At 43.4% G+C, this 72,089-nt stretch overlaps 1 protein-coding gene across 1 annotated transcript; it reads left to right on the forward strand.

The window, feature by feature from the left end:
* The first annotated feature begins 10,220 nt into the window (after positions 1 to 10,220).
* Positions 10,221 to 47,912, forward strand: HOXB13 (homeobox B13). The gene is made up of 2 exons (XM_078645542.1): positions 10,221 to 10,944; positions 41,578 to 47,912. Exons 1-2 carry the CDS (start codon positions 10,224 to 10,226, stop codon positions 41,829 to 41,831), a joined length of 975 nt encoding a protein of 324 aa, XP_078501668.1. The 5' UTR covers positions 10,221 to 10,223; the 3' UTR covers positions 41,832 to 47,912.
* The last annotated feature ends 24,177 nt before the right edge of the window (positions 47,913 to 72,089 follow it).

Consider the following 72,089-nt stretch of genomic DNA (forward strand, 5'->3'; position numbering starts at 1 on the left):
GCGGGGATTGTGTTATGCTTGGGTCTGTACCGTGAGCCATCAATTGCGAAGCCCACTCTAGTCCAGCTCTGCTCCCTCCCCGTGGGTAAGTTAGTCACATGTGGATAAAAATCTGAGAGGGACACTAAATCTATATTGGACTTATCCGGCCTTGCCAACCAGTTGCAGATGTAAGGAGCAACTAGTGGGCTTTTAAAACTAATTATAACACAGTCCCCAGCCCTATTCTTGGGAGTGACTCCAATCCATGGAATCCTTCTAACCATTAGAACGTCTCCTTTGATATTAGGGGGGAGGGGTCTATTAATATTAAGCCAGCTGATTACCTTATTGCGAAGTGAATCCTGTGGCTCTCTGGAGCCACCAGTGAGCTCAGGAACTCCCACCATTATTGCCGTATAGGGCACTGCCTCCGGGGGCAGATTAACCACCCTGCGCCTGGTATTAGGACTAGTATTATGACCAATAGGTACATTAGTGTCACGCCCCACACTCCTTGGTTCAGGTACTACTGGTGGCTTAGATCTTCTAGGTGCGGGGATTGGGGGCCTACGGGTTTGTGCAAGAGGAGGTGGGGGGGCATGGTTGACTGTAATGCTGTGTTGTACCCCAGTCTGGGCTTGTGTGCATATTTCAGCAGTGAGTGGACCCTTCCCCCCAGGTTCTCGAGGAGCCAGCTGTACACTTGCGCCCAACCCCCCGCCGGAAGTGTTTCGCATATACGCATTTTCTATAGCTATGAGTCTCGCGTCTATAGAGTCTAATTTTGTAGATAGCGGTTCCAACAAGTTCTTAAAAATGACCGTAAGTGAACTAATTAAAGCATCTGAAGGGTCAGGTGGGGGCCCCCCAAATATGAATGGCCCCGAACCCCCTGGTACAGTTGTAACATACGGTGAATCTAGTTGGTCAGACTCAAAGCCCATACCAATACTGTCAAGTGATGCCGACATGTCCGTGCTGGCATCCAGTATTGGATTAGTCGTATCCACTTTAGCCCTTTTTGCCCCTGTTAGCTCTCTTGACCTTTTCCTTTTCGGTGGGTGAGTCCTTGCACTACCTGCAGGATTTGTTGACAATAAGGCTTGACCCTCCTCCAATGACTCAATTGATTCCACATAGTTCACATAAGGAGTGGTTTCCACTACCCCGGACGGACACAAGGGCTGGCTGTCCCTTGCTTGGGTTGTCGGGGTCCTAAGTTGTTGGAGCACTGACTCAATTGTCTCATCAATACTGTCCAGGAGTGATAGATGGGTATTATGGAGGGTTATTGGAGTACTGGTCTCATTTAACGGGGAATCCAGGATTGCCATGGACACATTTTCGGTATTCGCCTCAAGCAGTGTATCTAGCACTGTGGAACTTTTCTTGGGCGCAGCGCTAGCCTTGGGGAAGAAATTTTCAAGAGTGTTAGCATGCTGTTGGGCAGACTTACTCCGGGATCCTCTGGAGGCCATGGAGAGGATTCGAGCAGGAAGGGCAAAGTTAGTAAAGTTAGTAAGGCAAGGGCAAGTATTGGAAGAGGCCAGAAGTCAGAGGGAGGGCCCGGTCCGGTCTCTTCCGGTCTCTTCCGGCCTCTAACGGCCTAGAACGGCCCGCCCTTTGCCCGGGCTTAGCCCGGCGCCCGCCCGCGCGCGTCCCGCGATGCGCGTCTGAAGGCGTAGTTCTATAGCCAAAGGTCTATGGAGGCGTGGCCAGCCGGGAAGAGCCACCAGGTGCGGCGTGTTAGGAGCCGCTTGGATTCCTGGGACTCGCAGTCCCGCTGGTGCGCCGGTGATGGGATTCCGCCTGCCAAACGCCCCGCAGCCTCCTCAATGGACGTATTCCAGGTCAATAGGGATCAGTGGGTCAGTGCAGCTTACTTCCAAGTTCGAGCGGCACCCGCTCTGCAATCATTTACAAGCATCCCGGGCTTCAGAGGGAAACACCCCGATGTGTTATCAGACCATAAGCTACACCTTCCAATCTCTGCGCGGACACACGGACCACTTATGTGTTTACATGACTCTCTCTGTCTCACCGTCACTCTCTCTCGCTGTAGACACGTACAGACACCTGCACACACAAAGACACGAACATATTACACACTAGTACACAGACGCATACACACAGACGCACATGCATACAGACACGCACACACACGTACACACACATACAGCTACAGACACGCACACACATACAGAATCGTACATTCATAGTATACACGTCTATGCGCAGAGAGTAATATCTTATTTATTATCATTGTCAAATATGGGGAGTGGTCATGACTAAGAGATGCCTCTCCCCTCCCTCGACAATGGTAGTGGAGAGGCAGCAAAAAGGGTCTTTCAGGGGTCACTTTTGCTGTACTGTGGTGATAAGTTTGAATTCGACGTTTATACCATAGTTGTGAATGAATGTATGTATGTGTGTGTGTATATATATATACACACACACATACATTCATTCATATAATATTATAATATATATATATACACACACATACATTCATTCATAACTATGGTATAAACGTAGAATTCGAGCTTATCACCGCAGTACAGTATATATATATTATATTCACACACACACACATATATTTAATCTGTCGTTAATTGTAATACCCTTTTTAAATTTTTTCAATATAGCGCTCAAACGCCATGGATACCTCCTCCGCGCTTTATAAACACATGTAAACATAAAGTATTGTATTGTAATTGCATTTATATAGCGCTTACTACCCCTGACGAGATATCATATATACATTTATTGCACACCGAACTGGAAGTCGATCAACTGTGGGCTGGGATATTTGGAATCTTGATATCGACTTTTAATGTGACTCGCACGCAGGTCGTGTACGTGTAGAATGGTGACGGAAACTAAACTTAGTCTAACTCTTAGCTCCACTGGTTGCTGAGACAAGCAGAGCCTGGGCCTGGCCAGCCTCTTGAAACGTGCCGGGACCCTGGTGATGAACGCGGGTCCTTGGGCCCCGTGACATGGGCTGATGTAGAGACCAGTCCTTCTGGAGAGCACCCTCGAATAGCTCGGATCCACTGATTGGCTGCAAGTCTCTGGGTCCCTTAATGCCAACCACCCCGAACCCACCACTGATGGTTGTTTCAGGAATCAATGATGCACCCGAAATCTGGCTCTGCCATTCTGGAAATGCAAGCACCCCCTTTATGTTGATAGCTGTGATATGAGAGCATGACGTGTTCTGTGCGTGCTGAAGGGGCCAGTACGTGAAATAGCGTGTACCATCTGTGATGTACTGCACGGTAAAATGACGTGTTCTGTGCGTGCTGAATGGTCCAGTACGTGAAATAGCGTGTCCCATTTGTAATGTACAGTACGGTGAAATAACGTGTTCTGTGAGTGGTGTTCTGTGCGTGCTGAAGGGTCCAGTACGTGAAATAACGCTTTCCATCGGTACTGAGGGGACGAGCACGGTGGGTGAAGTAACGTGTTATATGTGTGCTGAAGGGGTCGAGTACTGTGAAATAACGCGTCCGATGTGCACAGAGGAGCCAAGTATGGTAAAATACGGAGACATTTCTGTGCCATTGCTGGTAAAAATACTTGTTGAGAACCCAGGCCAAGATAATTCTGTCTTCTTCTTTCAAGCCCGGGTTTCCCGTGTGTTTCTTATTCTCCTTTGTGCGTGTAACCCAATATCAGTAGAAGTTATTTCCATTTTGTTCCGCTGAACTTTCCATAATGTAATATTTGAAATGTTGAGTTATTTGAGTTTGAAATTTATATTTATGATGAAATAGTACAAGGTGAACATTAATTTTCCGGGTGACTTTTGTGACAATCAATAATAATAATGAAATATAAAAATATGACTGTATGAGGAGCGTGGGTGCGCGCGTGTGTGGCTACACGTGCATAAAGCAGTGCTTCCGTGAAACGCCTAGCCTCGCTGTAACCTTGAGACTATGAATACCCGCACGATGAGTAGGCTGGTCGTGTTCCAGTAGTTAGTAATTCTATAAAAGTGAACGTCCAAGAGGATATATGTGTGTATATATATGTATACACATACCTGGGTATATAATAGGATACCGCCAAACACGATGACTTTGTTTTTTTTCTGTTTAAGTACTTTTCGGCAGGACACGGGGACCCTTCGCAGTGAATAGAGTAGAGGCCCATACATATGTCCATCCGTGGACACGGAGAATGTTTGTCTTTCAGGCCACGGCAGGGCAGTCCTGGGTGTTCCGCATTCAAAGACCCGGTATGTCTCCGCGGGCACGTCTCGGCCACATACTGTCTTCCAGGGGGCCGAGGGTGTGCGCAGGGGGGCTGTTCGATGCTCTCTACTGCTTCGAGTCTCCCTGGATCGGAACCGATCTAGTGTTTCCGCCTCTGCCCCACCAGGCCCGGGGCAGCCCGAAGAGGACCGTTCCCGGCGGCCAAGTTAGTACCGTAAGTGACGCACGAATAATATAAGCCGAGTTACCGGGGGCTGTAGGTTGACGCAGTGACCGTGAGACATGGACAGGCAATGTCGGAGTTCAAGAATGTCTCAGCCCCAAACGGCGTCTCAACCTAAGACAGTTGAGCCAAGGTGTCTCAGGGTAAGACATGTCAGCCAACGGGCTAGTCAAGGGATGTCTCAGTATAAGCCATGTCTCAGTCCAAGAAATGTCAGCCAACGGGCCAGGGCCAATAATACATGTCTGCATCCATGTAATGTCCGGTGGGGGGAGATGATCAAGGCACGTCTCAGTCATGTCTCGGTATAAGAAATGCCAGCTTGGGGGAGTCAGTCCGAGGGGTGTCTCAGTGTAAGACATGTCTCAGTCCAAGAAATGTCAGCCAACGGGCTTCAGTCTAAGACATTTCAGCCGAAGGGGGTTAGTCAAGGGATGTCTCAGCCCAAGAAATGTCAGCCAAGGAGGGAAATAGTCCACTGGATGGCCCAGTCCACAAGGGTAGCCCCAGCACAGGAAATGCCTAAATTCAATAAATGTTTAAGCTCAATAATTGTTTCAGGTCCAGAAATGTCACAGCTAAAATAACAAACCAAGATATTTTCAGCCCAGCAATGTTAATGCAGAGAATGTTTCGATCCAAACAATACTATCCCGGGCAAGCACATCAGTTTGTTTCCCTCTCGATGTCTGCCTTTCGTATAACAGAATAGGGTGACCAGAATGTTAAAGCCAAAAACCCGGACATTTCACAAAAATAGAAGAAGGACTACAATTGTACTTCAAGCGAGGGCACATGATGAGAGCGCTCCTCAGCAGAGAAATACAGACCAGGCAGGAAATGCAATTTGTAAACCCTGTGCTTGCCTGTACTGTCTCTAAGGCTGTCCTGCAGCACACAGGGCCCCTTGTCCTCAGTCTCTAGGGCCCTGTCCTGCAGCACACCACAGGGGACTTGTCCTGTCTCTAAAGCTCTGTCCCGCAGCACACCACAGGGGACTTGTCCTGTCTCTAAAGCTCTGTCCCGCAGCACACCACAGGAGCCCTGTCCTGTCTCTAAGGCTCTGTCCTGCAGCACACCACAGGAGCCCTGTCCTGTCTCTAAGGCTCTGTCCTGCAGCACACCACAGGAGCCCTGTCCTGTCTCTAAATCTCTGTCCTGCCACACACTGTCCTCATTCTCCACGGCCCTGCCCTGAAGCACACAGGGCCCCTCTCCTAAGTCTCTGAGGCTCTGTCATGCAGCACACAGTCCTGTCCCTAAGGTTCTGTCTAGCAGCACACAGGGCCCCTGTCCTCAGTCTCTATGGCTCGGTCCTGCAGCACACAGTCCTGTCCCTAGGGCCCTGTACGGCAGCACACCGGGACCCTCTGGCCTCCCCATCCTGTAAGGCCGCGACAGCTATCATCTCCCCTCGCCTGCCCCTAAGGACTAGCCCGGCAGCAGATATGCCCCCTCACCTGCCCCTAAGGCCTTGCCCGGCCCCCCAAATGACCACTCTCATGCCCCTACAGCCCTGTTGTACAGCACACAGCCCCCATCCCCTGCCCCCACGGCCCTGTCGTGCGGCACACGGTCCCTCTCTTTCCCCAAGGGGCTCGGCCAAGCAACACAGGCCCCTTTTCCTGACCCACAGGGCTCGATCGTGCAGCAGCAGCCCCTCCTCCTGTCCCCCGGACCCGGTCTTGCCCCACTCGGCTCAGTCATGCAGCACACAGGTCCCTTCTCCTGTCCCACAGCCAGGGCTCGATAGTGCAGCACCACGCCACTGCTCCCTTCTCCCGGGACCCGGTCTTGTAGTCCCACTTGGGTCAGTCATGTAGCTCACAGGTCCCTTCCCCTGTCCCACGGGGCTCAGTCCTCCTGTCCCACTCGAGTCAGCCATGCAGCACACAGTTCCTTTCTCCTGCCCTATGGGGCTCGGTCCTGTCCCACTCGAGTCAGCCATGCAGCACACAGGTCCTTTCTCCTGCCCCACGGGGCTCGGTCCTGTCCCACTCGAGTCAGCCATGCAGCACACAGGTCCTTTCTCCTGCCCCACGGGGCTCGGTCCTGTCCCACTCAAGTCAGCCACGCAGCACACAGTTCCTTTCTCCTGCCCCACGGGGCTCGGTCCTGTCCCACTCGGCTCAGCCATGCAGCACACAGGCCCTTTCTCCTGCCCCACGGGGCTCAGTCCTCCTGTCCCACTCGAGTCAGCCAGGCAGCTCACAGGCCCTTTCTCCTGCCCCACGGGGCTCAGTCCTCCTGTCCCACTCGGCTCAGCCAAGCAGCTCACAGGTCCCTTTTCCTGCCCCACGGGGCTCAGTCCTCCTGTCCCACTCGAGTCAGCCATGCAGCACACAGTTCCTTTCTCCTGCCCACGGGGCTCGGCCCTGTCCCACTCGGCTCAGCCATGCAGCTCACAGGTCCTTTCTCCTGCCCCACGGGGCTCGGCCTTGTCCCACTCGGCTCAGCCATGCAGTTCACAGGTCCTTTCTCCTGCCCCACGGGGCTCGGCCTTGTCCCACTCGACTCAGCCATGCAGCTCACAGGTCCTTTCTCCTGCCCCACGGGGCTCGGCCTTGTCCCACTCGACTCAGCCATGCAGCTCACAGGTCCCTTCTCCTGCCCCACGGAGTTCGGTCCTGCCACAAAGGGACATGCCTCGCGACCCACGCTTCTCCACCCCTGAGGGCGGCGAGACATGGACTCTTCCGATGTAGCAGATATCCGCGAAGGAAGCTCGCGGGGCCCGCGGCTGGAAAAAGCTTTCAGAAAGTGTGTTTGTTAAACAAACCCGCCCTAGAATTGCCCTGGCACGTCTGCCGTGAACTCCACTGAGGAGCAGGGGCACAAACGATGTGTGTGCGACGGTGAGCCACCAGGGAGTATTTTTACACAGACCCTTGCACAAACCCGCCTGGAGGTGTATCCATGCCCAGCACATATCAGTTATAATAACCGAGCCCTTTCCGCTCATGCGCACCTACCCACAGCCCCATTGGGCTTACTCCATTGATCTCAGGGTTCTAGATCACCTATAATGTGTGATCTTGGGCCTACGCCTCTTAGGATCCTCCGTGTCTCCCCACTGCTCAGGGGTTCAAGTGGAGTGAAAAAAATAGGGGGTCTCTCAAAGAGGCGTGGCCGATGTAATGAAGGGCGTGGCTTTAATATACCCAAACTAAAAATCTGTGCCTAGCATGGTGTGCCGCCCAACGAGTATTTTGCTGCTTCTGTGATTGCATTCAGATATATAATACTGATGCAACATGTAACATTACACCTACAAGAAGCCAGGGCTATTGGCTTTACCAATGGTTGTTGTTTGTGTAAGACGAATCAGCAATAACTAAGCCTTCGTTGTATAGAATATTGAAAACGCTTCAGTTCTGAAATGAAGAGACTGTGAAAATACTATAGCGAGTCTCTTTGAAGTTGCCTCAAACACAGTAATGGGTGGCACCGCTGCAGAGCGAAGATTTTTTTTTCACCCTTAGGACAAAAGTGTAGAGTTCGATAGAGACCCGGTTCAGCACCTGCTTTATGGAACTGCCGGTGCTGAGCACTGCAAGACCCGCCCCACCTAAAGCCCTGCCTTCTGTTGATGCTAAGTAGTGCATGTGAGTGTGTGAGGCAGGGGTGGAGGGTACAGAATCAGGTCTGTTTTCATCATGCTGTGTTCACTTATGGCAATTCACAAGAGAAATGCAGCAACCCCTGTCATTTCGCCCAACCTCTCTGACGAAATGCTACCCACTGGGAGGGCACCAGCAGGCCCCAAGCGAAAATAATCAAGAGGGACCTTGACAACAGCATTTATTCAAGATCTGTGCTCCCACTGTCAATTCCACACTCTCTCTGGAACATAAGGGGCCTGTTTACGAGCTGGTTTGTTATCTGGTGGTGCAGGAGCAATGCAAACCTTAAGTCAGATTTATGAAGCCACGCAAGGCCACTTTGCATGGCCCTGAGTGACTCCATAAATCTGGAGTAAGGCAATGCAGTGAAAACCGCAGCATTGCTTGACTCTCCCCTTGACAGGCATTCCATGGGCGTTGCGTGGGTGTTCCGATGTTAACGTCCATGATTTGTGACGCATTCTCAGATTTACCAGATCTGGTAAACCTGGAAATGCGCCAAAAAGATATGACTTCCCAGCAGAGACGTAACGAGGAGAAATATGTTTATTTCTCCTTGTTACTTCCTCTTTCTAAGTATGCAGCATTCTGCAGCACAGATAGAGGACGTTTCCCTTCCTGCAACAAAACAATCCTGCATGCAAATGAGGCACCCTTGCACGTGCAAGGGTGCCTGCATTGGCGGTAGGCTGCCAACAAGGCGCCATTGCAGAGGTAAAGGCAGAAATGTGCCATATTGCCGTAAATACGGCACATTCCTGTCCTTTCCCTGCCAAGCAGTGCAGCACAGCAGTGACTTGCTGCACTGCATGACTTTTTCCTAAATGCATCCCTAAGTATGTAAGTCTCATTGAAATACATAAGCCCTCATTTACAGGGAATTGGCGCAGGGCAGCGCCGCAAGTCTTCTTGCAGCTCTGCCCTACACTAATGTGAAAGGGCAGGAACGCACCGTGTTTCTGAAACACAGCGCATTCCTTTGCTTTCCCCCTGCGTTGGCACATACTTTGCTGCCTAGCGCCAATGCAGGCAGCAAGGCTGTCTGTGTTGCATACAGAATTGTTTTTGTGCAGGAAGGGGCACCTTCCCACACAAAAACAATCCTGAGAGGCGTGTTTCTCAACACAAATGGAAAAAATAAAACCCACAAGGGAGATATTAAAAATATGTCTACTCCTTACGCCTGCTCCAGGGAGGCGTAAGGTTTTGGTGCTGCCCCAGGTTTACATGAATAATTAACTATGGGGATGTGTCAACATCCATGGGTGTTGAGTGGGAAAACCCACCGCAACGCCCATGGAACGCCTCCCTGACCCATAGTAAGGCAACGCAGCGACTTGCGCTGCTTTGTCTTACTCCATAACTATAAGGGCATGCAAAGCAACGCAAAGTGGCTTTGTGTGACCTCATAGATATGATTGAGAGGCTTGCGCCGCCGGAGCATCAAAAAAAGTGACAGAGCAAGTCTCATAAATAAGCCTCAAATTTCTTCTCTCTTTGATTTTTTTTAGTAAGAGTGTATTTGGCTAACAGTACCCTGATCATGGGACTGTGTGCAAACGAGTGTCTGTGTGTTTGTTAAGATATTAAGATGTCGATATATAACCAATCTATTTATCTTTCTCGGTGTACTTACATATAAGCTTATTAAATCAATGGGGTTCACCCACAGAAACAAAGGACCTGGGTATGAATGGTATAAAGAAAGATGGTCCTTGGTTATGATTTAAGTAAGCACTTAAATGAATTTCATTTGTTTTTCACTTATGCAGTTAAATTCGCATACATTGATTGATTGAATCAATGTATGCGAATTTAACTGCATAAGTGAAAAACAAATGAAATTCATTTAAGTGCTTACATATAAGCTTAGCTAGTTCACACACACCCGCAACTTCACATAGGAAACATTGACAGCTCCTAAACACACACACACAATCCTCTGGCTGTACCTGTCCCACTCTCAGCCCGTCACATGTCGCGGCTCTCATGTCCTTTCCGTTTCCAGCCTCCTCCCTCCCCCCTCGTGAGGTGCACGGAGCTCTTCCTGTCACAAACTCTGCCCTGACACTTTATTACCCCCTATGCTCCCCCCGCGGGCTGGAGGCAGCCAATGGGCGCGGCCGCTGCCAGACTCACGTTCAGTGCGTCGACAGCAGGCAGGATGAAGCCATGCAGCCCTCCCAAGCTCCCCCAGGCTGCAGCAGGAGCTCCCGGAGCTCGGCCCTGAACGGCCCCGCCGCCGGGGGCATGGATGGCTTCCTGGGGGGCGGCCCCTTCCAGAGCAGGGGTGTTATGGGACCGTCTGGGGGTCACCCTTCCGAAATGGGGGGCCACTCTCCAACCATGGGTGGCAGCCATAGTTCGGCTCTGGGGGTGACCCCTTCAGTCTTGGGGGGGCACCCTTCGGCCTTAGGGGGCCCTTCCTCAGCATTGGGGAGGCACTCGCCCACCCCCGTGGTCCCAGGTTACTCCATTATGGACCTGCCGGCCAGCTCGGTGGACCACGGGAAGCCCTGTGCCCCCTCGTGCCACGGCTCCACGGCGCCCGCTCTGGGCTGCGGTTACTTTGGAGGGGGGTACTACTCGTGCCGCGTGGCCCGAGCCCCCATGAAGGCCTGCTCCCTCTCGGGGTACCCCGCTGAGAAGTACACGGACACGCCCGGGGGCCCGGAGGAGCTTCGCCCGAAGGAGGTGGCCTTCTATTCGGGCTACGGAGGCCCTTACCAGCCCATGGCCAGCTACTTGGACCTCTCCGTGGTGCAGAGCATCGGCGGGGGACCCGGGGAGCCCCATCCTTCCGACACCTTCCAGCACTGGGGTTGGAATAACCAGGTGTGCTGCCCCAAGGACCAGAGCCCGGCTGGGTCGCCATGGAAGAGCCAATTCACAGGTAAGAAACACCAACTGCGAAGCCCACAGGTCACTAACAAACTGCCCATCGTCACCAGCATAAATAACACAACACAGCCCGGTCCGTACAGACCTGTGGAAAAACGTGAGGTGCGCCTTATAGAGGCCTTAAAAAGGTACATAAATAATAATACAGACCGGTCCGTACAGACCTGTGGAAATAACGCTAGATACGAATCACAGAGGCCTTAAATAGGTACATCAATAGAGAATACTCTCCACAAAGAAGGAGACTAAATGGTTACATAGACAGCCATTGTAGAACTATATATCTATCTATATATAGATATATATATATATATATATATATATATATATATATATATATATATATATATATATATATATATATATATATATATATATATATATATATATATGATTTCCAAGATCTATACATTAAGCAGTAACACTCATGACGCACGCACAGACACGCGATGGCAGTAACACACACATGGGTATATCGAAAATTGATGCATATGTATGTAGATATTATGCCCGCATTTATGCATAGATAGGTACAGCGACAGATCAACCATTTATGTATTTGTTTAAGATATTCTAGAGTGTGATCAGCGCCCAGAAAACATTCGAATATTTTCCAGAGCCAGTAGAAATGCCTACGTTTGTTGGTACAAAATATGCACAAATATGGGCAATAGTAATTGTGGAGGAGTGAGGGAATAATAGACACAGTTAGTACACGGTGTGGGGTAGAGGACTCTGGAGGAGGTAGTTAGCCCCAGCGAGATCACAGGCCACTAGCAGTATACACCAGAACAACAGCCATGCTGCTGGATGAAACACCATACCTGCACGCACACGTTAACGAGATGCACACAAACACTCGCGTGCACACACATACATAACACGTAGTGTGTGTTTATAAACAGACATAAACACACGTACATTTGTGTGGATAAATATCAATAGCTAAAGTGAAGTGCTCAGTGCTACAGATATGCACATATATTCATTAACTTAATACATAGGTGTATACACACACATATATATGTGAAACAACAAAACACTTTCCACACAGGCCTCAATACATCCACAATCCTTCCAACCAAGCAAAACATACAGTCTTCTGTGCTAGCTGTCTCCTAATGTGATTTGGCGCCTCGTGAGGGATATATGGAGCTATATAAATTCAACTACAATACTAAACATATATCCATACATAAACACACCAAGAAAAACACAGAATATCTATATATCAATCTATCTATCTATCTATCTATCTATCTATCTATCTATCTATCTATCTATCTATCTATCTATCTATCTATCTATCTATCTATCTATCTATCTATCTATCTTATGTTTGTGTGCTTATTTTCCAGAAAACTCTAGATACAAACAATATAATGCACAGGGAACTGTGAAATATGGAAAATATTTCATTAATCACAGTATCATTATAATGACAACCTCCAAACTCACTGCAGCGCTTTACCATTGTGAAGGGCTAGCATGATAATGTGGCATACACTGTGCAGCCAAAATGCACATTTTGAGACAATTCTGGTGATATTGTTTTCATCCATTTGACACAGATAGCAGGAACAACATTTTCTTCAAATCTGCAACTATGTAGGTTATGTGGTAATGCAGTAAATCCATAATTATGTGGCGAATGGTGCAGCCACAGTTTGCATCCACTGGTTCCCACTGTTGTTAATTCTTATATCAACAATTTATGAAAGAAAAAACAGACGTTAAAATGGTAATTCCAATCAGTGATACTGTTAACTGTACTTTGAAGAAAACAGAATAAAATATAATATAAACAAATACATAATGGATGACGTGTGAGATGGTCCTTTATTGCTACTTCGAGGTTCTGGGGACATTTACAAACCACTGAGCCTTTGGCCTCGTGGTTTATTATGTCATCAAAACGACTCAATGGATTATTGAACCGTATTAGTAAGTTACCTGCTATATTTAATCTCTCTACATATATTTATATATGCGTTTGCTTCTATCTATCTATCTATCTATCTATCTATCTATCTATCTATCTAGAAACAGAGAAAGATAGAAGGGATACGTAACAGATAACTGTGGAATATAGTCATATAATCATGTTTGATACTTGTAACCTGATAACAAATTGCAAGGCCCAATAGTGATTGTTTGTACACAAAGAAAGAAGGAATTACTGAATCCATCCATCAATTTTAAGTTTATATAGTGCTGACAAAGAAGGCACCTCATTGCTGAGTGTGATACACACTATACACTGGCTAATTATTTTTTATATTACATTACATTTTTTTTTTAGCTTTTTTGTTAGTGCAAGTTTCTAATTTATGGCAATTATGTAACACCTAATAAATATTTGATATCTTGTTTAGGCGATAGCAGTAGAGAGCAGACTTCTAATTAGCGAGTCATGAAGAGTGACTGTCTCAATCAAAATTTTCATTAAAAGAGCCCTTTTTAAAAAATGTTATTGCTTTTGCTTCGCTAGACAAATGTGCAAAAAAAAAGTCACAAAAGGCACCTGCACACCTCTGTTTGATATTGAAAACGTTTATGCAGATTAGTAAAACAGGTTTCTAATGGGGAAGCAGAAGTTGCATTTTCTATTGTACCATCTGTAGGAAATTTGTCAAGGAAAAAAGAAAAATGTGCTGGATGGATGAACACGAAGATTGACTTAAAGGCATAGGCCAATTGTCCTTGTGTTCTTCATTTAATTTTATGTATATCCACCTGCTTTTTTAATATCCTTGACATTTTGACATTGAAAAACAATGTCAAAGGAGTGTATTACTATATTGCTAATTGGTTGCTTAAACCGGAAATAGAGGTACACGGCTCTCAAAGGCCGGATCTGAGCTGGTAGTCTGATTGGAGTGAAGAGCTGAACATTTTCGATCAGGCAGCCATTTTGAAGTCTGCCAACTGCAAACCTGGTTTGCATAGACAGTGTGAAAAATTATTCAGGAATATATGAGTGCGGGCTGGGCACACCTCACTGCCACGATGCAGCAAGGTCGCCCCCATATGGATATCCCATTTAATTAAAAAAAATATTTAATGGGAGGCTCCAGGGATCTGACTTGTGGTTCACAAACCCTACTATGTAGCACTTAGATTGACTTAACAATGCTTGTCATGGTCTGTAGAACTTGTTTCAATTTTAGTACCATAATAGGTATGACTTATACATGAAGATGATGAGTACTGGGCTTAAGTAACAACAAAAGTCCCCCCTCACCCCCGTGCACCACGTTTGGCATGCCTCTGGGCACGGTAGGCAGTGGTTAAAGTTTATCATTAAAAAATCTAAGAAGTTCACTATGAAACATTATGCTTTTCTACTAAGATCACAAATTAACCCAATTTACAAAAAGAAATGAATATTCAATTGAAATATTTTAAAATTAAATTACATTACGGTTACACTCCTAAGAATAGAAAGTACTGACATTTGCCATGTATGGTTACCTATGTAACCAACCTTCCCACAATGCATTGTTGGATATGATGCTCTTTTTCTGTGGGCAATAATGATACACACATGGGTTTAACCATAATCAGAGCACAAGGGGTTCAATCTGCTCAATAAGGTAACAGCACAATAACTAGGTGAGTATGATCTTCACACACACACATACACCCAAAAACATACAACCCCTCACGGAACATCTACCCTGGCAGGGGTGTCACGTTTGACTGACAGGGCAGTCTAGTAATAACATTCCCAATAAGCACATCCACAAAGATGAAAACTCTCACTGAAGGTGTATAATGCAATTCTATTTAATAACCCAACAACCTATAATGAGTTTCAGCCATGAAAATGGCCTTGGTCCATTTTCCCGGCAAAACTGCACCGGACACTCGATGCATATTCATCTTTGTGGATGCGCTTATTTGGAATATATACATCAAACAGTCATACTAGTGACTCAGTAGGTAAAGTTAAGAAAATCTTCACATTGAAAATGTTCTAGGTTGCTACAAAAGTTGGCACTATTTGATAAATCTATGGAAGAGTTTGCTCACCCATAGCAATACGAGCTAAGGTGTGGGTTGTGAAGTTCCGCCCAAATCCCTTCAAGGGTAAAAGAGTTAAAGGAGGACTTTAAAAAAAAAATGGAACTTTTGTTTTAGCTCACAGATACAGTAGAATCTTTAGAATGGATTTACAACAAACTTGTCATGAAAGTAGAAACTCCCCCAAAAAGAGGGCTGTTTTTGATTTGGTGTAAATCTGTTTAATAGCGTTTGAGATATCAACATTCCAAAAATTTAGTGAGCGGGTATAAAAGAGTTAAAATTCAGAGATAGGCTGTCCATGTAAAGGGGCCATCCAGTGAATGATGTCACAAGATGTCTCAAGCCCCAATGACACCATCAAACAAAGGAATATGCTTGCATGCCAATTGTTGGTAATTGTGTCTTTTTTTCTCTATACTGGAGAGCCCATTTAAACTTGCAAGTGAGAAACTTGAAAAGTTCCTTCAAGCATATTTTAATTTTTCAAGAATGTGACTTGCGGTCAGTGGCTTCATTAATTTTTTCAATCAATTGCGTGTCGTGAAAAAAAATCGCAGAGCAAAGGGAAAGCATGATGGATGGTTTTAAACACCTGGGGGTCGGTGTGGTGGATATGGTAATAGAGATATTTAAAAATATATGAAAAATAGTCCAAAATGCATTTAGCATAGACTAAATTCATGATTTGTTCTAAAATTGGTGAGCAAGCAGCCACCATTTTGTATTCAGAGACAGGCAGTGTTTCCCCAAAATCATAATTTTCTCAAATTTGACAATTTCATGAAAGTCACCAATTTAATTTAATTGAAAAAACGAGTAAAGTCATCAAGGCTGAGGCTGAGTGTAGTACCTGTGCAAGCTCCAAGGTGAAAGGTATTGGTACAAGGTGAATGCAGCTTATTCACTGAGAAAAATCACAGTTGAAGGTTGGGTACAATTCAAAGAGCACTAAATGTAAAAATGAAATTTGCCACAACACACACCATTTAATTGTTTACGTTTTGTGTTTACTGAATCATAACTAACCAACTAACTGTGAATATCATCACAACCCTCACTCTTGAACGGAAGAGAGCACGCACACGAGGTTTGCAGGGATAAGGCTTCTTTGTTGTGTTGGGCCTTCCTCAACCTAGCAAGCAGGAGGGATGCGTTTTGGCTGTAGCAACTGCCTTTGTCAATCCATGTATGTGTATATACTCACCATTAGTTGGTTATATACACACACACATTTACATATATATAAAATATCTCCTGATGAACCTTCTCTATTGGCTTTTCACTACGGCCCAAGTCTGGTGACACCGGGACAAAATTGAAATTCACTAGGACCAAATCATCATTTTGTCATTTAAATTTTCTTCTGCATTACATTTCACCATAGGAAATAACGGCAGACGCGTTTCGGCTTCTACCAGCAACTGGACTCACTTATATTCTCGTCCCACCACCATTTTAACAAAGCTAAGTCCTACCTCAGTTATAGTTCTTCAGGAACCACTAAACCATGAGCCTTATCATGACACTTTTGTTAACGCAAACAAGGCGTCAACTTAGTGTCATCATAAATCTAAATTATAATCAAGTTCCTGAATTGTATACAATGTAAATTCATAGTGAAGCAAGAATCATATATCATTATCTTACTATCCAGTACAATTTTAGCCTAACCAATATATATGAAATATTCCTTAAAGAATCCCAGTTATAGTGCAATTACAAAACAGTACCTCAATTGAGGAAAGAACAGTATGGTGGAAAGTGGTACCCTTTAAAGGTATGAGCACAAACATATCAGGATAAATAGGAAATCCCATCCTAATGTGCAAATGCATCTCATCTCCTGAATAATCCCATGATGTATTATGGGTTATACATAACTAAACTAATTAAATATTACAGTGCTAAATTGTCATTTCAACTACATCAATTCAAATCATGAAAGTTAGATCTAAACAGGTATGGTCCCAATCAATACAAAATCAAGTCTTCACATATTACTAAAGTGCTAATGCATCACAGTACACCAACCATTACCCAATTCCTCCCGTTTCGCATAAAACTCACTCTTAAAGTTCCGTAGTGCCAAGATGCAATTGCAGTTGTACAATTCATATATCGCATAATATATATACTCCAAAAACACACCCTTCTGGGTCAAAAGGTGCTACATCTGCTATGCTGTTAATTATTTTATGCATCATTAGTCCAAAACTGTAAACCTCTTCTACAGTATTAAAGTATTGAAGTCAAAAGAGCATGTTGATGATGTATAAAACATGTCCAGGTCCAATACCAGTCCATAAATGAATCAGATCAGAGTGGCACACAAGATTCCTATTATTTTTAGGTTTCTAAAGTTGAATAGTTCAGCATCTAAATAATTTACCCAAGGGTTTTCTGTTCCCACTAACAAAATCAGCCTTGATTTATTCCTCCTTAGTTCCAATTCCCGATCTCCACCTCTAGGATGTGCCTTTACATATTTAATGGCATAAAATCTAAAATCCTTCAACAAGCCAGTATGTCTTTCAATAAAATGTTTCACAATTGGATACTTTTTAATACAGTTCTTAATGGCTCTAATATGTTGCAAAATCATAGTCTGCAAATTCTTGATGGTGCTCAGTTTTGCACACAATTCTTTCTTTTATTTCACTCTCCTGACCTTCCAAAGTTCTAAAGGGCTTTTTTTCGTTTCCAAATTTACATGCTTTACAGGAACTGCATTTTACAAAGCCAATTCCATCTTTGCCCAACCAATATTTTTACCTGTCATTCAGGTTGAAAAAAACATTTGTGAGAATATCACCAAGATTGCGGATATGCAAACAGTCATGCTAGGATTTGGACTCACATAACCCTTAAGTTGCTCATCATGAAATAATATATTCCAGTTTCTTCTTAAAATCTTTTGGAACTCTAATTGTGCCAGTTATACTTCATGAAGATTCAACACTTTAAAGTCTCTTGACATCTTTTATATTTTTTCTTTCGTTCCATTAATCTGTCATTATTGTACAGCATTAATTCCATGATTAAAGAACTAGCTCTATCTATGGCATCATTCAAAACCTCTTTTAGATATGCACAAGCTTTAAATCTTTGTCTCATTACTTGTATTTCATTAGCAAACTCTTCATCCATAGAACACATTCTACACACTCTTAAAAACTAACCATAAGGTATCCTCCATTTTAAGATTTTTTGGGGACCTACTATTAGCATGAAAAGTGGAGTTAGCCGCTGTTATTATTCTGTGCACTTTTGTATGAAGCTTACTTTCTTTGACACAGAAGCTGACATACAAAATGTAATATGATCTTATCTTGTGTCTTGCTCCTTCAATCACAAAAGAACAGGCACACAAGGGACATTGTGCAAATCACCCTGTTTGTTACTCCTGACCTAAGGTAACTATGACTCGCGCACTTGCCTTGCTAATTACCCCACATGTTACATCACTCATGTCATCTTCAATGACCTCCTTGATAATATCACAGCAACATTTACAATGAAATTATTGATGAGAAAACTGTGTGTGGCGGAGGCACGAATTAAAGTTACTTTAGGGCACGAGTTATAGTTACTTGAGATAACTATAACTGGTGAATTTCCATGGTTTTGTGCATGTAAAATCTGAACCTAAATATAACGTCCCTGTAAACTTAGTTTTTTTCAGTGAATTTCTAAAGTTTTTAAAATTATATTTCCTAATTATAACATCCTTGTAAACCTTGTTTTTTTGTGAATTTCAACATTTCTTCATGCTATTTCCTAACTATAATGTCCTTGTAATCTGTGTGTTTGTGTTTATATATACATATATATATATATATATATATATATATATATATATATATATATATATATATATATATATATATATATATATATATCCAAGAGAAATTTCCCATATACAAGGAAACGTTACGACAACACTCCAGAAGTTGCTGTGCTTAAGAATTTATTCGGCAGCAAAACAAACAACGCGTTTCACCAACAGGCTTGATCACGTGATCAAGCCTGTTGGTGAAACGCGTTGTTTGTTTTGCTGCCGAATAAATTCTTAAGCACAGCAACTTCTGGAGTGTTGTCGTAACGTTTCCTTGTATATGGGAAATTTCTCTTGGATATTTGGGCCGCCGGGACCCCAACGACGACCCGCTCGTGAGCCGGTACTGGCCAGACACCGGAATTGTGTTTTGCAATATATATATATATATATACACACACTATGTGGTTCCTCTGTATTGGGACGCACAGCTACTACTGCTGATACCAAATCTCTTTCAGAAATTACACCTATAATTCTATCACTACAACTGAGGGCGCTTATTCGCAGCAACCATTAGAATCCTTATGTTGAAATACATCATGGACCCTCAGACAAAACCCCCTGATGGCTTAAGTTCTGACAGGAACTGGTTGTCAATATCACCTTAACACTAAGTGGATTTATCAGCAACTCAAACTTATTCTAGGTGCCTTTTTGCACACCTGTTTGATTTGATTATACATTTTTACTAGCATAGATGTTATCCCACTCCCAATAAGGCACACAGACAAATACTCTCAGTTAGATTCTGGATGAACCCACACTACCACTACATTTTACAAACCACATTGTACGAATTGACACATAATCGTATACAATAGACCCAACTTGAGCAAGACTTCACATACGCATACTGCAAAAGCTATGCTCCTAAGACATAGTCACTTTTTACTCCTTAATATTCAAGAGCACAGAATTTATTGGCCATCCATAGACACCGTTAAAACCTGTATCATATCAGTGTAGTCTATCGACCCAAAAGGAGGTATGACGGCATAACTTTTGTGTGTTAAAAATAAAAATAATGTCAATAATATTAATTGTACTGTTACCAATGGTCGACTCCGGAGGGTTTATCATGACAAAATAAATATTTATCTGTGACAATGAAAAGAGATTCCTTTGACATATTCACATATATATATATATATATGTACACACACAAATCTATATATATATATATATATATATAAATAGCCACTGTGTAGGTATGTTTGAGTCACACTTTCCATTTTGATTTGCCTATAACGTTTGGCCATGTGCACAGATTTGTACAGTTGAAAACCGGTGAAATCAGTCAGCTATGTTTTTGCATGGCAAGTTTTGTGAAGATCCATGTATTAGTAAAAAAGTTAAAAGGGGTTAAAAACAGAGTGGATTCCTATTTAGCTTCCATAGAAAATGTTGATCTCATTTAAAGCCTGAATGGATTTACTCCAAACTTAGCATGAAAGTAGATCTTAATTCAAAGGGTGTGCTTTTTTGGTTTGGTGTGTTCAGTTGTTTTTGAGATATTACTAATTGAAAAAGGTGCAGTGAAGGCATTAAAGTCTTAACACTTTTGTATAGCTCTGCTGCTTAAACTCGCAAGTTAATCTTGGTAATCACAGATTCAGATTTTAAGACAATGTTATTGGCTAGGTTATGGCTGGAATTATTTTTTAGACCATACTGGCATGCGAGTTTCACCCTGTGAAAAATAAATGTACACAACCATGGGCCCAAAGGTGGCCCACTGCTGGGCAGTGGTCATGGGTACCCAGACGTGTGGAAAGTCTACATCACACCTGAAAAAAGCAATGTGTTCAAAGGGCGATTCACAAGTTCAAGGTGACACGCAAGCACAACAGCGGCCATTTTAGGTGCTTACTTTGGTGGCCATTTTGTGCTTGACTCACGAGTCCCTTCCAACTCGCGAGTTCCAGGCACAGAAACAAAGCACAAAGGTAGGAAGGTAGGGTGCAGGGCCGGCACGCATGTCAGGTCCTGTGCCCAACCCCCAGTGAGGGGTGGCAGTGGCATGTTGGGTGCAAGGTCTGGATACTTGCCAGTTTGTGCGGGCAACCCCAGTTGTTCACTGCTAAAGGCTATGCGCAGCATGGTTTGGAGATCCTCGGGTGATTGGGCTCATGGACTGGCTGAAGGCAGTGCACAGCAGGGGTTTAAAAATAGGTCTTTTTTAATTTTTTATTTTTTTTATTTTTGCAGAGTTTTATATAGCGCGAACTAGACCCGAACCGAATCAGGTATCAGAGCGCTTTACATAGCACCAGTTACGTTACATGAGGACACACGTTCATTTTTTTTTAGGCACGGGGAGATTAAGTGATTTGCCCAGAATCACAGGAGGTTTTGGCATCGTTACCGAGACTCGAACCAAGTTCCCTAGGTCCGAGGTCGAGCGCCCTAGCCGTTAGGCCAACTCCTCTCTCCAAATTATAGTAAAGCCACTGAAATTCACTGAAAAAAGACAGGTAAAAAAATGAGGTAAGTTTGAGATTTAAACATGCAAAAACACTGAAATTAACTAGTTATATCGACTGCCATGGAAAAAAAACAAATATTTGGCAGCGGCTAAGTTACAAAAAAGTGAACTGAAAAACAACATGACTGTCGAGTTGTGTATTATGTGCATTATATATATATATATATATATATATATATATATATATATATATATTCGAAACAAGGTTTTGAACCACTGCCGTTGCGCCACACACCTCTGGTGCTTCCTGAACGCGGTGGTGAGCCGCGTAAACTTCCCAAGCACAGTCCACTGTAGATGTGTCAGCCGACACAAACAGGAGCGCACCGCAAGTCCGTGCAAAAAATGTATTTATTTTATAAATGGAAAACCCCCCTCCAGCGTTGACAGGCGCGTTTCGCCGCTCTGGCTTTATCAATGTCAATGACTTTGATAAAGTTACACCATTGTAAAGTGAAAAAGTGCGTGTGCATGTTTAAAATCAATGGTAAACATGAAAGAAGGCTCAGTTAATGCTAAATGCAATACTTTCACGTCAGCCATCTTAACATGTAGTTCAGTTTCAATAAATACACCATGTTGAAAGCAATTTCCGCCCGAATAGAGGCACATCATTCCATTTTCAGAAAAGAAACATTAAAGGGATAAGATTATATCAAAGTAATGCATTCAAAAAAGGAAAAAAGAAGGAAAACCAAAGTAACAATATACAATGCTTCATCTCTGCCTATTTGCCATATGCTAAGTAGCACAAATTGGTTTTAATAGAGTATCTTGCCTCCTTTTGCTCCATGTTTGAACCCAGCCCCTTCAGGGCTCTATAGCTTTAGCACTTACGTCTGTCTTTTCATTAAATTTATAGATGAAAATATAAGTCCTTAAATCGATATTAAATAATCATCAGAGACACCACTACCTCTGTCACTGTATTTACAATGGCATTGCAAGGCAAATAGGCACAGAGAGGAAGCATTGTATATTGTTACTTTGGTTTTCCTTCTTTTTTCGAATGCATTAATTTGATATAATCTTATCCTTTTAATGTTTCTTTTCTGAAAACGGAATGATGTACCTCGATCCGGGCAGAAAGTGCTTTTAACATGGTGTATTTATTGCAACTGAACTACATGTTAAGATGGCCAACGTGAAAGTATTGCATTTAGCATTAACTGAGCCTTCTTTCATGTTTACCATTGATTTTAAACATGTACGCGCACTTTTTCACTTTAAAATGGTGTAACTTTATCAAACTCATTGACATTGACAAAGCCAGAGCGGCGAAACGCGTCTGTCAGCGCTGGAGGGCGGTTTTCCATTTATGAATTAAATACATTTTTATGCACGGACTTGCGGTGTGCTGCTGTTTGTGTCGGCTGACACATTTACAGTGACTGTGCTTGATATATATATATATATACACACACACACTCACATATGTATATATATGCACATATATAAACTCACATCATATTTATATATATATTTGATGCAGTCTTAGCCATTCCGCTTTTAGTATTCTCTCTTGAGTATTCCATGCAAAAAAGTTCTTGTAAACAAATTTAAAGAATACTTCATAAACTTTGAAATTCTTTATCTATATTGATAAAAGTTAGTTGGGCATTGCCGAAACATTGCCAAGTTACGAGTGATATTCATTTAAACTACCAGAATCATTGATATTTGCTGCAAGGTGACCAGTACAACAGTGACATCTCAACTGTTATCAAAACTAGTATCACTATTATGATGTCAGATCAGTACTATTTTCAATAACCAAACCTCAATGACTTCACAACATGACTCCTTCTACACTTCCTAGTAGATTCTGCATAGTCAATACACAATGAACAACGATTACAAATATCTACATTCTGTGATAAATAGGTTAAAGTGAAGTAGAAAAGACATCACTCGTCTTTTATTCTTAAAAATGTAGGAGGATAATGTAAAGTAAGTGTTTATCCGGTCTGACCTAGACGCAGCTTTAGATGTCTTGTTAGCGTCATGTAATTACAAAAAAAATCATAAATATAGAATACATACATGAATATATCCCTAGAGGTTTTTGGGTAAGCCCCCTTCGTCCTTTGGTCTGTTCAACTGTTATTCACATTTTGCTTCCACCAACCACAGCCCTTTTCAGTTACTGGCTCTCTTGTATTGTGACAATTTTTTCCAGATTACGTTTACATTTTCCTAAAATAAAAGTGCATTTCAGTGCCTGGGCTTGTGAGCCAGTACATTGCTTTGCCAATCCTATTTTCTTTTCATTTTATATCCTTTAAAAAAATTGTAATCTTTTGTGTTTAGACTGTCTTCATGTTACAGTAATTCAAAGGCAATAGTACATTATCTTTGTGCCAAAACATTCATATTTTTTGTGATGTGCATTAAACAAAAAAGAATTAGCAAAGCGAATATGTCTCACCCTTTGGTCGTATTGGCTTTGCCTATGGTTTTATAGCCATGCTGTACAACATTCCCGATACTGTGCAGCATGGCCAAAGAAAGCTAAGTACAAAAAGGCCCTAAGATGTAGCAGTCATCATTGTTGAATCGGAAAATTAAAAAAAAGCAGTTTTTTAAAGCAAAGGTGGGGGGAACAACACAGGGTGAGGATGGAGGTAGCAACATAGATGTCCAGGGTGGGGGTTTGCGACGCAGTGGGCATGGGTGGGATGAAGCAACGTGTGGGGAGCACAGAAGGAGTAAGATGGAGAAGTAACAGGTAAGAGAGAAAGGGGGCACGAGGTGAGCAATGCAATATGGCGGGCAGGGGTAAAGAGGAGAAGCAACAGGTGACAGCGCAATGTGGAATGGGCAGGGAGATGCACATGGGTGAGAAAGCAATGGAATGATTGTAACATGCAAGAAAACCAAATATGCGACAGAGCAACTTGGAGTGCAGGGGAAGAAAAGGGGAAGAAAAGTACATGAGAGAGACGGCTGGAAAGCACATGCACTCTCATCGAGTACTCAACCCAAAAGAAACAATCACTGGCAAAGCCAATAGGTCTTGCATGTGCAAGAGCTATAGCATTTGGCAATATGGTTTTGCAATATTGTACACAAGTGCGGCTACCGTTCAGCATGGCTAAAAGTTAGTGGCATGGAGTGTCCTAGAGTGGAGTGGGGGGGGGAGTAAAGGGTTGTACAGTTGAGTGGAGGGAGTAGAGTTCTGTTGTAGAAAGGGTTATAGAGTGCAGTGTCATAGAGTGCTGTGGCGTGGAATGGCTTGCAGTGGCGTGGAGTGGCATAGAGTGAGGTGGAATAGGGTGGAATAGGGTGGAGTGGGTTGGAGTGGATTAAAGTAGTGGGGTGCATTGGACTGGAGTAGATTGAGATAGAGTGGGTTGGATTGAATAGAGTAGGGTCGATTGTAGTGGGTGGACTGGATGGGGTGGATTGGAGTGGGGCAGATTGAAATGGGGTGAGGTGGATTAGAGTGGGTTGGATTATATTGATTTGGGGAGGGGTGGATTGGGGTGGTGTGGATTGGATTAGTGTAGGGTGGTTTGAAGTGGGGTCAATTAGAGTGGAGTGGAGGGGTGGTTTGGACTGGACTGGAGGGGGTGGATTAACTTGGAGTGGGCTGGGTGGATTGGACCGGGGTGGATTGGACCGGAGTGGGGATGACAGGTTTGGGCTGGGGTGGATTGGATTGAAGGGGGGTGAATTAGAGTGTGGTAGGCTGGATGGATTGGATTGAGAGGAGTTGATTGAACTGGGGTGTGATGGGTTGGATTGTGGTAGAGTGAGGTGGATTGTACTGCAGTGAAGTGAGGTGAACAGGATGGGGTGGATTAGACTGGAGTGGGGTGGATTGAAATGGGGTGGTGTGGATTGGGGTAGGGTGGAATGGAGTGGGGTGGACTGGACTGGGGTGGATTGAATTGGAGTGGGGTTGACTGGAATGCAGTGGAATGGAGTGAGGTGGAATAGAGTGGGGTGGATTGGACCGGAGTGGGGTTGACAGGATTGGGGTGGGGTGGGGTGGATTGGTTTGGAGTGGGTTGGATTGGAGTGTGGTGGGCCAGATGGATTGGATTGAGTGGAATGGATTGAACTGGGGGGTGGGGGGAGGGTGGATTGGATTGTGGTAGAGTTGGGTGGATTGTACTGCAGTGAAGTCGGGTGAACGGGATGGGGTGGATTAGACTGGACTAGGGTGAATTGAAATGGGGTGGGTTGGGGTAGGGTGGACTGGAGTGGGGTGGACTAGAGAGGGGTGGACTGGACTGGGGTGGATTGAATTGGAGTGGGGTGGACTGGAGGGGATGGACTGGAATGGGGTGGGGTGAATTTGAGTTGGATGTGTATTGCAGTTGACTGAAGTGGAATACATTGGAGTGCAATGGGGTGGATTGGATTGGATTGAGGTGGAATGGGGCGGGGTGGGGTGAACTGGATTGGGGTGGGTGGATTGGATTGGGGTGGGATGGGATGATTGCAGTGTGGTGGGGTGGATTGGAGGTGGTTAGATTAGGGTGAATTGAATCAGTGTGGCGTGGGGTGGATTGGATTAGAGTAGGGTGGATTGGATTGGAGTGGGGTGGATTGGATTGGGGTGAGGTGGATTGAATTGGATTAGATTGGGGTGAGGTGGATTGGAGTGGGGTGGGTTGTTTTGGATTGGAGTGGGGCAGATTGGAGCGGGCAGATTGCTTTGGATTGGAGTGAGGCAGATTGTTTTGGGTTGGAGTGGGGCAGATGGCTTGGATTGGAGTGGGGCAGATTGTTTTGGGTTGGAGTGGGGCAGATGGCTTGGATTGGAGTGGGGCAGATTGTTTTGGTTTGGAGTGGGGCAGATTGTTTTGGATTGGAGTAGGGCATATTGGAATTGGTTGATTGTGTTGGGTGGGAGTGGGGCAGATTACTTTGGATTGGAGTGGGGCTAATTGATGTAGGACAGATTGGAGTGGGCAGACTGTTTTTTGGATCAGGGTGGGGGAATGGATTGGAGTGGGGTTGATTGGATTGGGGACAGGTGGAATGGATTGGAGTGGGAAACAATGGATTTGGGTGAATTGGATTGGTGTGGGGTGGATTTGATTGGAGTGGGGAGGACTGTGGTGAATTGGAGGGGGTGAATTGGAATGGATTCGGTGGATTGGGGTGAGGTAAATTAGATTGGAGTGGGGCGGATTGGTGTAGGGCAGATTGTTTTGGATTGGAATGGGGCAGATTGGAGTGGGGCGGACTAGAGTGAATCAGACTGTTTCGGATTGGAATGGGGCACATTGGAGAGGGGCAGACTTGAGTGGGGCAGATTGGAGTGGGGCAGATTGTTTTGGATTGAGTGGAGCAAATTGTTTTGGTGTGGAGTGTGGTAAATGGGAGTGGGGCAGATTGTCTTGAATTGGAGTGGGGTAGAGATAGAGTGCAGAAGATTGGAGTGGGGCAGGTTGTTTTGGATTGAAGTGGGGTGGATTGGATTGGTCTGGGGTGGATTAAATTGATTGGGGCGGATTGATGTGGAGTGAGATGGGGTGGATTGATGTGGATTGGAGGGGATTGGAGTGGGGTGTACTGCACGATTATGTGTTAAAGCATAATTTCAGAAATTACACATAAGAAAGAAACACAGTTGCTTTGCATTGGGAGCAGCGGACGGGCACTGATTAAGTTGAATCAATCAGTGCTTTGGTCCCTACTCCTGCCTAGACGAATTACGAGGCTGTAAAGAAGAGTGTCACACAAGACAACAAATGGTAAGCAACAGGAGGGATCCAAACCATTTTCAGTATACAAGAGTGTCTTACAAGCGAGATGCATGCGCCTACACATGCTCTCACTGTCTCGACCCTAAAAAGTAGTGTTTGACACGCACACAGTCGAACCATAGAGGCCAACCAATAAAAAGACATGCTCCATGGGAGGGACAAACACAAGACTGACAAGGGAGCACAAATAAGAAGCAGGCAAATTGGAATGACAGGAAAGTCAACTAATGGATAAGCAATAGGCAGGCTACAAGGCCCTGTGTGTTCTTGGTAAGCCCAAAATATGATTTCCGTAACCAGACAACTGGTCTGTCTAGTAGGCTTGACCTAGAAAGGGTTTCTATATCTGTTCTAACTAAGGCCACCTACTAGCAGAACCTGTACAGTTTTATTAAAATTATGTTCAATTGTAAATGTTTTGTTCGTTTTTTTTTTTGCAAGCATGTGTCCTCAACATGTAGGTCATAGCATCTTTCCTTATTTTTTGTGTGACACGATAACTGCACCTCAGTGGTCATCACGCACGACACAGAAACACTTCCCATAGAAGATCTGAACAAAGAAAACACCCGTCCAAACACATACCCTACATGGTGTAGCCTGCTACCAATGTAGGCAAGTACTTCAGCACCCAATATAGGGGTAGTAAGCGCTATATAAATATTATTTTACAATACAATAGATGCTTGCAGTAAAAATAATCTATGAGGTTTGTAATTGCTTGTTTTATTTAATTTGTTTTATATTACAGTTTATGTCTACTGATTGTCAGCACTACATTTTGAAGATCATCAGAATTTTTATTTAGATTTTAAAAGAACAGAAGAAACACCAGAGGTGTATTTAAGAAAATGAACAATAGTAGGAATTTTGATAGAAACTAGCTACTTTTCAAAACACTACTGAGAGAAACTAGTGAAGTCTACATACCATAGTGAAGTCTAAAATATAAAGTGATTCATAAGTTAGTGCTAATGCAAATTTAATTAGCCAATGCATACTTTTTCTTTAGTTTTTCAAATTATGTAATATATTATGGCATACTACACAATTTCTCAAATGTTCTATTATATCGTGTTTTAATGTGGTGTGTTCATACGTGTGTAGGTCCTTTAAAGTTTTTTGTTTGTAATGTGTTTTATATAATGGTCATGTGCCAGATGTATTTTTTGAGGTTTAAGCAGTTGTATTTTTAATGTAGGTCAGAGTTTCTTCTAATTCATTAGGCGTTGCCACATGGTTTGTTGTTTTTGGGTTGAGTGTGGTTTGTTATGATTATAAGTATGTAATGTATTTCTTTGGCAAAACATTCATTTGGTTTTTAGTATTAGTCTATTAGTAATGTAAGGTTGAGTTTACATAATAACTACTCACTTTTTAAACTTTGAATTCAATTGGTCATCTTATTTTTTTATTTGAATTTAAAAATGTATTTCTTTTTTTTACCCCAAAGTGAATGATAATGAATCAGTAACAAATATACATAAATATAGACATATGAAGCATGCAATATAGGGGTATTGAATTCAAATGTATTTTCAGTTTGAATCAAATACAGTTAGGGTTGTACACAAATTCCAAATGTGTATAAATGTGCATTCGAATTTTGTGGATGTGTGCTTATTGCAGGGAGAGTTGTGTATGCAGAATCTTTTATATGTTATACAAATGTATGTCTTCTCCCATTTCATAGAGTGGACTATGTGGTGGGCATAGGTGACTTTTAGCATATCGTATATATATGTATACAGGTTTTTTTTATTTAGTGTATGTTGATTTTGATAAGATGCTAGGGTTTTCAAAGGTTTGTGTTTGGTATGTATGGAAGAGAGAACTATGTGTTAGTTTCTACAGGTTTTGGTATGACTATAGTACTTTTGGTATGCATTTCAGATCTGCATATAATTGTGTCTAAGTTTGTGTGTTATGTTAGATACTGAGGACCAGATTTACTATAATTTTGCGTTTTGGTTTGCGTCACTTTAATGGCGCAGCCCTGACACAAAATCATTTTTGGCATTTACTAAGCCACGCAAAGCCACTTTGGTGGCTTAGTAAATACAAAGTAATGTAACGCAGCACATAGTGCTTCTTTGTGTTATGTTGTGTGGAGTAGACGTTACATGGGTGAAACATGGGTGTTCCCATGTATCCATCCATCTATTTTGATGCAAACTCAGATTTACAAAGAATTGTAAATCTGGGTTTGCTCCAAAATAGTGCGCCTACCTGACAGAAGCATAAGAAGGATAAATATCTTTATTTCCACTCATTTCCATGTGTGCTGCACACTGGGGTACCACAGGGGTCCTCCCTGAGTTCCCTCTTGTCTAACATCAATGTTACCCTTTTGGTGCCATTGGCGGAGGATTTTGGGGCCAAAATTATTACTTATGCTGACGACACCCAGCTCCTGTTCACTTGGGGGAAAAATAAGTGCTCCACCTCCTCCGCTAAAAATTGCTTGACCACAGTTTTCCACTGGCTGGCCTCCGCATAGCTCAAATGTAATGAGGAGAAATCTGTAATTCTCCTTTATGGAAAGTTTCCTCCACAGTTTAGAGAGGCACTGTGGCCATCTGATTTCGCTATGCCAGCCTCAACAGGACAACCCACTAAGAATCTTGGGAGTTTGGTTTGAGAAGAACCTTACGTTCTCAACCCAGATCAAGAAGGTAACTGGAAACTGTTTTGGGTTGCCTAAAAGCCTCAGGAAATATCTTCCACTCCTCCCTAGGGCCGCTAAAGTAACGGTCACCCAAGTCGTTATTTTATCGAGATTAGATTATGCCAATGCTCTGTATGTTGGCATTCCAGGCTATCTGCTTAATAGACTACAGGTGGTTCAGAATGCGGCGGCAAGCTTCTCCTCAAATTCCCTATTAGAAGCAGCATGAAACAACATCTGCGCGCTCCACTGGCTGCCCGTTGCAGAACCGGTTAAGTTTGAATCTTTAGCAATAGCACATCGGGCCATTCATTCCTCAGGTCCATTCCTACTTTCGAAAGCGATTTTCTTTATATACTCCTTCGAGACAACTGCGCTCTGCCTCACAACTCCTGGCTTGTGTCCCCCGTTTCTGATTGCAAAAGATGGGTGGCAGCTCCCTTGCTGTAAAAGTTGCTCTGCGCATGGAACTAGCTGCCTTCAGCTCTCCGTAGCATTCAGGACCCCATTCTTTTAAAAAAGAGCCTGAAAACATTTCTCTTTATTTAAACTGGCTCTCCTCACTGCTGAAGGTTCGCGCTGGGACACTCCTTGGAGTAACTGTGCGTGCTACAAATACAAATAACATAACATAACATAACACATAGAAATTGGAATATGCCTCTAAGGATTCATGCACAAAACCAATCCAGCTCTTAAGTCAGGCACCCTGGCACTGTAGTGCAGGGATGCCTGACTAGGCTCTAGGCAGCATACAGTGCACCAGGGCAAGGAGAGAGCAGAAATGCTTTATATCTTTGTAAACATGGAGAATGTCTGCACTCTCTCTAGCCCTTGCTGCACTGCATTGTGTGAAATATTAGTAAATATGCCTCAACATACCAAACAGATGTTCATTTTGCTCTGTGTAGGACTAACCCATGTTTAATTTAGGAGGGATACTAACGTATTAAGAAAGTTTAGTCAGCCTCTGTCAAACAGTGAATTGGTCTGTCCTGATGGGGCTCAGATTTTGTATGTGGGAGGGTTCCAAATGTGCATCCTCTTGAATATCCTATATACATTTATTTGGTCTGTGTAGAATAATGGATTGTGTGTGTATGGTTCGTACAGATGTATGTTTATTCAGTTACATATGCGCATTCCGAGTGTTAGAATGTCTTTCGGAGTGTATCTGGTTTCTCCGCCTCAAATATATATCTAATATTTGGTAATAGTATGCAAATTCGTTTACAGCTTGAAGACCTCTAACCTTAGTAGGAGCTACTGTGCATTCCTAAATTTGACTTATAGTCGCCCACCATTCAGTAACCTTTGGTGTAGATGACACTATCCAAGACCTAACTATATGTAGGCGAGCCTATACAATTATTATCGAAGACCGATTTATACCCCCTCATAATATTCCTTACCAACAGCTGGAAGCCCCAGCCAAAATTAGATGTTACCAGCTGAGCCACATCTGCCCAAAATTCCTGTAGGGCCGGGCAGCCAGCCTATACCGTTTGTCCATGGAAGGCATACTTGAACATTTTCCTTTTACATTCAGATTTTGTATTTATTACATTTACATCCCTGATACTAAGTACTTATGTTATTACGGAGTTTATTAGTAACTCATACAAACTAATCTGGTACTTTTTTATTTTGTAGGTGCAGCCAAAAACACTTGACTCACATTTCTATGTTTAGGCCCCCTGCAGCTTTTTCAAGGCCTCCAATATGTTGCATGGGGTACCCCATGCAACATAGTTCAGCCTGAAGGTTCCATGAGACCTCGAATATTAGCTGTTCATTAGGCTGAATACAGTGTGAACCCAATTCAGGTAATTCACTTTTACCTCAATTTCCGCTCCCATCATCTTAAACCAAAGGTATAAATGAGAAACTCAGTGAGTATGCCCGTGAGTGCATAACGGTTTGTATGATTTCCAGACTGTTATCTATAGAGGTTTCATGTCTTACCCAGTATTAGCACCAAACCAACTGTACCTCCCTCCCCCCTCACCCCCCATTATAGATGTTCCGCTCATTTAATGGTTTAGGCAAACATGATATCGTTTTTTTAACAAATGAAGATATCTGTGAACATCATAAGGCGTTACGTTTGCTCAATTATTTTTTCTGAAAGGCACCTCTTCTGAAAGCTAACGCATACATTGGTAATGTGTTTTAATCAAAAGTTTTACGACTCTATTAATGGTTGGATTTTGAAACATCATACTCTGTGAGGAGTACGGTTTCTGTGATATTTGCAAACACTGGAGCATGTTTGATCTTCTAACTCAACACAGCTCGTTACCAGTATATGTATATAGTAGGGTATAGTAGGTGTGACTTTAGTGCTCCATAGGGAGTAGACTTAGTCCATAGTTGTTGTGTTTGTTTGAGATTTTTCTAGCCCTGGAGGTTTTTGAACCCCCTATAACTAGTGGTCTCTTTGTGTGTATGTTAATAGGCATGCCGACACTTCACTGTGTGGATCACGTTTATATGCAATGTTTGTAACCAGCAATGTTTGCAAACATTTACGCAAACTATAAAAATGTGTGTGCTAACTCAGTGCGTATAGATTATCATCAGCTTCTATAGTTTGCAAAGTATTATCTAGTGTTTATCAAGATATACTGAAATGGATAACACTGGGACATGCACAGAGGACATCCAATTTTTGCTTAGGAACAGCAAGGATGAACAATTTTTATACCATGAAAAGGTGCCGAATGGAGTCACGAACCTCATTCCTGGAAAATAGACGTACCTTTATCAAGCAGGACAAACTGTGGTTATACACACATTTGTCATTGGATTTAGTACCCTCCATACAACCTTTGACCCCTTTAGCCATAATGGATATGCCGGAAAGTCATATTTTGAAAATGCTAAAAGCCTTTTCCCGTAGGTTTGGTTGAAATTGAACACATACGTGCCTATATTGAGTCACCCTTAACAAGAGACGGTCTGACTGAATCTCTTTATTTCTTTGTATTTCATATATTGTATCATCAATATGATGTAGTCAGTAGGACACATATGGTCTTTTTGACAGTACAGAGTTTACAGAAAGCAGCAGGTTAGGTTCTGGACTGCACTGTTTTAGGAACAAATAATAGAAAATATTTCATTAGGTCGTGTAGAAGGTGGGCTTTTGTTAATACATTATTTATTATATTGGGAAGCACAATAGACTAAAGAAGTGATGGGTTTTGCAACAGCACTCTGCAGTACTCAGGAGATAATGGCCTCAATTGTAATTATACTGTTATGGTTATATTTATATTTGAAGAAGAGAATGCTGATTTAAGAATAGCAAACATGAAACTGGTCATACATTCTTATGCGTCCATTGGCGAAATGTATTGTAATGCTTAGAGATTAACTAGTTAGTAAGAAGGACAGAGACAAGGTCAAACACTGAATGAAAACCATCATTTATAGTAATATAATTTCCCTGAATAATGGAAGATAATTCAAAGGAATGATGTTCCCATAATATATGGGTTTTTAAATAATTGCCAGTATTGCAGTAAAATTAGTCGTCATTACAAAGGTGGTGCTAGCATCTCTATAGTTGTGAGTGAGACTATTAGCCACAGAAAACATATGTTTGAAGGCTTGTGTGGCTGTAGATATACATGCTCTGCATACTCCTGCCATCTCGTGTTGGGTCTGGAGTTGAGCAAGTTGTTTTTCTTCAAAGAAGTCTTTCAAGTCACAAAACCTAGTGACTCCTCTCAGTGATACTACACATGGGCATCGATTCCTTTGTTAGATTGTTTTCTCTCCATGTCGGGGTTGGACGTGTTTGCCTTTGCTCTGTGTATCGATTCAGTTTGGTACGAGTCTTCAGTTCTTTTTACTGTCCTCAACGGTATTGTTTTGATCGCACTTTTCACTTCTGGTTCAGGCTTCAACTGACCACCCTTCGGGACGCCACCCGTATCGGACCTACTCCTGCATGTACTCATTTTCATCGAGGATGCTTTTCTGATGGAATGCACAACTTTCAGATTTGGTCCGCTTTGCCATGCAAAGTATCTGCACACAACCAACACCTTGTGTGCAACTTGTGTCTTTCAGTGGATCATCATGAGGCAAACTGCAACGCATGTAACTCTTTTTGGTCCAAGAAAACCTTTTGGGTTCAAAGGGTGCTTCGGTTGGAAATGTCTCAACATTTTCAGCGAAGAACATGCCCAGGAGGACTAACTTTGGAAGATGATCAAGGCGTCTTCTCCCCTGAGGAAACCTCTGGCTTACATGTCGTAAAAGATATGGAGATGCCTAGCCTTCCATCTGGTTAGTGCGTGAGTACTATTGTCCCTGACACTGCTCCAACACACAAGCATGCCTCCAAATATCCTCATAAAGAGGTCGCTGCACCACCACTCTCTTCGGGTCATGGTCAGATCTGAAAGACCGTTGCGGATGCCCCACCCTTGAGCCTGGCACTGAAAACTGATACTTTGGACAAGCCTATGGTGTTGACCTCTATGGACCGAGACTGACCTCCAGGATCGAACCAGCAACCAACCACATCTACCTCATTGCCAACCAAAAACCCTGGTTCACACGAAACCCTCGGGTCTGAAAATTACAGAGCTGAAAACCTCTAAATCTGCTTTGGCTTCCATGTCTCCAATCAAACCCATTCTCAAAAAAATGGACATTAGGCAACGGAAAACTCAGATCCAGGAAGGTACAGTATGGATCCTTGCTTCTCCACCACCAAATAGCAAGCTGTTGTTCTAAGAAGCACTGGACAGCGCTATCCCTCAAAAGAGGAAGATGAAGGACACCAGCCCTACACATCAGCCTCCTCTTCCACCACCTCCACCCCCTCCTTTACCTCCTACATCTCCAGCACATGACCCACTTGCTGCTATACTTCCAGGGTCACCAGGTACAGATGATGGGTGGTTACAGGTACCATTGGGGATCCCAATCCGTGGGATGCATATGACCCTGATCCCCTTACCCCCAACAACCTGGATTTATATCCCTCTCGTACCTCCCCTCCAGAAGATACCACTTCTTGACAGGACAGCTGCATTCCACAATGTTGAGCTTCACAAAGAATCCCCGGAACAGGAGTTTTTTTGACACCTTATATTCCACACATAGGGATACCCAGTATTTACCCATGCTTTCTGACATGATGAGGCATGTAAACATCATTTTTAAAGAGCCAGCCGTGTCTGAGTTATCACCCCACGGGCGGACCAAAAATTCAAGGCAGCTCCTGCAGGGATCAAGTCCCACCTGACTCCATAGTTGCTGCAACGGCTCATAAAAGAGCTAATAGCCAGGCTACTGGAGACACTCCTCCACCTGAAAAAGTAAGCAAGCGAATAGACACAGCAGGAAAAAGAGTTGCAGCATAGGCTGCTAATCATTAGCATATTGCCAATTCTCAAACCTTTCTGGCCCACTATGACAGAGCCCATTGGAATGAGATGGAGGAACTGCTACAGTACCTCCCAGAGGAACAAGTTGTCACAGAAGGTCAGGCCATCACCAGCAACTCCATTCGATGTGCACTACATGCAGTGGATACAGTTGCTAGGGGTGTCTATATCAGCATCCACCTTAGGCAGCATGCTGTACTGGTTTCAAACCAGTGGTACAGCAGGCAGTGGTCAATATTTTCGACCAAGAGCATCTTTTTGGGCCACAACTAGACAGTACCTATGATCAAATGAAAAAGGATGCTGACACAGCTAAAGCCACTGGGGTCTTACAGCTCCTAGAAGTCCTTTCATCGCAAAGGTAACAGGCGTGCAGACAAATCCACCACTTCAGACTCTTCCTCCACCTTTCATTAGAGGTTCCTGCGGAGGCAGAAAAAGCAAAGGAAGGGGCTGGGGTGCCTCCACACGTGGATCAACACCCACTGCTAAGTATTGAGTACCCAGTCCTTCCCCCCAACCGCTCCACACCTGTCGGGGGCAGACTACAATTTTTCCACACAGTTTGGGAATCCATCACCACAGGCCAATGGATACTAGCCATTATCCAACAGTGCTATTGTATGGAGCTCATTTCTATACCACCCAATATCCCATTTTCCACTCATAGGTTGTCACAAGATCATCTTACACTTCTCAAACAAGAAATCAAAGCACTCCTTCTCAAAGGGGCTATAGAAACTGTCCCACTTCAACAGAAGGGACAAGGGGTGTACTCTCTCTAGTTTCTCATTCCCAAAAAAAACGTGTCACAAAGACCAATCTTAGATATCCGACCGCTGAACCAATACATCCTATCAGAACATTTCCATTTGGTTACTCTACAGAATGTTATTCCACTTCTCCAACAGGGCAACGATGTCAACATTTAACCTGAAGGACACCTGTTTCCCATATACCAATACACCATGCACACTGCAAATACCGCAGATTTAACATAGCAGGAACCCATTTCAATTCATAGTTCTACCTTTTTGGGTGACTACAGCACCTCGAGTTTTCATGAAATGCTTGGCAGTAGTTGCAGCACATCTGCGCAGACAAAACGTTTATGTATTTCCATACCTGGACTATTGGCTCATCAAAGCCAGTACCCACCTTCAGTGTCAACAGTAAACTCAATTGACAGTGAATCTACTTCACACACTAGGGTTCACAATAAACGTTCCCACGCCTCACCTTCAACCTCTCCACATTCAACCTTACTTAGGGGCGATCCTCAACACACATTTAGGACTAGGTTATTTATCCCAATTGTGCTTAAATTGAAAACGTTCAGGTATCTCTACCTCAGTTCTAGCCGAACCAAACTCTCACAGTTCAGACACTCATGCGTCTGCTGGGAATGATTGCATCTTGTATTGCCATAGTTCCCCATGCAAGGTTGCACATGCATCCCTTGAAGTAATGCCTAGCTCATCAGTGATCTCAATCACAGGGTCACCTCGAGGATCTAGTGTTGATAGACTGCCGCATTCACCAGTCTCTGCAATGGTGGAACACCAACAACTTGCTACCAAGGCGGCCTCTCCTGGATCCTGTTCCCCACCTCTCTCTCACAACAGACGCCTCTGAGATGGGTGGGGGTACCTATCTACAGGACCAAGGTCTGTGGGATGCCAAATATCAAACACTACACATCAACTAATTGAAACTTCAATCGATCCTTGTAGTGCTAAAAGCTCCCCTTCCTCATCTATCTCATAAGGTTGTCCTGGTCTGTGTTGGATATGGCCCTTTATGCAGGGTGATCCCCAAACCTTTTTCTTCTTCCTCCTATTTGTTCCTGACCTGTTTGTGTTGGTTTTAGGACTCTGGGCACTTTACCACTGCTAATCAGTGCTAAAGTGCATATTCTTGGATATTTGATTTACTTGTTAGTCCCTTTTACAGTGCACTGAGGGTGCCAGGGCCTGTATATCAAATGCTAATAGTGGGTCTGCAGCACTGATTGTGCCACACACATGAGTACCCCGGAAAAGGAAACTCAGACCTGCCATTGCAAAGTCTGCACACAGTTTGTAACTGCCATGTCGATTTGGCCAGTGCATACACTTGCCAGACCCTAACCTTCCCTTTTCTTACAGGTCATGCACCATTAGGTAGGCCCAAAGTACCCCTGTGGGCAGTGTGCAGTGTATGGGAAAGGTAAGACATTCCCTGATGTGTGTAGCATGTAGCATGTCCCGATATTGAATTTCGGCAACTTTGTTTTTCACTATTTCAAGGCTACCTGTTCCCCATAGGACAAAATGGGGAGTTTGTTTATAACATCTTATAAACACAACTGGCCCGGGGAATTAGGTAGGGAAATAAAGTTTAGTATGCCTGAACTCAGAATCTAAAGATACATCTTTTAGTGAAGGTGATTTTTACAGTCTGTGTTTGAAAACACCACTTTTAGAAGGTAGGTATTTTCTTGCTCAGTCATCCTGTGTGCCTCTGCTGGAATGTGGTTTGCTTGTCTGGGTTTTGGATGACAGAAGGCTGGAGAGCAGGAGTGGCTCCAGATAGTATAGGTGGGTCAGGAAAGGGCTGAATAGACCTGGGCTGCAATTGAGGGAGGAGAGGAGATTTCCTTGCACCTCAAAGGGCCTGGTCTGCCTCTGACAATGCCGTCTCCACCTCCTGCCGAGAAGTCACACCAGGGAAGGCAGAACTGGTTCTGGCTGGGCACAGACACTCTCTGCCTAAGAAAGAGATCAAAGGATGTTGGGATATAAATATTGGGGCCCAGACCCCTGAACTGTAGAACTCTTTTGGACAGTGGCAAAGTGAGCAAGGGACTCACGTCTGAGCATACCCTGCCACACTTATGGCGGCAAAAAGCGGTACAAAAGGGGGTGGTGATGGACGGAGCATCTGAATCAATCAAACACTCACACCCAGTCAAAAGATCTGGGTTTAATCCATCACCGTTCTTTAGCCCACTCTGCCACCCCAGTTCAGACATGGCCATATGCAAATCAGTCTGACCCTGTGCCTCATGGGAACAGTCCAGCCCGAACTGCCAAGCCATGTCTTCCCTGGACCGGAATCAAGCTTCCCAGGACCGGTTTCTGGCATTACAGCCGTCTTCAGCCGGGCTTGCTTGACTCCAGTGGCAAAGTGAGCAAGGGACTCACGTCTGAGCATACCCTGCCAACTTAGGGCGAACAAAGAAAAACCAAAGGTGGTGATGGACGGAGCATTGACAATACAAACACTCACCCCCAGTCAACTGATCTGGGTTTAATCCATCACCGTTCTTTAGCTCACTCCACCACCCCAGTTCAGACATGGCCATATGCAAATCAGTCTGACCCTGTGCCTCATGGGAACAGTCCAGCCCGAACTGCCAAACCCAACTGCTTGCAATTCTATTCTGTATGCCAGCAGTTTTCATCCTACAAAACTCAAATAGAGCATCCAGTATGCAGAGAATCTGCATATGAAGCGCAACTCTAGCAGTGAGAACTCATTGAGAAAGGTCCAGACAGACTTGTCTAACTGCTTGTCCCAAAGGGGCTATATGAGTGAAATATTGAACACAGCTAGAGACAAAGTTGACAATAAAAGAAGGGAAACTCTGCTCATTGGGACCAATAAGAGAAAGCACAGAGACACAGACTCAAGTCAGACACGCCTGATCACTGGTTTTTCAATGTATCATGCCAGACTCTGGAACATCCTATACAGACACTGGTGGTTGATAAAAAGTTAATCCCGTAATAGGGCAATATATACCTCGTGTACCTCTCATCCCATATAGAAGGGCTAAATCAATGACAAATGAACTGGTCCAAAGTACACCCAAACCAAGCAGTGGGTCAGAGTGGCTGACATACAATAAAGGCTTTTAGAGATGTTTCAGGTGTAAAGCCTGTAAACACAGAAGAAGTGGGAAAAACATCCAGTCACCTTTGAGAAACTCACCTGTTACCATCAAAGGTAGACACAACTGCAAGACAGATTTTGTAGTGTATATATTGGAATGCTCATGCCCCAAACAGTATGTATGCAGCACCATACACATGGTTCACATCAGGATCCTGCAGCACCTTAGTGCAATAACTAACTATTACAAGAGCTACCCTGTAGCCAGACATATTCATGAGCACCACCATGGTTCCGCGAAAGATCTGGTGTACTGTGTAGTTGACCCCATTCCCAAAAACCCCAGAGGAGGCAATAGAGAGCAACAATTGAGAGAGCTAGAATCAATATATATCATCATGCTCAATAGCAAAATCCCACATGGGTTGAACTCTGAAGAAGAGTTAATTTTACACTTGTAACCTAGCTCAGCCATACCCACTCCATAGCAGCCTTTCCAGCCTTTCCAGTGCATGTGTTTGGATTTTTTTGTTACGATTTTGTATGCCGTGGGTTAATAGCATTGGGTCTAATTTTGGAATTTGTCTTGGTTGTGCTTAAGAGTAACACCTGTTGCATATGTACCCAGCACATCATGGTCTTTTGAGGTGGAGTCCAGTATGTTACCTAAGTATGAACTAGATTTTAGATCCCTTGCCCACGTGGGCTGGTTGGGTAGGCACATATAACGTATTAACATTCACCAGTCTCTAAGGTACTGACCAGTTTATATGTGACCGAGCACAACAGTAAACTTTTCATATATTGTGCAATGTATGGGTACATGTGATACTAAAGGGCACGAATGACTTTTGAAGGTGTGTGACACTCAAAGATTGCCATGTGATTAGTATTTCTACTGAAACTTTTCGAGCAATGTGCACCCAGGAGTTTAATCAATATTTCCAATGCTAAGTTTTGTTGAATTTATTGTATTTAAAAAAACTATTTCATTCTGAACTTAATGTTAACAAACCTGCCTATACAGAATATGTATATTCCTTCTATGTCCATCACATCAGTATAGTTCCCATGGCAACGTTTTAAATGTCCTCACTTTACTGACGCTGACTTCTGTGAACAAGGTGGTCCGTTCACCGAAACGTGTCTCAGAGCATTCTGATTCAGTACAATTTCTGTGATTATATACTCCACAGTGTCAGTGTCTGTTTCTTCGAGTAAGGTCAGGATCGCTTCCCGGAAAATGAAGGAGGTGGACCACGAGAAATATATATATATGTGCTACGTTTATTTGTATAGTGCTCTAATCACCTGTGAGGGTATCCAGGCGCTTTGCAGGCGAGAAAGTTGCTTATTCAAAGAACCAGGTCATCATCGTCTTGCAGAACTTGAGAAGTGATGAGGAGCCTCTCGTGAAGAGGGAGGTTATTCCATGTTTTGAGGGCAATGTATGAGAAAGTGCGGCCTCCTGCTCTTTTTTGTGCATGCAGCGTTACATGTGCTATTGTGAGTCCAGCTGAGCAAAGATACTTGGGAGGTTGGTGGAATTGTACGTGACTGTTAAGATGGGCAGAGCCTGTGTTGTGCAGTGCTTTGTATATGTGTGTGAGACGTTTGAACTGAGTATGTTTGGGTATGGTGAGCCAGTGAAGTTCCCTGAGGTGTAGGGGTTGTGGATACGTAGAGGTAGGTTTAAGATGAGTCTTGCGTTTTGTATTGTTTGGAGTCTATTCAGGAACTTTTCGGTGATTACTGCTTAGACGGCATTGCCGTAGGTTCTTCTTCTGAAGATCACCACTTCTGTTTTGTCAGAGTTGCGCTTAAGGCAGTTAGACCTCGTCCAGGTGCCTACTGTTGTCATGCAGATGACAGCGTTGTTTTTTTGTCACGTGGGGGTCTTGTCTGACAGAGATTATCAGTTGGGTAATGTCTGCATAGGAAAGTATATGATCTGTGGATGTCTGCCAGTGGGGTCATGTAGATGTTGAATAAGGCAGTAGCAGCCTGTGCTGGTAAGAGCGGTGGGGCGGGTGGGTGTGGGACTCGACAGACCACGACGAGGGAACCTTAAATAAATATTTCGGTTTTCCTCGTTGTCATCTGTCGAGTCCCCCACCCTGCCCCACTGCTCTTACCTGCAAGGGCTGCTCAAGGAATATGGTTGGACTGAGAGATGGTGCTTGGGGGACTCCACAGATGAGGGTCTTGGCTTCCAACGTGTAGGGTATCAGGTTGACTTTATATGTTCTTCTTGCAAGGAATATATATATATATATGTACACAGTATCAAAAGTCTTTATATTGAGATTGCATCATACATTTCAGCCTTTCAAATATGAGGAAAATATAAGAATACATGCATTGTATCATGTTTTTTCACAGACTAGAGATTGTGTAAACTCAAATTAGAAAAGAAAATTATATTATGCCATTTGTGAGCAAGCTATTAAAGGGCAATAGAATTATACTTCACCAGACATGAGTATGTAGGGATTTAAATGAGCATTGTTCTAAGCAGACCTAGGGTATGTAACATGGGTGGGGCTTAGTCCTGACTTCTCTCAGATAAATTCATTCTTTTCTGTTTGCCTATTTCAGATCATGGCAGCCATCAGCCGGATGGCACTCCCTACCGCCGGGACAGAAAGAAGAGGGTGCCCTACAGCAAAAGCCAGCTGCGAGAGCTGGAGAAGGAGTATGCCACCAACAAGTTCATCACCAAGGACAGGCGCAGGCATATCTCCACTGCCACCAGCCTCTCCGAGAGACAAATCACTATCTGGTTCCAGAACAGGAGAGTGAAGGAGAAGAAGGTTATCTCTAAACCGAAGCCCACCTCCACCACAACATAGTTCCAATTGTGCCCTGGAGCTTAACCGCGTTGGATCTCCCAGAAATGTGGATAGTCCTTCAAAGATATTGATGGCTAGTATATCTGAAAACCGTCTAGCCGCTACATTTCTGATCATGGAAGCATGAGGACCCCTGACTTGTGATCCTGGATTCTCCATTTGAATGAATCGTGTCTTCTTGGGCAAACCATTTTATCTACATGTACCTCAGTTCCATTATTTGACAAGTCTTTGGGAGAGCTCAGAAAGAAGGTCGCCTAATTATTAAGAACAATGTAAAATGGACATTTATATTAAACAAAATAAGTTTAGATATACATAAACAAGCAGACAGGCTACAATAAGGAATATGCCACAGTTGTGGTTTAAAATATTTAGGGAATTTTTATTATCATGCAGGCTCACCAAAAATGAAAAATCTATTACATACAAGGGCTGTCGGGGAAGCGTTGAAATTATATAATGTATATGTATTGAATGCAAAGTTTTATCAACGTTGTAACTAAGATTATCAAACTGTTATACCGACCTGGGCATATTCCAACCATTTCAGGAAACCAATGTGGATTTTTGAGATGTTAGTGAAGGAAACAAAGTATTTCTAAGTGAAGGAGACACTTGTGTCCAGATTAAAAAAGACACAATCAACTAGCCTTATTGGAGAGTTCTTCCCTCCCGAGACAGTGATAGTTTATTTTAGACTGCACCGCGTGTCCTTGTGCACAATTAATATTGTGCAAAAAAAATCAAAGAAGCCTATTTGTATTGCCTAATACACATGCCTTTGTTCTCATGAGAAATACTGCAGAACATGTTCGAAAAATGCAACGTCTTAACTTGTTTTGATTGTTAATTACATAGTTGACAATTGAGCATGCATTTTAAATTCTAATCTTAGTCAAGGAACAATGTTCACGTGTACAATTCGTGTTATTGTTTCCTGCGCTCCTTGTACAACAAGTGTTCATCAGTTTCTCGGTATGAACACTATGTGTTCACACTTTTATTACACAGATAGTTAGAAGTGTAAATACAATTTGTACACGCAGAATAGAAAAGTAGAAACACACAATTCTTCATAAATTCCGTGTTCCGGATTTCTGTAATGCTGTTTACACACTGCAGAGCTTATTTACTAGGCTCTTGCACCATGTTTGCGTCATTTTTAACATGGGAAAAGTGATGCAAAAGTGGTGCACGGGGCTTGTAAATCTACCCCTGGGTTTCTAATTTCACTATTTCTGTGTACCCGACGGCCACATCACAAAATCAGAGCAAATGAAGAAACACCATAATTTTGCATGTGGAAAACGGAATCAAGCAAATGGTATTTGCATTGGGTGAACAATGGAGCAAACTGAATTCACAAATGATTTTTACTATTTATGTGAAACTTGAATGTAAGTGCAAGATTATTGTATTCCTTTTTATTACATAAGTAGCAAAAGTAATACACACACATGAAATGATTTGAAAGCAATGCATGTCTTGTATGCTATTTCACAATCCAAGGATATATTTACTAGGAAATGGGGCAGCGTGGTCCTGCGAGCAAATTTGCAGCACTGCGTCATTTCAAAAACATGGGGATGGGCCGTATTCACAAAAATACTGTGCACCTCTGTGTTTTCCCTAGCGCCGGTGGTAAAAATAGCTGCCTAGCACCAGCTCAGGCACCTGTGCGCCATTTTGCAAGGGTGGCTGCGTTGCAGTGATGATTGTTTATGTGCAGAAAGGTCTCCCTTTCTGCACATAAACAATCAATAATGGTGATTTGCTACTTCTATGTGTGCTGCATTCTGCAGCACACATAGAAGTAGCAAATCACTATTACTTAATGATAGTATGTGTGCAGGCAGGGACACCTTCCTGCACATAAACAATCATTAATGGCATTTTACTCCTGCTATGTATGCTGCAGAATGCAGCACACATAGAAAGAGCAGACTACGAGGAAAAATAAAAGTATTTCTCCTCTTTGCGCCATTCTAATGCCTGCCTTTCATTGGTGTTAGTTTTTGGTGCTGCCTCAGACTTACAAACTTGTAAATCTAGGGCAGCGTCAAAATGCAATGGGTGTTGCATGAAAACGCCCACAGTAACACCCATTGTATTCCCCTTCCATGCAAAGTGATGCATGAAAAGGGGCGTATTTATGAGGTGGCGTTAAGCCACTCAAAGTGACTTAGCGCCGCTTTGTAAATATGGAGCACAGCATAGCGCCACTGGAGTGTCAGTAAAAGTGACTCTCCGGTGGCGCAATGCCCTTGTAGATATGCCCCCCAATGTCTACATCTCTATGGTGCATCGTCCATGTCTACTGAAGCAAACTGTTTGCTCCATTCTTCATTACACAAGCAGCAAAATGGTATAAATTTACATGACCTGTTTCTTTGCACCTGTCAGAGTTTCATGGCCCTAATGTGCTGAAAATGTGTTCACAAGTGTTTTGTATTTACTCTATGTATACCACCTGTGGTTAATGCTTTGTCTAGCTGTGCACAGGTTGTGTCCATATTGTTTGTCCCCTTTGCAAGCTGTACACACTACATCAGTTTCTTTGCATATCCTAAATTCATGTTTTAATCAATGCATACACCTATGATCCTTCTATCACTTAGGTGCCCATTCTATTCGCTTTGTGCACACCCTATGTTTATTCACCCTGCTTTCATTCTGTTTTTTTAGCTTAAGCCTACAAGACAACTCAAGCTATCTGGTTACCAAAGATCTGTTGTCAGCTTCCCAAGGAGTTGCAGTGAGATTTATTGCTGCCCTCTGCTTACCATTGGTTGGCTTTATTTTCACTCTTATTTACTTGCTACTTATTAGATGACTTGCCTTGACAATTTAGTGTTTGTCCCTGCCCAGGAACATAACTTCTTTACTTTTCTTTTTCCTCTATTCACTTTTAGGGAACTTCTTTTTTTTATTTTTGCTTAAGAACTCTATGAAAGTGCATGTGTTTATTATCTTCATCATATGCTCGCTTCCCCCATGCTGCTCTCTTTTGCCCATGTGCTTCTCTTCCCCACACGCTGCTATCCTTTCTTGGCTGTGTGCTTCTTTCAGAGCACGTGCTGTGTTGCTCTCATCTGTGTGCTTCTACAATTGCCCCAGATGTGTTCTCTCCTTTGTGTGCATCTCCCCTACCTTCTTTGTTGCTTCCTCCCTCATATGCTTATATTTGCTTACTTCCCTCACCCAAACCCGCTCCTCCAATGAACCTCTCTTTCTCCCTCCCTCCATTGTCCTGTATTTAAGGTGCGCCCAGTAGCAAACTGCTTTAGAAATAAAAGTGTTTTTGTGCTTTTTCACTGTTATTTTTATTTACCGATCCAACTCGGATCAGTTAATTAAAAAAATGTATGCCCACTTCAGATGCATGAGTCTTGATACATTTGCGTGGCTGCAAATGTATGCGACTGCCATGGCTGTGTCATCCACATTTTCAAATAATGCTTAACAAAATGAGCAAAAACCACTGGCAGAGCGAATAGGTCACAAAGGCAAAACCTTTTGGCGTTCCCAATGCTTGTTTATCTATGTTCTTTCTGTGTTCATGCTTCAGGGGTTCCTTTTTATAGTCTGCACACAGTGTGTTAACTCTTTTTAATGCCTGGTCACCCTGTGTTAATGCTTTGCATAGAATTGTTTATAGTCTATGCACATCATGTTCACTTTTCTGTATTTCTGCAATTCTCCCTCCCCCTCCCTCCCGCATTTATGCCTTGCATCTATGATTTTCCTTTCACTCATGTTCATTCTTTTTTAATCCTTGTCCACCCTGTGTACCTGCACCCCTTTTTCATGCTGTGTGTATTTATTCTTGTTGGTTGTTACAGCTTTTGTTTATGCATCGTCTGTTCATTTTTATTATCTGTGCACACTCCGGGCCCGATTCACAAAGGTAAACTTACACTTTTGTGTAAGTTTACTACTTTTCTGTATTCACAAAGGTAAACTTAGATAAAAAGTCTAACTTTACTACATTTTGGTGTTCCCAAAGGCAAACTTAGACCAAAAGTCTAACTTTACTAGTAGTAACTTGACTTTGTGAATACCGAAAAGTAGTAAAGTTAGTCTTTTGGTCTAAGTTAGACTTTTGGTCTAACTTTACCTTTGTGAATACTAAAAAGTAGTAAAGTTAGACTTTTGGTCTAAGTTTACCTTTATGAATCGGGTCCACAGTGTTCATTCCTTTCTATCTTTATTCAGCCTCTGCTGTTGCTTTGTGTGCTCCTTGTTTACAGTCTCTCTACACAATGTACATATAAATTAAGCTTGTGTTCATTCTTTTCAACCAGTGTATACCCTGTGTTGATGCACCTTGTGTTCATCCACCTTGCTCATTCTTTTCAACTCTCTCTCTGCTTTAATGAGCTCTGTGATAGCTGCTTGTGTGGTTTTGCTGGTTCAGTGTACAGTCGGTCTGCCTGCTTTTTCCAGCCTCTGCTTTCAGTATATGGTTATGACTTACACATTAGTATCCTTAAGGAAGGAACAATGAGCAGTTCTGCATTTCCCAATCCTAGTCCCTCCCACAATGTGCACGTCATGATTGTAATAGGCAACATGTTCAGTGCAGCTTTGCCCTATGATGTGTGGGAATGGGCAGTCTTTGATCATCATCTCTGTGTACACCTTCTGGTGATATACATGTGCACTCTTATTTTCATGGGTTTCTAATGTATGTGTACACGCATGATTACACATTCATTATCTCTGTGGTCTCCACAATGTTCAAGCTTTAATTCTGTGAACACTCGAAATGTGTGCCTTTATTATCTGTGCATCTGTGAACACCTCCGTCATAGTATAGAAACGTTGCACTGGTACAAAAATTCGTGCCCAGCCAAATACACCACGCTTTGTTGTCTGTCACAGGGAATGGTGCAAATAACGTTTGCATGAGGAGGAACTGATTTATGCTAATTGCTATTTCAAATGAAGATGGGACTATCTTTTAAGCAAAATCAATGTGACTTTTCTAAATGTGCAAGCAAAAATGTTATATATGTTTAGCAATGGTTCCAGAATCTACTTCCATATTTTCGGCCTTGATATAAAGAACTTTATTACAGACTGGAGCAAAATTTGTTCGGCTATCACTTTTTACAGCCAAATGGTGCCGGTTGTTTTTGCCCTTTCGATTGTGTCTGTGTTATGGTCCAAGTTGTGCTCATCCTGTTATTTTAATCATGGCATACGCTCCATGTACATTGTTTAGTCTGGGTGTGTATGTTTTCCACTATGTGTACATCTTGTGTATCTTGTTTACAACCTCTTTGTATGCTTTTGCTTTCTCTGCAGACCTGTCTCACATTATTGACACATTTTCAGTGGCACTTTTACAACATTTTGTAGATTGAGTAACATGGAATGGACTAAACAGTGTTTGCACAATGACAACCAATGCACAGATTCTACATTCTTTCCTCTATGTTTACATAATAAGAAGGGGTGGCAATGCATTTTTCTGGTCTTTTGGACTGTGTTTGGGGCAACATACTTTTGTTCCATTTTCATATAACAGGAGTATCCAAAATGGTGCAAAAGTAGTGTGCCTTGTATTTTTGAAGGATTGTTCACTGACTAGAATAATGGCAAAAGGTGTGATATACATGATTAGCAGTGGTCTATTCTCTTACTTACCTCCTGCTGTAAAATCCCCACTGTAATATGGAATGGATAAAATGTGCTTCCTCCTTTCCATACTACCAAATAAACAAAACAGTGCATATTGGTTTTGCCTTGCTATGTGAACCAGTGCAAAGTGTCTTGAATACAGAATTCACACCTTCACTTGCTGTACACGTAGTGTTCACATTTTACTCATTTGTTTGCTATTTTTGTTCACTCTTTAAATCTCTGGGTATCTCTAACTTTCCTAGAAGCAACAAATTTACCAGATTCTGGGCCGTATGAAAACTCTGTAATAAAGTTTATGGCAATACAAGACCATCTACAAATGATAACATCGTTTCTCCCATTTAGAGTACAAATTGAATTTGGAACTTGGAGTCATTCCATAATGTTTCTTTATCTGTTAAATGAACGATTGGGAAATGTATTCTTGGAGAAGAGATTATGGGTGGTGAGAAGGGAAGGGAGGTGGAGAGAGGAGAGGATTCTGCAATAGGTACTACCTCAGCATATACATTGTGAGGATGGTGCAGTGCCACTGTGACATCCTGACCAAAAATAACTTTAAGGTTTAAATCTAGAAAACAAAATGATGCAGATATGAAACTTGTATTCGCTTACTTGGGACAAATGTGCCACTGAGTAACGCTGCATTTATATTCATGCTTACAGCGTAGCCTCCTGCACAACACGTTGTAGAGGAAACTAGCATTTTAATAAGTCTTGTGGAAGAGTCAGTCATGCCATGAAAATGTTATTTTGCTCAGCTACCTCTCTTACTTGGTGTTGTTCTTTAGTATCCTCTTTTGGACGCTGTTGTAACTTTATTTGAAGGATTAGAGTTATATGTATCATATAACTCTGTTTATATTTATACGTGTTCATGCATTTTCGTGAAGGTGCAAAGTACACCGATCATGACTACAAAATGGGGGAGACAAGGCTATGGTTGCACTATATTACCTCCTACAATCATAAAGCTGGTGAGTGGTGGGTTCAGCCGTGACTTATTCCCACGTGAGGTATTGGGATTAGCCATGGGTGGGATGAAACTTCAGAAATCCTCTGAAGATCATAAATTTGTGTGAGATTAATAAATCGTCATGCCACCATTTTTGAGGACCACGTTCTGTCTTTGCTCTTGTCCTGTGGTTCAAGGATTTCATGCCTCCAACTCAATACAAGAGTGTGAAGATTGTAAGTAGATTCTGATTGTGTATCATTGCTTAGAAATTATGCATTTGACAGACTGCTCATCATACAAACAGCAGCCAAACGAATCCTCCAAAACATTTCTGCTTTTCTGGTCTAATCCACAGAAGCTAAAAGAAATTGGTCTACTCTATCACTTGAATTCTCTGTGACACTGATAGTAGGAATTCGGTGCCTATGGCCTCTGCTGTTAAATAATATCACCCTAGGTGATCTGGTGGGCTCAAGGAGGAGCGGTGTTTGATGAGTACGGAGAAGGCTTGATGCTCCATATGGAATTCACCCATAGGCAGGAAGGGACATGGATATATACAGGATATCTCTGGTTTTCAAATATAGGAAACCAAGAGCCCAGCCACAGAAAGGTTTACCATGTGCAGGCAGCGTTGGGACATAATGGAACATGACTAGCTATAAACTAGTTACCTTATACAAATGAGGTTTGCTTATCTGCCTGCTCTCTTTCGCTCTCTCAATAATTTTACTAATCACCCACAACTGGATAATAATTATTATAAAACTAATGTGATACCCTCTGTCTGCCATACTAGCCCTCCCTCTCTCTTACACGACTGACTACACACCTTTCATCACATTATACACACTTCAACAGACCTGGAAGGATAAGAACCGGGCCTTGGAAGTCACAGGCAATATGCTACAGGGAAACATGGCCACCAGTGACACGGGGGCAGGCAGAGTACCCCCCGAACCAATAGAGGATTTGAGTTGCTAACTGACCAATATACATATTACTCATTTAAAAAGAAGACTGGGCCACTCTGCTAATATTCCAGCTCTAAATGCAGCTGAAGAACAATTATGCAAGGTATATTATCAACGCATACCACTCCTCCATCACAGTCACCAACCAACACATAAAGGCAGAGGCAGCCTGTACAGTATGGAGTTCAGTGAGTCCCCAAGCAACGGGCTACACTTTCACAACTGGCATCAGAAGACCTGCTTCCCCACTTTGATACTACCTATGACGACAAACCAAACATTAAATCCACATAGGTTGGGTCAGCGGGTCACAAGTACCACCCTACTACGGACCACATACCAAAGATGTGTTAGTAGTGTAATTTAAGGGTTATTAAAGTTTAGCCAATTGTTTGATGTTGGCATGAGAGATAGTAGCTCAATCAATCAGAGTTCTTATCGAGCACGGCTAGTCACCTTTTAGGGTCTCATGGCGCTTATGTGTTTGATGAGGACAGCATTAGTGAGGACACCAGGGGACATATCCAAATTGGTTTATTCTTCAAGGGTTGGATGATGGTCCAGAATACCCTACATTTGTACTTTTCTCTGATAAACGATGTTAAGGTCAATAACGCTTTGGTCAATTACTTATTACGGTGGGGAAATCCTAAATTAACTAACCCTGGTTAATAACAGGTAATGTAATTCTTCATTTAGCATTGAATAGTGATCGTTGTTGATCTTACACCACTCTACACAAGCCAGGCGTTCCTTGTTTTTTTTTTATTTTTAAAGGGAGGGGGCGGTTTTGGTCCGCCCAGTAGTTGTAATTTGTTTCTGGCGCTGCGTTATCTGTGTTAAGTCGTCCCCCATATTTTTTAATTTACAGCTCTGAGATGGGCGTTTGCCATCGTGGAATGTTAAATTAAAAGTTTAAAAAGGGTGCAGCACATGTGCAGATGTTTGTGACTGCATTGCAGTGGCTCTTCATAAATTTGTGCGAAATTTCTGCAATTTGAGTACGTGAATTTCTATAAAAATGACAAACAATTATGCAAAATGCAAAACCGGCATCTACCTCTATAATTTAGCACAAAGTGCATTCTTGCATCCATTTTGGAAATAGTGCAAAAAAACTCCAGGTCTGTGAACAACAGCAGCTCATGTTCTAGTTGTTGGTGTTGTTCCTGTGCCCTCGCACTAAAATGTTGCCACAACATAATTATGCCACTTGGCTTAGTGACATAATTTCAGGAATTTAGCATTACAAGTGTGACCCAAAAATCATAAAATTACACACGATTATGTCAGCGTGACAGACATTTTGCTTGGCACCAATTATTTCAGTTTTGCCTATGCTGTTCCATGTCAGCAAATACGCTTTTTTTCTTCTTTTTACTAATGTGGAACAGCATCAACCAAAAACACTGTCAATGTCAAAAAATTAGGTAACACGATTTCGCCTGAAAAAAGTAAGCAAGTCCAACGTGAATTCATTGGCTTGGCCTATGCTTGTTGCTGCTGCATATACTTCCTATCATCTGCTCCACTTCAGACCACAGAGACACATACACACACACTCCCCCATCTATAAACAATTGTTCATTAGCAATGTCAGTCAAACACCAGCAGTGATCGAAGTGCATGGGAACTGTGGTCCAATAGGGGCAGTGAGCGTGTGGGGGGGATTAAAGGTGTGGCTAAAAAGAACAAAATATCCTGTAACTATTTTGTTGGTCTTTCACCTTAAAGTACCTGCATATAAAATTACTCACCTTAAATGAAAAATAAAAGCAAGTTAAACTAATTGGTGCAAGATGCACTATTTTATGTTGTGAAACCTCTATTGGTTAATGCGATCACTGCAGTTATCTGTGTGCATAACCAGAGAGCCACAGTACTGAATTCTGGTTGTGCAGTAGGGAATAGTGACGTGTTTTTAGTGCTACGAGGTCCCAGTCTATGACAAAAATCACCTTGAATATGTACATCATTATTTTAAACTTGCATTATGGACATTATAAGATAGACTGCCACACAGTGCATAAAAAGATGTAGGTTTAAGATGCAAAAGTGTTTCCAAAATATAGATATGAGTAATATGCAGTCTGTACCTAGTGCAAACATTTTTAGAACTGTCCATTAAAAGCACTCGCTCCACATCTCATCAGGTCACAGTACCTCTCAAAAAGAATACTCCTCAAGTGACTCCATCAATTAAAGGCAATCCTGGTAGCCTTTAAATTTGTAGACTAACCAAATGTGCACATTTGCATTTTTTTAAGGCCACAGACACCCTGTCAGTTGCCAGTCCCTCCCTTTCACAGCACAGGAAACACTCTCCCCTTTCACTTCAGCTGAAGCATCTCAAATGCAAGAATTAACCGCCCTGGGACGTTGCCTTTTAACATAAATTAGGGGAACTATTTTTGTGAAAATAATAAAGTATGGGCACATCGTGCCCCTCGGATTCGCTCCCTCTTCCACCTCTGAATACCAGGCCATTCATCAGAGTGGGACAACAATTTTTGCATCGACTGTGGGACACAGAATGACTTAATTGTTGCCACTCAGCAACACAGAAAACACATGACTATGACACTGCAACTTTTTACACACAATATCCTGCGTGTTAACTAAATGCCTTTCTGATAGGGGCAGATAACTTATTCCGGACTTGAACACAAAAAAACATGCCTCCGTCTGCCTTAATGTGAACTGCTCTGAAAACCATGACACAATGCCAGAATGACAGTACAGAGCATCAGGTGAAGGTGGGAGGCTGTAAGGGTGGGGGCTGTTTTTGTTATTGGCTGGTTTTGTAGCAGTGCAGCAGTTTTAAAAGCACAGCAGAGTTCTCTGTATATTCAACAGTTTTAAGGCAACAATAAAAGTGCCAAGATAACTCTGGTGATTAATATACCTGCAGGAGAGAGATTGGAGTTTTGTCTAGAAGCAGTTTAGACTCATCTAAGGTAGGCAAGAGAGTTATTACGCCTGCTGCAAAGAGCATGTACTATGCAATTTGTATGTGCATAGCTCCGTAAGGTACTGCTTTGGTCACAGAGATCACTATGCAGTTCATAAATTACGATCATAATCTAGGTTAGAAAGTTATGTTTTTTGTTACAGTCTTCCATTATCTCCTTGGATGCTCATGACGAGCTGAGCTCGTCATGACCACGTCCGTTCCGTGAAACTCTCGCACGCTGGGCTGATTCCCCTGCTGTGCTGAACGTTCCATTGGAACGGGCGCGGTCATGACGAGCTCAGCTCGTCATGAGCACCGGAGCGCCGTGGCTCATGACGAGCTGACCTCATCATGAGCATGGGGCGCTGTACACGCCTCCACCCGCCCCCCAGCACAGCGGGGAAATATCACGAGCGGCGAAGGGGTTATACTAATTTTGGTAAAAAGGGTTTGTTTGGCTAGAAATACATTCTTATTAGTGAAGGCGACCCTAACCATCGTGCTACATTCTAAATCCTGAGTTAGTGCTTCTCCAGACAAAGCACACTTACAAAATGCCTACCAGTATGGATGGATGGCAGCGAATCCTACACCTTGTAGTACCCTTTGTCTTGTGTAACATTTTCTATACACTGATTTACACACATATGATTCATTGACTCTATATATGTGTGATGTAAAAAGCTCCGACTCCCTACACTGGTATGAGAGGTGCTATAAACCAAATGAAATACATGTGAGAGAGGGGCTATGGAGAGATGAAGGGCACTGTCGAAGGATGATAGTGAGGGAGTCATTGAAGAGCCCCAATAAAGATTGCCATACCCTGCTGCACTGTAAGGTCATCATTTATAATGCCTTAAAAATGAATACAGTTGAACATATAGTAAAAACAAATGTGTTGAAGAATGCTCCATTTTTGCCATTTATCTCAATTTTTCTTTGGGGGGGAGAACCAACCCCAGAGCTCTTGCTACGCACCGTATGGGGACTGGTCTGACAGAATTTGCCAGAGCTGCTTTGGTCTCCCAGTCCGGCCCATCCGTGAAATGAACTAAATATACTGAAATTTGCTGTGACAGATGTTGAAAACCTGGGATGCCTGGTCACCACTGCGGTGGCCTCAGCTGAACAGAAGAGCCTTCAGAAAGGTGATGGACGTGGCTCAGCCAGAAACGAAGGTCTGGCGCTGGCTAGTGCTTGAGAATTTGGCAAGCTCCAAGCGCTGCAGTGAGCTGAAGAACTGTCAAACCATGCCTCTCTCCCACCCCTCACTCTTCATGCTTCCGACCCCCCCTGTATCTGCCCCCTCAGTCCACCTGTCCGCCACACGGCTAGACAGCACAAAATCACTATAAGAGTAAATGTAATTAGAGCAAGTGGAGTAGAATATAACATAGGGAGGGGTGGGGCTTTTCACCCAAAAAAAGTAAGCAGCTCTGACCTGACTTTCCACGCCCCACATTGGCATCCCTTTTCTCTCTCAAGTGACACATTCCACTCCCATGTGTTCTCAGGTGTGTAGCTTTGGGGAGGTGTTTGCGGTTATACCCCCCTAATGTATTTTCTGATAAATAGTTGGGTACAGGTGCTCTCTGTCGGGTACGTCAGGTGTCTGTCAGAATTCAGTAGGGATTTTTGCATGCACAGACTGACAAAAACACACACAGTCTCATCTCAGTTTGAAAGTCCTAAAAATGTTGATTATTTTACAAAATATTGTATTTCTCTCACTTGGTACTCATAACAATCCGCATTTCTCTCCCGTACCGTTTCCCTTCAAGCCTCTCTTGTGCGCCCTGCTTGTGGTACAATGTATTTTAACCAGGGCACAAGTCCTAAAAAAAGAAGGGGGGGACTAACCTAGTTAATCAGTATGCAAGTGACATCACGGCGCATGACAACACTGCGCGTGACATCACAGTGACATCATAAGAAGTGACATCAGATCTTAAGCAATCACATATATATTTAACATGTCTATCATGAATACATTGGAACACACTTCGAGTATACAGGGAAACCATCCTGATTTGGGCAGGCGATTCACACTTTTCTAAGCTACTCATAAAACAATGCTGCCTTTTGTCAGCGTAAACTTCCTATACCCATAGTGTTTTACAAGAAAAAACTGTGATATTTAAATTATTACAAGGCCTCTACAGTGGTAATAAGCACTATATAAATGCTATCTATTTTGTGTAAATACTGTGAAAGACCCACACATCTGACATTCTTACAGTGCATCCATATCTCCTAAACAGGGACTGAACAAAGTGAAAATCTGCCTCTCTTAAGTATTTGTGAAGTGCTAACAAGGTGTGAGCCTTTGTTTCCCCTCCTCTGCATTTGCTGCTAGTGGTGAGGCTCCTGACTGCTGCCAGCCAGGAGACTGGAACAAAAGGAGGTTTTATGACCCCTCAGATGCGGCCTTTGTTATGGGCCCAGCAGGAGTCTGAAATAAGAAAGCCCCCTCCCCTCCTGCACGTTGTTGCAGATGGAAAGCAGACAACATGAGGCTCTGCTGAAAGTGTGCAGATTATTAAGCACAGGCATTTTTACCTATCTAGGCATGGCTTTCAATGACAGTGGCTCTTGGAAAACAACATAGTTAATAGCGAGAACAAACTGTCTAGAGCTGTAGGTTCATTATTCAGCTTGCCACTTCCTAAGAAAGGGAATGTTTTAATTCCCTTATTGCAGATTTACAAATCACAGTGTCTGCCATCTGCGACCTATGGGCCCGAGGTTTGAGGGACTACGAGTAGTCTCTCAGTACTATTAGAGGAAAATAGATTCTGCAGAAAGATGCTGAGAGCACCGATCTTCAGCTCTAGTCTTATTTGCCATAACGAGCTAGGTCTCCCCTTTGTTGAGAATTATATTAGTGCCTGCCCCCTGCTCTTTTGGTATGCAGTTTGGCAAAATACAGATTTTGCGCTCACAAAAGACATCATAAAAGACTGCCTTGCATGTGACAATGGTAGAAAAATCCCTTGGATAAAGTACATCGAATCCTGTCTGCGCATGATTGGTCTTAACCAACTATTTGAAAATCCGGAGGGCTATTACCAAGAAATAGCTGCAGGCGTGTTGGTACCAACATTTGCAGGAAGAGAGAATAAAGAGGGAGATAGCAAAATCAAGAGTATCGGACTATCTTACTAGGAATCAGAGACGAATTGGCTTACTCCAAAGTTACCTGACTGGCAATACGAGTGATTAGGAGCGCCGTTTACTCTTCCGTTATAGAGAAGGCACTATAAAATACTTACTGAACTTCCCATTAGGCTCCCAAGCTAACTGAGACACCTGTCCCTGCCCCTGTCCCTGTGACGGGAAATCCGGTCAATCGATGCTGCACTTTTGATTTTTTTGTAGTTTTTATCTTTTATATACTAAAACTATCCTTCTCCCCTTGATCAAGAAGCAAAACTTTTGTATTTTCAGAGAATCTAATGATGCACTACTTTGACTGGAAGATGAGGCCATCATTAACTGTGTCATCTTGTTTTTGAAAGTTGCAGTGTGGCACGTAAGCCAATGTCTGCATTAAAAGTTAGCTTGTCTATGAGTCTATATTTATATTTTAAAATCTGTTTGATATGAATTGTGTTGTTTTTATCACATATTTCATCCTATTTTTTATCATGTACTTTTATGGTTTAAAAAGGCTTGAACCGAAAAAAGAATTTATTGAAATTGAATTGAAGTATCCTGGTGTTTTCAAATTACACCGGGACGCGTTCAGCATATTTTTCAGTGGGGCCCAACTTCTTGGCAGGGTGGACAGCGTTCAACCATTGAAAATAGTGGGTGGACGCTGTCCACCCGCGTGTACCCCCGATTCGTGCCCTGTTTTTAACCGATATGCAGCTTGATTGTCGGGAAATCTGAAACTCACACCCCACCTCCAGTCTTACTGACCAAGCGACACCACTGTCTTTTTTGTTTTTAACCCCGTGATCCCTTCGATGTACAAATACAGTCATTTTCAACCTATCCTGTTTTGTTTCATTTTTACTGTTATACCACCTTAGTGGTGTGGCCGGCCCTGCTCCGAGCGATAACCCTTCACTTTCTCACCGGCCTCTTAAGCCTTCCAGTCGCTGCTGGCGTTGTTTATGGATTGCGAACAGCACTGCTGCACCGTGTGACCGCGGGCAATAGAGGCCTAGCCCAGTACCCAAGCATACTTTCTTCGACCCAGGAAAGCTTCAGAAATTCATACAGAAAGGACGAAGGCCAGCTCCAAACAAAATGTCCTTTGGGTTTTGAAATGCCCCCTGGGGCACTCTAAGAATGTACACTGCGGGTCGAGATTTTTTTTTACCCTTAATGTGACTTTGTGTAATGTAACTGGTGCTCATGTAAAGCGCTCCAATACATTCTAGTCGTGATTGTGCTATACATATAAAAAAAAGAAGAAAAAACAATGAGACGGAGGTTTGGCTACAGAAAAATAACCCGAGACACGCACACCTTGCATTGTGACCTAACGGATTGATTGCCTTTCCTGTGATACAATCAGAAGGGGAATTGTTGATTAATAACGTGCGCCTCTCTTTAAGGCACACTGACCTTTCAATTGGAAGGAAGAAGGCGTAAGAAAGCGAAGGGGGAGGAGGGGGGGGGCAGGGTCCCGGTCAGCTACACGGGCAGTCCAGGGATTCCTGTGTTGTAGTGTCATCCTACAGCGAGCGCCTACCACGCCGCAATTCCTTAGTTTTTCATGTTGTATTGTGCCTGCGCATCGGAAGCCTTCTGTTTTCAGAGTAAAGCCTGCCCACAGGGTGGAGGGGGCATACAGAAGAGCTTTTAATGTTGTAGAACTCTGCGGTGGGTTCAATCCTGTGCTTCCGGTCGGGATCCGCAAGCTGGTACGGTTTATATGAGGTCCTGGGCTCGGCGTTATATTTTGTGAAACCGCGGGACCACTTCAGCACTGGCCCCCGGGGGCCAATATCCTGGCCCCTGCCAATGAGTCGGCATGTTATCGGCGCGCAGGGAGATGACTCGGCAAGGATGGCCAGGCGGTGCATTTGCATACAATAGAGTGTAAGGCGTGGGCACCTGAGGGCCGGTCGGGGGGAGGGGGGGGGGGCGGGCGGGGGCCGGAGGGCACATTGTGGTTCAAAGCGCCACTGTTTGTCAGATGACAAACTCTCTCCGGCGGGGACGGGGGAAGCGGAGACCCTTCTCGAAGGAGCTGGAAGTCATGTGCAAGGAAGCGGAAGATCCCTTGGGGCGGGATGGGGGCCGCACTGTGCCAACGTAGCCTGCCCATGGGTGGATCAGGAGGGGGAAGGCGCGAGGGCTGAGCTGGCCATAAATCACTGCTCGGAGCTGACCTTGGCCGTGTTTAGGGGACAGGGCCTGGGATGGGGCGGGGGAGGAGGGTGGTCCCTGTGTCTTGGGCAGCCTCGGGTCCTGTCCAGGACGCGGTGACTTCCAGGCGCAGCCCTCCGCCATGACCTTGGCGGTGCTTGGGAGAAGGGCTGTTGGAAGCCTCGGATGCCGTCTGGGGCTCCGGGGCTTCCAGGCGGCAACCCTCTGCCGCTGACTCATGGGCCAGGATTTCCACCTTCCGCTGCGCGGTATTTCTGGGCTGAAAACAGTGTTTTCGGGGCTTCTCAGACGGATGGAACACCGGAAGGTCCTCTTTTCTGAAATGATGCCAAGCTCTGGCACCTTCCGGCACACGTGAGCACTGATGGAGTGAGGTATGTGGAGACAGGTATACAGGTAAGTATATTTATCGAGATATGTGGGCATTTAAATAGACTGACTTTGTACCCAAAATACATGAATGAATCTTACGGGATTCGCCAGTCTGTGTTTTAGTGTATATCTGTTTGTTTCTTTGCGTGTATCTGTCTGCATCTTTCTCTTTAAGTTTCTGTTACCCCGCCTGCCAGTGTGTGTCTGTGTTTCTGTTTTTTAGTGCATAGCTGATTGTTTATGTGCATGTATCTGTCTGTATCTTTCTATTTAAGTGTCTGTTACCCCGCCTGCCAGTGTGTGTCCGTGTTTGTGTTTTGTGAGTGCACAGCTGTTTCTGTGCGTGTTTCTATCTGTCTGTCTGTATCTTTCTCTGTACGTTTCTGTTACCCCGCCTGCCAGTGCGTATCCGTGTTTGTGTTTTGGGAGTGCACCGCTGTTTCCGTGCGTGTTTCTGTCTGTCTGTATCTTTCGCTGTACGTTTCTGTTACCCCGTGTCTGCCTGCCTTCGTGTTTCTGTTTTTAGTGCATCGCTGTTTGTTTCTTGCGTGTATCTGTCTATATCTTTCTCTGCACGTTTCTATTATCCCGCCTGCCAGTGTGTGTTTGTGTTTTGTGAGTGCATGGCTGTTTGTTTCTCTGCGTGTATCTGTCTGTCGGTATCTCTCATTGTACGTTTCTGTTATCCCGCCTGCCAGTGTGTGTCCGTGTTTGTGTTTTGTGAGGGCATAGCTGTTTGTTTCTGTGCCTGCTATGTGTCTTTATCGTTCTCTGTACGTTTCTGTTACTTCGTACGTGCCTGCCTGTGTGTTTCTGGGTTTGTGTTTTGTGAGTGCATAGCTGTTTGTTTCTGTGCCTGTATCTATCTGTCTTTATCGTTCTCTGTACGTTTCTGTTACTTCGTGCGTGCCTGCCTGTGTGTTTCTGGGTTTGTGAGTGCATAGCTGTTTGTGTCTATGCGTGTATCTATCTGTCTGTATCTCTCTCTGTACGTTTCTGTTATCCCGCCTCCATGGTGTTTCTGTTTGTGTTTTGTGAGTGCATAGCTGTTTGTGTCTATGCGTGTATCTATCTGTCTGTATCTCTCACTGTACGTTTCTGTTATCCCGCCTCCATGTGTGTTTCTGTTTGTGTTTTGTGAGTGCATAGCTGTTTGTTTCTCGGCGTGTATCTATCTGTCTCTATCGTTCTCTGTACGTTTCTGTTGCTTCGTGCGTGCCTGCCTGTGTGTTTCTGGGTTTGGGTATTGTGAGTGCATAGCTGTTTGTTTTTTGCGCGTGTATGTATCTGTCTGTAGCTTTCCCTGTACTTTTCTGTTGCCCCGTGCCTGCCTGCTAGTGAGCCTGTGATTTGTGCCCTTTCTGTGTTTGCTTTTCTGTCTGCGTCCGTGCGCATGCGTTTTGTTTCTGTATGTTTGTCTCGGTGTCCCTCCGTGTGCGTTGTTTTTGTCTATGTGTGTTTGACTTTATGTGCGTGCGTGGCTGTATATGTCAGTGTATGTGAATGTGATATTGTGTGTGCTTGTGTATGTTTCTGAGTGTGTCTCTGTGCATATGTGTGGTTTCCGTCTACGTAGTGGGGGAGAGGGGGGACGTCCGCGAGCTGTCACAATGCTTATGAGCCAGAGAGGGAATGTGTGCGTCCTCTGTCAGACCGTTGACATTTAATTTAGAGGATCTTTTTTATTTGTTGATGGGCCCCTGTATTTCCCTTTGAAGATGCTACATATCTGTGATTTTAGGTCCCAGAATACTTTTTTGTGCGGTATTCTTGGTGACACGTTATTAGCATTAATATATATAGTCAAATGAGTTCCTTTTTAAAAGGGCGAACCTTATAAAGCTATATAAATATAGATTATTAAAGGGATATGTAAAGTTGGCACATCACTTTTCACTTTAGCTTGTAGAATGTGATATATATATATATATATGTGTGTGTATATCAAATAACAGGGATACGGGAGCACTTCTTAGTGAGTTTTAAATACTTATTGACACGAGTAATAAACCGTCATCGCATTTCGATTGCTCAAGGCATATACACATATATACACATACTTGTTATTACTATTGTTAAGTGCGGCATGGGGCCAGGCCTCTTAGAGAGGCAAAGGCTCAAGTGGGTCAAAAAGACTCCCTCCCATATTATACAACGACAATAGCACACTAATGTTATATATCTATATACACACACACATATACAACTGAATGCAGTGTATCTACTGAGAGTATAAAGTGAAGGGTGTTTTCTGTGGATGCGATGCTCTGAATAAAATGACACAGGTACTCACGCACACGAGAAAGATGACGGGCGTACCAGCAACAGATGAATACGTTTTAATGTCAGCAGAGCCCTATCACGTTAAATATTAATATTAATGCTGAATAAAGCCTGCTCACGCGCCAGTCGAAGTCTAAAAGGGTGACAAGCAGAAGGGAATGACAATTCTGTGAATCAGCCGAAGGGCCCGACCAGCGGAGGCATGGCCGGGTTTATGGACGTGGAGGAACCGTCTACAGACTCGACGGGGTCCGACGGCTGGCATTGTAATGACGAGAAGAGGTGACGTCAGACTGCAGCAAGCATGTCAACGTGTTGGCTGAGCAAACCCATCAACGCGCTCTGGTCTCCGGAGCTAAAATGTGAAAAATAGCCGGGAAGGTCAGACGTCTCCTTCTGGAGTTAGGCCTTTGTTGGCACGGACAAAATGGTTATTATTATAAGGACTAAGAAGGCGGGCACAAGTGCATCTCTGCACAATTCAGAGTAGCCAACAGTTGACCATAATGTACCTGTTTACCCTCATCTTCACAAATAGGCTTCCTAAGGGTTGAACTCCAAACCTCCCAGAAATGGTCACATATGTGATTTAATTAAAAAGTGCAGGTACATGGCATTCATGCATTGTCCTGGGAAATGCCACACTTTGGAATGTTTGATTTGTGTGTGCTAATTAACACGCGTGTACACGTGAGTGTTTAGATATATGGCTATTTCACTCAAAAAACAAGCGGTTTCCAAAAGCTAAAGTCTTTCCACAGTTACACTACATTCATCCTCTGCATATCTATATGAATAAGGCCTATAGATTTGTATCTGTGGGTGTACACACATATAGTGACTGAGGCAGCGATGGATCGGGTGTAGTTATAATCTACCCTGCAGTGCCAATATCAAGGCTTGCTGAAAAAAGAGTGTTTTAGAAATAAAAACCAAAAAACGGCGTTGCTACCCTTATGACACATTCCTGACGCCATTGAAACGTCTATTGAAGACGTTTCCTGTGCTGCTCCTGTACATGCGCTCTTCGTGTGCTGGGGGTGCTTGGCTCCCTGCCTATGAGAGAACAGCTACCGGGTCTGTGTGATGTGGCGTGGCTGCTGTCGTCATTGCACGTGCGTCCTAAACATCCCTCGCACACGCTCTGTGCGCGCGCGAATAAACTTATCAATCCATTTAGTATAGACTGATACTACGCACTTTTTGTGTCTGTTTTTTAGTTGCTGCATGATTCACTCACACGTCTGATAATAAAACATTCTACACATATGTGTGTGTATGTATAAATATATATATATATATATATATATATATATATATATATATATATATATATATATATATATATATATATATATATATATATATACATACATACACAAACACACACACACTAGCATATGTGTTTGTGAACTATGGCTTTCATCCAATGTCTTCTCATTCTGATACAATCTATTCGTGAACATAAACTAAACCCGAACTTCTCCGCAGCCAGCACTGCCCATTCTTAACCACACCTTAGAGAACAGCTTAATCAACCCCTTCTTCACAGGCAAATTGTACACTCCTAACTACATAATTAGTTTACCTTCTTTTACAACTACAATCGACAGTATTGTCTAGTATTTCACTGTTTTTTAATAAATGTATCCCTGTTAGGAAAAAAAACATATGTTATTTGTGCAGCCTCAACATGTGATCTAAAATACATACTATGTTAAAAGTTTTATGGCCCTACATTGATATGTCAGGGTTCAGGTGAAGATGAAAAACGCTACATTTATTAAATACGGATGAACATTACATCTTTCGAACATACACACCAGTAGGCACACATTGACATACTTATACCTACAAAACCCACTCTGGTTCAAATATAATACAATACAATGTATACACACGTATATAGTGTCTGTGTAGATAGATAGATTTACACACACGTGCATCTTTTGTTTGCACTCTGTTTCTTTTTGCTTTTCTCCGAGTAAACCTATTCCTCGGGGAGGCTGACATCCCACTACCTCGCCGTCAATTACTTGTTTTCTGAGCGATCGCCACATGTCTAGCTTTTTGTTGGGCATTATGGTGAGATGAGATACGTGAAGCACGCAGACCCCTACAGATTAAACTACCCAGTGGGCACAATGTGTATGTTAGGTGCCCTGATTAGCAGCTCGCAGAAACGAGGAGTGCCCTTCGAAGATCTTGACTGCAGCTGTATATGGGTTGTTTGTGTTCATCCGGACTCTATCGCCCGGTGCACCGCGTGTGCGCAGCTTTGTTCCCTGGTGAGGCTGGCTTGCTCCGTGGTTCCGCTCACTGCGGTAGTGTACTTTTAAGAATGCTCCTTGCTGTATTTTTTTTAATTTTATGTAGTTTTATATAGCGCGAACTTGACCCGAATCGGGTTTCAGAGCGCTTTACATAGCACCAGTTGCGTTACACCAGGCACTGGGGAAGATTAAGTGATTCGCCCTGAATCTCAGGATGTTCAGCGTCATTGCCGAAACGCAACCGGTTCCCCAGATGTTTTATTTTATTTAATACGATTTTCTATAGCGCAAACTTTACCCGAAGGTGTCAGAGCGCTTTATATAAGAACCAGTTGCAAAACATAAGGACTGCGTTACATAAAAGATACCAACAGAAAAAATTGCAAATGTACAAGATGTAAAGTCACTCAAGGAAGAGATACAAATGGATATACTCTAAGGGTCACATGGGAATGATAGAGAGTACAAAGGTCTACTGCATATACAAGTGATTAGAGTTATCTCTGTATAGATATATATATATATACACATAGAAGATTTTTTCAGGTCAAGACCCAAAAAACCCAGAAGAGCAGAGTTCCATTAAGTGGGGTCGGAGGGGGGACGCAGTCACAGCACCAAGGGAGGGTGGGAGGGATACAAGGGTATGGAGAAAAGGCAAAACAGAAATGGGAAGAACCATTTGAGATTCGAGGTCGACCGCCCTAACCGTTGGGGCATCTCCTCTCCCCTGTACATTTTAGAATGTTCCCTGGTGAGAGAGCCTCGCTCCGTGCTGTGGTTCCACTCACTGCGCAGTGTACCTTTAAAAATGTAGTGTAATGCTGTACATTTTAGGATGTTCCCTGGTTAGCCAGCCGTGCTCCGTGCTGCGGTTCCACTCACTGCGGTCGTGTATCTGTGTCTTTAAGAATAAAAATCAGACGGGCCTGCGCCCTCGTTCTTTCACGGCGCCTGGCACTCTGTCAATGCCTCTTATTTCGCCATTTTATTCGAGCGCCGTCTGCCAGTTATAACATTTAAAGTCATGAAAAACGAAAATACTTCTCTGGTCTATGGTCTAAATCTGCGTCACAAACTAATTCTAACTATAGTAGAAATGTAGTTCGAGTTCTCGCTACATACCACATATGTGACGATCATGCGGGAGCCTCCCAGTTTGCCTCCTTATTTCGTGACAGGTAACGTTGAAGAAACGTTTTTTTTCGTACAGAGAAACAAGTTGCAAGAGCCTTTCTTGTTTTGCATATTCTATTATTTTCTTTAACAGTTTTCATTTTACATTTTTTTAAATCCCTTTCGTTTTTGATTTATTTTCTATTTTGTTTGAGCTGCTGTCCGAAGTTTTGCGGAGATTAACACTTCATTTTCAAGGCTTTTTTAAACGTGGTCTATACAACTGGAAATAAAGCACACGCAGGCAAAATTGCAAGTCTGGCTGCGCGGCCCGGGTTTCGCGGACATACGAACAAAAAAATGACTCGTCCCTGGATTACGTGACATTGGAGGGAGTGCCGTGCACAGCGTTGTTTTCCTACATAGTCCACGGCAGGTCCCACGGCAAAAAACTAGAAATGCTGCGATATTTCGCGAACGCGAAATGATATCGCGAGTGGGTAAATAAAACTGGGAGGTCCTTACATACTGTCTTGTTTAATTTTAAATTGATACCTGACTGTATGAATTTATTTCTCTGTATTATCCTGTTGCCACACTGATAATACGTCACCAAACTCTTCACCGAATACAGAAAACAAAATGTTGTTTGAAGACAAATCTACGCCAAGAAATATGGTAAAGAGAGCTTTACTGCACACTGACTGCGCATCTTGTGTACGTCGTCGTCTGGCGCGGTTCCAACACCGAGGAATCGCCGGGGCTTGCCCACTGCCAGGAAGTGAAACACCATTAGCTTCGACGTGGTAGATAACTTCATATTTTCATTTTAACTCATTTTTTGTACTTTTATGGCCTTCCCAATGAATAGCGACTAGTTGTAAAACTTGTCATTATGACAGCAAGCGCCTCCTGTGTCAGTAAAAGGACCCGTGTGTGTGTGTATCGAGAATATACGCGACCCCACTGTGATGACACGGATTCCACCTCCACATTGTGTCTACTTCACAGGACCCCCTCTGTGCTTTGGTATTTTACTCGGCCCCGCTGTACATTGTTGTGATATGTGAGCCTTTTGTGCGTTGTGACACGTGGGTGCACTGAGATTTCCGAGGAGCCATCTGTGCATTGTGATAGTGTGTGACTGACTCCTGCTGAGCACTGTATGATGATGTGGAACCCACAGCATTGTAATGACATTAGGTACCACTGTGCGTTGTGATGTCATCCACATTGTGATGCTACAGGCCACATTGGTGCATTGAGACAAATTGGGATCACGCTGTGCGTAGTGACGTCACAGACCATTGTGATATCGCAGGACCTAACTGTACATTCATTGGGATAACATGTGGCTCCTCTGTGCATTGAGATTAAGCCGGTTGAACATGTTATTACTTCAGCATAATTCCATGCAGTTATTGAATAACATTAATTTTGAGTGGATTTGTCCACTCGAGAGTGCTGGTACACCATTTTGTGTGTATGTGTGCGTTTATATATCTGAGTGTGTGTTGCATGTCTATGTCTGTGTGTGTATGTTTATGTGTGAGAAAGAGCAACGGTTGAATTATGTGTATTCTTTCTTCTTTTAAAAGTCTTTGGCAGGGGTAACTTTTTGTGTTAGGGCATCTACTCTTTTTAAATTCATGTTTCCCAAGTTTCTTTTTCATGTGCTGCCCTTGCAGGGTAATGATATATTTCATTATTTTATTTTAACGGATATTTGTACATTTTCACTGCTACAGTACTGGTGGTTTATGGGCTGTGGTTGGGCCTATACACATTCTTTGCATGTGTTTGTGTAATTTTCACCATGTGAGGCTGCATATGTTTGTTGGTAGTGGGGCTCCGGGGCAATCTCCTTCTTTGCCATGTGCTTGTCCACCATTTTGTTAAAGCAGTGTGCGTGCTAGGTGGCCATTTCCTATCTCTCTTAGTGTTTCATGTATTCTCCTTCCTCACCATATGCTCATTCACCATTTTGTGAAGCCAGTGTGTGTGTGTGTGAGTGCTGGGTAGTTATTTTCTCTTTGTCCTCCTTCCTCGCACTGTGCTTGCCCACCATTTCATGAAACCATTGTGTACATTAGGTGGATTTTCTTTTTGTACTTCATGCCTTCGCTGTGGCTAGGTACTCGTCCACTATTTTTCGAAACCAGTGTGTGTGCTCGCTAGGCAGCTGTTTTCTATTTGTCCTCCACGCTTCTTTCTTTCTTGTAATGAGATTTTCCACAATTTTATGAAACCAGATTGTGTGCCTGGTGGTTGATTATTAACAGTTTTCTGCCAATTAAAAAAACTTAATGTTGTAGTAGTGTAAGGTGTGGCCCTTTAGGAGCTCACTGATAATTGTTCTCCTTTTCCCTACACACACACACACACACACACACACACACAACACACACACACACACACACGTATATGCACACAAAAAAATAAAGAAACAAAGGGTAATAGTTAGTTATAGTTATGGGAAATTTTAATGCTACTCTCCTACACAGCACATTTAAACAACACAATCAATCAGGTGTTTGTTAAGCGCGACTACTCACCCGTAATGGTCTGAAGGCACTGGGGGTCGCAGGTTCCAGTCCATCAAGGAGGGGGTCTGTCGAAGAGCCAGGTTTTGAGGTTTCTTGTGAATATGGGGACGATGTTATCTGGTTGAACAGTAGGTCATTTAAGGCTCTGGCCGCGCGGAAGCTAAAGGAGCGGCCTCTCGATATACAAATATTAGAAATACAATAGTTATAGTTATTTAAACAAATATATTTTATTACAACTACTTTTTTTAGCCTGGAACGTTTCAGGCCTGAACAACAAAAACAAAAGAAATTTGGTGTATGAGGAATTGAAAATATATGATCCACATATGGTTTTGTTAACGGAAACGCATATTTGCTTTAAGGACAAGAAGCTATTGGGCCAGCTGGGATATGAGATGGTGATATGTACTACTTTAAATGCTCCTATTCGAGGTGTGGCTATACTGAAGAAGCAACAATTACGTGTAGAAGTGATTAAAACTGCTGCGGATAACGGGGGTCGTTGGGCAATTACCCAATTGCAGTTGGAAAATCGTAAATATGTTTTTTGTGCTATTTATGGGCCCAATACCGACGAGCCACATATTTTTGATTGGTTAAACATGGAATTACTTGCATGGGAGGGGGAACTTATCTTGATGGGGGATTTTAATTGTGTGTTAGACTATGATCAAGATGTTACAAAGAGAGGCATATTTCGACGTATGCGTAAAACCAGGGCCGCAATCTTAGAATTAGCAAGGATACATAATGTTAAAGACGTATGGAGGAATCTATTTCCCGACATACCAGGATATACTTATTACTCTCCACCTCATAAACGGTGCTCACAAATAGATCTGGCTTGGGCATCGGATGAAATTATCGACTCCGGGCATATGGAGATCTTCCCAAGGGTTTCATCCGATCATAGTCCTATACTTCTCATATTTAATATTGTCCAAAGGGCACCAGAACTCAGACCTTTCACGTTCCCTAGATATTTGTTAACAGATTTAGTATTTGTAGCTAAGCTTAAGGAGCATATTAAAGAATTTATTGAAATTAATATTAACACTGCTAATCTATCAGTTTGGGACGCTTGCAAAGCTTCAATTAGGGGAGTTGCACAGCAATACGTATTCAAACAAAATATAGTGCGTAAGAAAGAGACCAAGGCAACCCTAGCTAGTATTTTACTACTTGAAAAACAATTAGCTAACAAACTTAGAGCTGATGAGATGAGCGCGCAAAGCATAGCTCAATTAGAAACTAAACTTGTTATTTTGCGCTCCGCTTTTAAAAGCTCACTTAGGGAGAAAAACAGTCAGAAAATTGACAAATATAAACTTCCCCAATATGAATGTGGGGATAGAGTAGGGAAGCTTTTGGCCTATAAAGTTGCTGATGATCGCGCAACAACTCTAATTGAATCCATTAAGGGTCCTCACAAAATTTTATATACTCAACCAGCACAAATATTGGGACAATTTGTCTCATATTATGAAAATTGATATACCCCTGAGTGTAGAGGTACGGAAGTCCAGATACAATCCTATATTAATAAGAATTTGCCTGCAGGTACATACTTAGAACAGGCATGCATTAATCAATTGGAGGAGGAGGTTACACTAACAGAACTTCGTCTTGCTGTTACCTCTCTTCCATCTAATAAGGCGGCTGGCGAGGACACACTCCCTATAGAGCTATATCAAATTTGCGCGGATTAAATCTTACCACTTTTTTGTTTGGTAATTAATTCAATTGGTGCTACTGGGAAGGCCCCGGACTCTTGGAAGACAGCTAAAATTATGTTTTTCTTAAAAATAAATAAACCTCCTGTGGAGTCGACCTATAACTCTGATAAATGCCGACGCTAAAGCTTATTCTAAACTCTTAGCAATGCGAATAGCTCCTCTCATGCCACAACTGGTAAATGATCAACAGCATGGCTTCGTCGTTGGGAGGGACACCACCACACATGTCAACATGGCTATTACTGCTTTTGATGTGGCTACAACTCATCTCACCCCACTCGGTATGATACTTTTAGATGCAGAGAAGGCGTTCGACCGAGTGGGGTGGGATTATTTGTGGGGGGTCTTGAAGCAATTCGGTTTTAGAGGGCGTTTTTTGAGAAGTATACAGGCATTATATAGGGACCCTAACGCAAAAATTAGTTATGCTGGGGCACTTTCATCAACTTTTCTAATTTTACGGGAGACGCGGCAGGGATGCCCGCTATCACCCCTGCTTTTCGCTCTTTCCATGGAGCCATTTATTAATGCCTTGCAAGCTCAAGTCAAGATTGTCCCTATTCTGCACGAAGGCAAACCTCTAAAAATTACAGCATATGCAGATGATCTAGCTATTTATACCACCAATATGGTGGATGCAGTAGCAGGGATAACGGAAGAAGCTAATAAGTTTGGGACCATCTCAGGCTATAAATTAAATATAAATAAAGCTCAAGTTATTACGAACTATCAGGCCAACTCACCAGTACAAGGACTCTGCCAATCCGCAGTATATTTAGGGGTAAAGATATCATCCAAGATCGCCGATATAAATTCATTAAATTATGATCCTTTATTAAAAGAAGTGACCATACTTTTGAAAAAATGGCATAAGATCCTGTTAAACCTCCTAGGCCGCATGATTTGATCAAGATGAACATTTTGCAGAAATTTTTATATCTTTTCCGTTCCATACCTTGTCGCGTTAATAATTTATTCTTTAAAAAATTAGACGGCATTCTTAGTAGTTTTATTTGGGGATACAAGAAGGATCGAAGGTCTATGTCAATATTAAAATTTCCACTTGAAAAGGGAGGTTTGAATTTCCCATATTTCAGAGCATATTTTTTCTCATCCTTTTTAGACCGGCTTCGTAGTCTATTTGCTGTTACAATCAATATTTTTTTCACCAATTCATGCTCGGTAGTGACTCAAAACAATTCCTGGCAAACGTGCAAGATCCAAATTATTTTAAACGTGTAAAATTTAAGACTGCGAGAGATGCAGTACGTATATGGAATTTGATATGACTAACTGTAATACTTCCTTTTTCCACAATGAGCTGCCAATATGGGATAATCCAGGGCTTCCCGATATTTTTAGAGATAACATTTGTCGAGAATGGGCTAATTATGGAATTGAGACATTAGGGGATCTATATGGTACTGATGGCTTTTTACAATTTGCAAAATTGAAACTTCTGTATAAATTGCCTGAAAAAATGAGATATAAATATATTCAAATTAGGGACTACTTAATACGTAAAATTAATCTGATAGAAATTACCAGCTCAAATATATGGACTTGTTTCTATTCTGCGAATAAAAAATCATTAATCAGTATGGGATACAAGTGTCTCAGTCAAAATAGTTTGGATGAAGTCCCTAGATTGGCGCTAAAATGGACGGTTAGTTTAGGATTTAATGTGACAGCCCAGAATATCCAGCTGCTTTAGTTAATATTAGTAAAGTCGTCCAGTCTTCTAGTTTGAAACTTCAATCGTACAGGACGATTAGTCATCTTTACTACACTCCATTAAAAATTTCAAAATGGTCACAAAATAACTTAAGTAATGATCGTACTAAATGTCCTAAATGTGGTCTGGTGGCAGCAGACCTCATACATATGATCTACTCGTGCCCATCACTAGCCAAATATTGGTCGGACATAGAAAATATATCAACTCAAAACCAACTGATTAATTTTCCATTAACTGCAGCTGTGGTACTATTGTCTACGACATCACCCCTTCGACATCACCCCTTCGCAAGACCTCTGCATCTCCCTCGCCTCCTACTTCCACAACAAGATCGCGGACATACACAACAGCTTCAGCACTCAACCGACGCACGCCACAACCGAACCACCGCCCCCCACCACCACCCTCCGCGCCTGGACCCCGATCAGCACCGAAGACACCATCCGCACGATGAACTCCATCCACTCCGGATCTCCGACAGACCCCTGCCCTCACCACGTCTTCAACAAGGCCGACGCTGTCATCGCACCCCACCTGCGGGACACCATCAACACCTCCTTCGACACCGCTACCTTCCCGGAGAGCTGGAAGCACGCCGAACTCAGCGCTCTACTTAAGAAACCATCAGCCGACCCCACCGACCTCAAGAACTACCGCCCCATCTCGCTGCTCCAGTTTCCGGCAAAAGTCATCGAGAAGACCGTCAACAAGCAGCTGGCCGCCTTCCTCGAGACGAACGGTTCCCTCGACCTCTCGCAGTCTGGCTTCCGGGCCAACCACAGCACCGAGACCGCCCTGATCGCAGCTACCGATGACATCCGAGCCCTGCGCGACAACGGAGAAACAGCGGCCCTCATCCTCTTGGACCTCTCCGCGGCCTTCGACACTGTCTGCCACCGTACCCTAGTACAGCGCCTCAGCAACGTCGGAATCCAGGAGAAGGCACTGGAGTGGATCATCTCCTTCCTCGCCGGAAGGACACAGAGAGTCCGCCTCCCCCCGTTCAGATCGGAGGCCACCGAAGTCATCTGCGGCGTTCCTCAAGGCTCCTCGCTCAGCCCAACACTCTTCAACGTCTACATGAGCCCCCTCGCAGCCATCGCACGCCAGCACAACCTCAACATCATCTCCTACGCCGACGACACCCAGCTGATCGTCTCCCTCACCAACGACCCCGCCACCGCCAGAGCCAACCTGCACGAAGGGATGACAGACGTAGCCAAATGGATGTCGAACAGCCGCCTGAAACTGAACTCGGACAAGACGGAAGTCCTCATCCTGGGATCCTCACCCTCCGCCTGGGACGACTCCTGGTGGCCCTCCGCCCTGGGCAGCGCACCCAAACCAACAGACCACGCTCGCAACCTGGGCTTCATCCTGGACTCCTTCCTCTCCATGACCAGACAAGTCAACGCCGTCTCCTCGTCGTGCTTCAACATCCTGCGCATGCTACGTAAGATCTTCCGATGGATCCCCACCGAGACCAGGAAGACGGTCACCCAGGCCCTCGTCACCAGCCGTCTGGACTACGGCAACTCCCTCTACGCCCGAACCACCGCCAAACTCCAGAAGAGACTCCAGCGGATCCAGAACACCTCAGCACGACTCATCCTGGACATCCCCCGCCGCAGCCACATCTCCGGACACCTGAGAGATCTGCACTGGCTCCCGGTCAACAAGAGAATCACCTTCCGGCTCCTCACCCACGCACACAAAGCCCTACACAACCAAGGCCCAGGACACCTCAACAGCCGCCTCAACTTCTACGCTCCCAAACGCCAGCTTCGATCGACCAGCCACGCCCTCGCCGCCGTCCCCCGCATCCGAAGAGCCACCACAGGAGGAAGGTCCTTCTCCTACCTGGCCGCCAAGACTTGGAACTCCCTCCCGGCCCACCTCTGCCTGACCCAAGACCACCTCGCCTTCAGGAAGCAGCTCAAGACCTGGCTGTTCGAGCGGTAGTGGACCCCCCCCCAGCGCCTTGAGACCCCCCGGGTGAGTAGTGCGCTATATAAATGCTTTGATTGATTGATTGATTATGTACCCGGTTAGTTCTATTTATAAAGATTTGCTGAATATTGTCCTGGCCTGTGCTAGACTGGTGATAGCGAGGGCTTGGATCTTCCAAAATCCTCATCATACGACCGAGTGGTGGACATTGGTTCATGGAAGGTGCAATTGCCAGGAATAGAGGAACCAAAGCAAATGCAATGTTTGTTAAGATTTGGGATAATTTCTTGCAAAGTGTGCAATGATACGGATCATTGATGCTTTTTATGTTTATGATGTTATTAATGATTTGTAC

This window comes from Lissotriton helveticus, chromosome 5_1 (assembly GCF_964261635.1).
Source record: "Lissotriton helveticus chromosome 5_1, aLisHel1.1, whole genome shotgun sequence".
NCBI classification, from domain to species: Eukaryota; Metazoa; Chordata; class Amphibia; order Caudata; family Salamandridae; genus Lissotriton; species Lissotriton helveticus.

Coding starts and splice junctions, on each gene's coding strand:
- HOXB13 (XM_078645542.1), top strand. CDS start 10,224: ATGCAGCCCTCCCAAGCTCCCCCAGGCTGCAGCAGGAGCTCCCGGAGC. Junction 10,945..41,577: donor ATGGAAGAGCCAATTCACAG/GTAAGAAACACC, acceptor TGCCTATTTCAG/ATCATGGCAGCCATCAGCCG.